Below are 72,089 nucleotides of genomic sequence, written 5' to 3'. Positions count from 1 at the left end.
TGGGACCCAGCTGAATCTGTCTGATTCAGAGCAGGGATTTGAGTGTTGGTCTCCCACAGCCTGTCTATTGCCTTTTCTAGAGTGGGTTTCTGTCTCATCTCATCTCTTCCCTTCCCAGCCCCTCAGATACCTCCCAGACCCAAGTTTAAATGAAGCCAAGGGATTTCTGTGAAAAGTTTTGGCTTCAAGAAATTGGCATTTTCGTACCAAAAAGACAGTTAATCAAATACCTGCCCAGCTCCAGTCCTCTGTGGTGTTTAAACCCACAATATGCCAAACCATAGCAAACATTTCTTCTACTGGAGCTATAGTTGAAACTGGATGGAGACTTACAATTATCTCCCATGTGAGCCAGCCTATGAGGAAGGACATGACAGAATCTGTCTGCAGATTAAATGTCTAACTCCAAGAATGGGGTGTTAGACAGCAATAGAATTGATGGCAATGGGACTAAGTTTATGCTCAGTGTTAAGCATCCCAAAACTGGGGAGAGAACCCAGGAGTCCTGGCTCTTAGCCCCCCTACTCTAATCTACCAGACCCCACTCCTCTCCCAGAGCCAGTGAGAGAATCCAGAAGTCCTGCTCTCCAGGATGCTGTCTGATGCTTTCTATAATTCTATGTGCTTAATTGGTTTGCTGGGTCAGGGCCTTATGTGAATTAGTCTATTTGTCTCAGTCAAGTCCCTAGAACTGTTATCATTCCATGCCACAAAACCACTGCACAGTTCAGCACCAGTAAGAATCCCTCTCAGAAGCTGGAATTGGAGGGTGTCACCTGAAAGGCTTAAAGTGCAAGGGCAGAACTAGGGTTAGGGCTGGGATAGCAGGGGAGCTGCAAGTCAGGATTGAGTAGTGTCAGCAGAGTGGGGGGGGAGGGGCTCCATAACTGGGTTTGCAGAGTACATCAGAGGTCAGGGAGGGGCTGACCGAGCTATACGCAGGAAGCATGCAAAGCATCTGCATCCACAGCTGGGCTTTCTGGAATTCACTCTCCTAAACAGTAAATTCACTCACATTTAAAACATATCTGTTTGGTTGCACAAGATTGATTGCACATTTAATCAGTCCCTGTTTGGGTATAAGGTATCACTGAAATGGAGAAATAATAAAGAAATCATTCTTTTAAGAGAGTAACTGCATTGCAGATCAATTTCTTCAAAACCTTCATGTGCACAGAAATCCTGTGGGATGAATATTTCATAAGGGGAATAACACTGTTTAAATTAATAAAACCCTGCATGCCTAGTTATGAACTACAATGATTGCTGAACTTGTTAAAATCCTGTTCATATTTTGTGCATCAATTTATGCCAGATCCAGAGCTGGACCCTGAAGGCAAGTAAGGAGAAAAAGGGAGTCTTTTGAAGTGAGACATTCTCAGAGAGTTTCACGGACACAATGGTCCAGTGAGAGGAGGCTGCAACACTGGGAAGCTGAAATTGGTTCTTGGATGGGGAAAATGAAATGGTTGAGATTAATTAGGCTGGGCAATTCCTTCCATCTGGCCCAGATCATTAGTGAGCCATGACGACTTGAGTGGATGGAGTTAGGGGAAACAACTAAATCTCTGAAAGCATGGTTTGTCAGCAGTGTACTAGTCTCCGTCAGAGCCCTCAGGTTCCATTAACTTCTAAGGCCAGGTCATCAAATCAGGCTCTCTGCCCAGCAGGAAAGCTGGAGCCCTCCCTCAAACCTTAGGAGACAGAAGAACAGATATGACATCCACCCTGCCAATCCCCAATTCTAAGCCATGCTCCAAAGCTAAATGGTGACCAGTGTTATGAGTTGGGCCTTCCCCCCTGGACAAGCCCATGGTCCTCATGGAGGCCATGAAATCCTTAGCTGACCTCTACATGGATGTTAAAATCCTCTACATGGATGTTAAAATCCCTGAGCACTCCGGCCAGGATTCTCAAAGTGACCTAAAGTGCCAGGTATCCACCTTTCAATGGCTTTCAGTGGGATTTAGGTGCCCAACTACCTGAGGCTCCTTTGAAAATCCCTCCCCAGGACCCTTGGTGACCCCACAGCCTCTGCATTGAGCAACCTGAGCCACTCCCACCAGCTCTGCAGTGCAGCAGGACAAGCTGTTCACTAGCACAGGATTCACACACCAAGTGAACACACTGTCAGGTCCAGCGGATAGGACATGCAGTGTATGTGAACACGGCCATGCTGCCTCCCCAGCTCTGACAGCATGAATATGCGGCTGCACCAAAGCCTATCCTGCCAAATCCTCCCACTAGGCCTCAGCCATGCCAGGCCAGTGCCCCCCCTTCCCAATTCATGACTAGCTGATGTTTTAATAACTCTTTGTGCATTGAACAGCCCGAATTGCAGCCTGGGATCTGTAACCAGACCCTTCCTCCTGAGAGCTAAACAGACATTACCGCAGGTGACCACCTCACATGAAATTTGTTTTCCCCTTCCCAGAAGCATAGGAAACAAAGGCCTGATCCTTCACAACCACCCCCACTCCTTCCTGCAAGCCTCCATCTCCCCAGCTCAGGACAGCATCATTCCACCCTCTCAGGCATCAGAAGGTGGCTATAGCAGGGCCATCATTTCTGTAGTCCAAGGCCGGTTGCAAAGCCCAGCCCGAGCAGTAACCAGCCCTCATGCCCTAAGAACTCACATAAAACTCCCTAATTCCCATGATCCAGCCAAAATACACCCCCTTCCTCCCATTCATCCATCAACCCCAACCATCCCCTGGGCCTCCCATGACTGCTGGGGTTCTACAGCAAGTATCTGCCCTCCCCACACGAAGTAAACTCCTCCCCATAGTTGCTCTACCCTCCAAGTGTGCCAGCCCTTGTCCCCCTTTCCTCTCAACCCCAGGCACCAAGGCTGGGATTCTGCAAAGCTATTCAACCACCTTTTCCCACCACTCTGTCACCTGCCCAAAGCAGGCACTCCCAGTGACCAGCCAACAGTGCACCCCTGTCCCCCACTGAATCCCCCACCCTCAGCCCATCCACCACAATTCAACATCCTGCTACCAGGGCCAAGAACTGGAACAAGCTCGCCCAAGCTGACCCAGGGAGAGAAAAGTGGCCTAACAAACCACTACAAAGGGGCATCATTTACTCAGCACCTTCACCCTTCCAGAGGAGTCACATCTCCCTTGGGGGGAGGGATAGCTCAGCGGTTTGAGCATTGGCCTGCTTAAAACCAGGGTTGTGAGTTCAATCCTTGAGGAGGCCACTTAGGGATCTGGGGCAAAAAAATTGGTCCTGCTAGTGAAGGCAGGGGGCTGGACTCAATGACCTTCCAGTTCTAGGAGATTGGTATATCTCCAATTATTACCTTTATTATATTACCCCACCTTTGCAACTTCAGAAGGACATACCCCACACCCATAAACGCAGTTTGATTTCTATATTTGAGGGGGTGGTTCCAATGGGGCCATGCATGGAGTGGGGGGGGGGGGCTGCTGAGGCTTACAGTTTGGAGGCAATGCCTCCCTTGCTCCTCCAAACTATGCCCATGCCTCTCATTTCCATAGCAACCACCCTCCCCAGGGATTCAGGTGTAACCCCTCCCAAATGCTACTACCCCAATGCAAGCCCATTGGCCTTGTGCATTGACTCATCACTTTATATGTGCACTTAGCACAATCAAACCAGTGGCAATCCCCCTCTGGTTTGGCCAGTTCTGCCCTCTGACAGATTACCTTCAAAGCACAGTTGCATAAATGAGTATGACAATGAAGAGAGACATAACACCTCCCTGACGCCCAATATTATCCATAGCAACACAAGCTTCCCATCTGAAAGGCAAACCATTCTTCTTACTGTCAGTTTTTCCTCTGGCCCTTTCCTTCCTGACTTGCTTGTTCAGCAACAACGTTTGCCAGTGCATTGCTCCTACCGGCGGCTAGGAAATATAAGCGGCACGGATCCGTTTTTACAAAAAAAGTCAGAGAAGGCTCAAAAACACTATATTGACCTTTTTCTTTGAAATCTTCTAAGCAGCACCAAATAAAAACATTGTAACACTGTCACAACATTTTCTACTGGTAGCCGACTTGTCTGGTTGGCATTATATTTTTTCTCCAGCAGGGTGGAGGGTGTGGAATGGAAAAGGGGACATGGGCATGGAATGAGTAGAGTAAGAATGTAAAATTGGGTGTTTTGATTTTTTTTTTTAATGTTAACTAGATAATGTATTCATAATCTTCTCTGCTTATGACAAAAAAATGAGGACTCGTCTTTTGAAGCCTTCATCTGGCAGACAGAGATAGCAGATTTCTAAGAGCATATTTTATGCTCCTTTGATGACTGGGAGAGAAAAAAAAATACAGAGAGCCGAAATGACATTTTTCTATAAATTTCACACTGCTCTGCAGGCATGTACGCATGGCGGCATTCATTAAGATTAGTTAGAATTACTTAAGCGCCGTGAATTTTCTCCATCAAGTTGGTAACTGGAACGCTACGGATTAGTTATTGATCAGCTGCCATTAATACTCGGGGCTCTTTCCATGGCTGTTGCGGGTTGGATCTGTGAAATTCACAAATTAAACAGACTTTCCTCAGTCTTGCCTTTGTTTTTGGAACAAAATATCAGAATAAAAAAAGCATTCCTTTGTTTTCTCAGATCTTTAGCTGCACAGCCCTTCACCCCACATCCAAAGCGATGGGCTGCCCAACGTCCCCCACTGCAGCCATTGCACACAAAGTTGTGAGGGGAGGATCCCTTTGGTGTCTTTGAAAATCTCCCCCTTTATCTTTTGTTTCATCATCTTTAGCAGCCAGGCCCTGTGGAGTTCATATTTTTAGACACCGACTGCCACTGATGAAAGCCAGCTACTCATCACCACTGCCTCTGATCCCAGGCCCAACCCAGCCTGTACATTTGGTCACCAATCCACCACGGAAGCACATGTGTAACTTTAAGCATGTGAGTTATCCCATCCCATCAAAGTCAATGTGGATTTACTCATGCTCTTAAATTTATGGGCGTGCCTAAGTGCTTTACTGGATTGGAGACCTAAAGTGAGATTCCCAGGCCTATGTTATGCAGGAGGTCAGATTAGATGATCACAATGGTCCTGTCTGGCCCAAATCCATCTATCATGCTACTTTAGGGTCACCTTTGTTAGTTGCTCTCCTCCTCATTGCTCTTGCCACCTGTAGTAGAAAGAGAATCTGAGGCATATGGCCTTGTCTCAGAAGCCCCGTGTGAGGCCTGAGGCCTGAACTAAAGTACCAGTACTACCCACATCAGAGGGGCCTGGAAAGGCCCACCCTTCACTGCACTGCATCCATTGTCACGGGCATTCATGTGCTAGTGTAACTATAGACATTCATCTAGGGAGCAAGGACCGTGCTTCATTGACAATAAACCTGGCCTGGCGCCTTCATATCTTAACAGATCTTGTGGTCATTGGGTGGTTGGCTCAAGGTCTTCTGTGCCAGCTGCCTGCGCAGAGCTAGAGTGGCACACAGAGAGAACACACACACGCAGTCAAATATCTGATCACGTTGGGGCCTAGCACTTCTTAGGAATGTGTCTGTTTTTGCAATACCAACCCTGTTCTTGCCAGATTCTGTGAGCTTGCAAGCAGGCAGAGCCTGACTTCTGCTAACTTTGCTTCTTGCTTTATATCAGCAAAGCTTGACCACTACTTTAGTTCAAGCCTCAGATCAAGCTTCTGAGACAAAGCCTTATGTCACAGGCTCTATTTCTACTGCACCACCTTCTCAACTCACAAATGACATCCTCATAGACACCTGCCACTGGAATCTGCATTCTCCACACTCCATTCCCACAGACATGGGGTTCTGTGGTGTTAGAACCATTCTACAGAGTACTGCCCTCTCTCGGAATTTCTGAATCTCTTCCTTTCTCAAGTTTCTTTCCTGTGGAGATAACTGCTCTCTCTGCCCTCCCCAACCCCCTGAAACAGCTGGGATCTAATTTCTAGACCCCAAATATGTTTTAAGAGATACCTTCCTTTTAGCCCTCATGCGGCCTCTTTTGCATAACCCTGAGATTCTATATGTAACAATTTCCTTGGATACATAAGGTCCGACCTCAGGACCTGTGGCTATATACTGCACAAGGATGTATTGCCTGAGCTAAAGAATCACATCTCTTCAGGGAAATAGCAGATTTATGAACCTCTACACATGCTCTAGCTACTAGCAAGTGACATGCTGTGTTAACCTGGTGCCCAGCCACACTCCATGATGTGCTGCCTACAAAAGCTACATCATGATGCCAGTAGCATCAACATGATGGGACCACGCACTGAGCAGGTTTACTCTCCATGCCAGGAATATGGGCTCCCAAATGTCTCCCCTTGCCTACAGCCTTTGCTCTGGATTGGGCCAGCTCTCTCTGATTGCGAAAGGCAGCCTGCACTGAGCTGAGAGAAGCTGCATGAGTATGTCTCCGCTCAATACATCTCTTCCTAAAGCATCTGCTCCTCAGTAAACGACGGGGGTTGGCCCTGCAAGTGAATAGTACAACAGAGCTCAGGGGAGCAGCTGCTTCAGGAGCAGGTTAAGATATTTTTTTCTCTTCCTACAGTTGTTTATGTTCCTGCTGTCACTCTCCTTGCATGAAGGTCAGTCAAGCCACTGAAAACAATGAATGCAGTCACTGCGGGCTCTCGTCAGCTAAACACGAACATGGTGCCTTGAGCTCTCCTAGAATTAGGGGTGCATCAAGGTGAAGGTTTTGATCCCCTCAAAGGCATGGAAGATAATGCTCTCCATTAACCAAATGGAGAGGCCAGAGGGACTCCAGTTAGACTCCAATTTTTAAGGGATAATTTAAAGGGGGAAAACAGAAAAACTTGGCATCTCACTGCATAGCACAGCTCAGTGACAACTGGTCCTTCCTCATTAGAATGATTTTATATTAGAGCTAATGAGAAGTCACTAGCATTCTGTGTCTTGAGCAGGAAAATCAAAGCTATTCACGTGTGGACAGATGAGCTGGTGGTTAAGGTGCTGGCTTTAGCTTCACAAGATCTGGGTTTAACCCCAGCTCTTCTCAAGGCTTCCTATGTGACCTGAGACAAGTCAGTTAACTTCTCTGTACATCAGCTCCCCATCTGTACAGTGGGGTGAGTAAGACTTACTTTGTCTGTTTATTCATCTTGTCAACTCTTTGGGGCAGGGACTGTTACCGTGCTCTTGGCCAGCATGTAGCACTACGGGATCTGTAGGTCCTTCTGTAATATAAAGAAAGACAAAGAAATACCCATTGTTTACCTTGAGAAAGTCATCTAAACATTCCATGCCTCAGTTTCCCCTCAGTAAAAATGGGAATGGGGCCATTATAAACAGACAGAGAGGCCTATGCCAGGATGCTCAGGCTGACAAATATCTCCAAGAACTTTACAACCGAGAACTTTGGAGAAATCTCTGATCTTTCAGGTGTTGCCAATCCTAACTGAACCCACCCTCCTCACTTTTTTTAAATTCATGCATCACCAGAATTGACCAAATGAAACTGTTACCTAGGGAAAGAATAAGGACTCTGAAATGGAAGCTGTTCTTTGGATTTAAAACAGGAGCCTATGGTTGGGTGACATCAGTTGACAGCAGTGGTAAGAAAGCAATTCTTAACTATCCCTCCTTAGGGATGACTGATGACTTGTAGTATGGGATGTCTGCCCCTTCCCTTCATGTTTTCTGCTTCATTCGATATTTCACCTTGGCGACGTCTAGATGAGGCTGGGCGGATTTTTTGTGCTGCTTAAATTCCAATTACAGAGGGATATTGAGGGCAATCCATGTTCTAACTTCCTCTCTTAGTGGTGCTCGCTCAGGATCGGGGGAGGGGGGGAACCCTTGTCTTTCCTGCCTGATTTTCAATTATCCATTTTGCATATGCTGTGTGTCTGATGGAGCCTTAACTTAACTGTTCCTTCCGCTTTCCTTTCCCTGGCTGTGCACAGGCAGCACTGGCAGTCAGCACAGCTCTGGGAATACCCTTTACTAATTAACTGCTGTTGCAGAATTAGCACCAAATGTTGGGCCTAATTCAGCCGTGGGCTCTGCCAGTGTAACACACAAAGCCCATAGCTATAGAGAGTGTGCCAGGCAGGACATTTCCCCAATTGCCCTTTTAAGCTGCCCTCCTCCTGGGTAGGAGTGTGCTGGAAACAGTTGTTGCTCACCCTGCTTCTGGGATGAATCTTCCCTTGAGCACAGAGGTTACTGCTTGCATGCAGGTCCAGCTTGGGAGGTTCCCATCAGTCTGAGAATGCTATTGACAAACAATTATAACTCATGCAGAGCTTTGCCACAAGCCCTGAGTAGCCAGGACCCAGATGTGACTCAGGGACTCAGGGTCATGGTTCCCCTCTTGTTCCTACCTGGTGCAGATTGCTCCACACTGGCTGAGCTGCACTGGCTGGTGCATTCAGGAGGTGGGGATATTCTCCACCCCTGCTTGTCCACTCCCCGCCCGCCTGCTCTTCCCCCATTCTGCTGCCTGAGAGATAGATAGCCAGGGCAAAGGAGCAAGGGGCTGCCTGGAATCCCCTTACCGACCTGAACGGGTGCACAGAGCATTAGAGTCCCTCCTATACCAATTAAATGTCAAATCCAAACTCCTGTGAAGTCAACAGAAACATTTCCATCAACCTCAGCAGGTTTTGGATCAAGCCCTAACAGGCTTGGAATTTCTTACACTATTCCCTCTGTTATAATTCAAAGAGTAAGTGCCCTAAGCACGCTGGGTTGGGCCACACTGTCTTGCCCCTAAGCATTCAGCCAGGAGGATCATGGGAAGGCCTCTGTGAAGGAGAAACACCTGACATGGCTAGTTCCCGTCAATGCAGCAAGGAGGGGCAAGAGGAATACTCCACTCGGAACACAGGGGATGGAAGAGGGCAGGACTCATGACCACACTGGTGGTGGGGTGCAGGAGAGGAGAGACAGTGCTGCCAGATTGGAGAGAAGGAAAGAGTAAAGGCCTGGAAGCTAAGAAACCACATCTAATCTGAACACCTCACCCATTCACTCCCATCAGGGATAGCGGCTCATGGGCCACCTTCTTAAAAATTGTTATGCTGTGACTTGATGGACTGTCAAGCTCATGTCAAACAGTGGAACAGGTGCCACAGTTCAGAAACCCCTGGTGTAAATAACTGACAGACATTTACTTGAGCTATAGGTTTCCTGGAATGGTGGGAAAAGACATACATAAGTGAGGGGATTAATTTACCCCATAGGCACCTCCTAAATTCAAAGAAAAGCTTAGTCTCTATTTCGAGAGAGATACTGGGAGTCCGGCACTGTCTCATGAAGGAAAGTGACTCCATGCTTCACCAGCCTTGTTAGGAGAGATGCTCAGGCCTAGTTAGGAGAAAGAGAGATTTTGTGACTTTTAATGAGGTAAGAAACCTTCTGACTTTCACTATTACTTTTAAACAGTTTTCTGTCTTACAAGGTTACGACCTAACACGAGAAAACGTGACCAAGTTGTGTAATCATGCTGATGCATAATTTCAGAGTTGTTTTTTTCTGTTGTATGACTTGACCTTGTCTTTGTGAATAGTTTAATAACAGAGTATGATTTGACTGCTCAGTGGGCGGGAGCATGGGCTAGTTAGAGCAGGGGATGAGGAATCAGGACTTCTGGGTTCTTCTCTTCCTGCCTCAGTCACTGACTAACCATGTCCCTTAGGGCAGGTCACGGCATGTAGGGCTAAGCTGTGGCTGTTTGCAGGCATTGCAGAGCCACTCTGCCTTGGGGCATCTCTAGGAGGGATTGTGCCCAGAGGGGGACCCACAGCAGGTTACTCCAGACCAAGCCTGCAGTAGCTTGTGTGGTTTCCTCCTTCCCTGCTGTGGCTCATACACACAGATGAGCTTATTCTGGGACCTGTCACAGTCAGGGGAGCTCCTGGCCACATGCCTCTTGCTTTCATGGGGACTGGGGTTAGGGGCAGGTGACAGTGTAGAGGCTCAATGCAGATGGCTTTTGCGTTCCTTACACCCTCTGAGTCACACACTCGTGGGAATTAACCCTTGGCCTCTCCGACGGGCCCAGCAGCCAACACAGCCTCTCTGATGGAAGACCGAGGAGAGACCTCCATGGGTTGTAACTCGCAGAGCTTCTACTTAAAGAAACAAGAATAATCCACATAGAAGGAGCAGGGCACTGGGTGTGTGTTATTTCTGTCACAGTGTGTGGCCATGATCACCATGTGATACAATACATTGTACCCTATGAATCCTTGAGTTCTTAATTTGCCCTTTCCCCACTCATCCAGGACTCCGTCCGCATTTCAGAACTGAGCCCTTTCAACAGCAGCCGTGTTTCCAAAAATAACCTGCCACTCATATCCCTTCTCCATTCCCCTCCACCCCCACACAGAGACTCTCTCACTCCCTGGCAAAGTTAACATTGGCCAAAGGTGCAGGATAAGCAAAGTTCAGTCCTGAACCAGTGGGCTTAAGACTCAGTAGGTCATGAATAAGCTTGGCAAGTAATCAGAGATTTATCCCTCCAATCCAATGGAGTACAACACTTTTTCTAGCAGGGGAAAGTCTTGAATACAGCTGGGTAAACAGTGGGGGAAATTATCTGTGAACATGCCACTGAATTAGAAATTGAATTTTCGCTTGCCATGTTCTCACCATCTCTGCATTTGTTTTTCAGGAACTTCCATCCAAGTGAAGTTTAGATTGTATAAACATTCCTCCAAAAACAAGAAATACCAAATTCTGGTCTGTAGCCAAAATTAGTTTTGTGATTAAATGAAATTTGTTTCAGATGCAAATGAAAGTGTCAGCGTAACAGCTGCCTAAACTAAGGCCCATACATTAAATTAGAGATCATATTCACTGACAAAAAACTTCATTAACACAGAGTTAAGGATGCCTGGTTGTATCTCGTGCCCTTCCAGAACGCTGAGTTCAGCAGAACTCCTACCTCTTAAAACCAGGAAATACAGAATTAAAGTATTACAAACTTAAATTTCTGAAAACCGAAGCACAGAATTAAGGTGCATGCTAGCACTCTGCTATTTTAGGATTAAATGAAGTTGGTTTCAGCGTCAGCATAACAGCCACCTAAACTGAGGCCCATAAATTAAAGTAAAGAACCATATACCAGCAATAGCAACAGAAGAGGTGGAATATCTTCTCATGCAATATACAGGGTGTCACAAATAATTTTTGCTGACAGATCTGCTATGCTCAACTAGGGAAATATGCTGCTTTTTCTTCAACAGAGTGCAGCCATTCCAAGGTATACATAGAGATCCCTCCTACAGATCCTGCATATTGTGTGATTATATATGAAGATAAAAATTAAGAAGTGGTTGAAATTGTTTGCCTAAAATTTTCTCAAAAAAAAAAAAAGACTTGTTGAATGATAATGAGCATTTTCACAAAAACTTTTGCATCTTTGGAAATGTTTTAATTTCTTAATCAAAATGAAAACATTGTCACGTGATGACATCAATGGAAAACAAAGAGCATACGCACACCCTGAACACAGATTGTGGGCAGGCATCTGTTGACTGCAATCACGTATCCATTGAATGATTATGAATAACAGATTTACAAAATCAAAGTCTGTTCCAAACAAGCAGTTTGCCAAAACAGGCCCAGATTCACCAAGAAATTGGTTACAATGTTCACTCAATTCTTATGAAACATCAAACTTTCAAATCACAATGTTCATATTTCTAGAAAAGGTACTTTAGATCATCTTTGTAGATTCCAAGACCAGAAGGGACCACTATGATCATCTAGCCTGACCTCCTGCATAGCACAGGCCAGAGAACTTTCCTGCTTTAACTCCTGCATGAACTTGAGCAAATCTATTAGAAAAAAAAAATCCAATCTTGATTTTAAAACTGCCAGTGGTGGAGAATCCACCCAAACCCTTGGTCAGTTGTTCCAGTGGTGAATTAGCCTCACTATTACAAATGTACTCCTGATTTCCTATCTGAATTTGTCAAACTTCACTCGTTTTCTCTTGTTATATCTTTGTCTATTAGACTGAAGAGCCCATGATCAAAGTTTTTGTTCCCCAGGAAGATCTTTATAAACTGCGAGAGGTAGAAAATATTTATGAATCTCAATTTTTGCTAAGACCTGTAGAATAAGAATCATGTCTGATTTTGCAGACAGGGGGATATGAAAAATAGCACCAATAAAATATTTAAGATGGTCTAAAACATTTCCAAATGGGACTTTTTGTAAAATATGAGGCTTACATAAAATAACGGCTGATGTGGTATGTGTGGTGCATCGGATCAAGGGAACTGCCATACTGGCTCAGTCAAATGATTAGTGTAGTCCAGTATCCTGTGTCTCCAGTAATGTGCTTGAGAGGAAAGTGCAAGAAGCCCGGCAGGAGGGAAAATGTCTTCCTAACTCCTATTCGTTACAGGCTGGTTCATGCCCTGAAACATGAGGATTTATAGCCTGTCCATTTTTTAAAAATCATTACCATTATAATATTAGGGGAAGGATCCTCAGCTGCTGTGAATTGTACTAGTTCCTGGGTGTTCTTGTTATTCACACAAATGTCCAATTCTTTTCTGAAGCCTGTAAAGTCTTCAGCCTTGATGACACCACTGGCAATGTATTCCACAGGCTACGTGAATGAGAAAAAAAATCTCCTTTCCTCGGCTTTAAATGTGCTGCCCTTGTTCTTAGATTATGAGAATAGAAGTTCCTGATCTACTTTCTCTGTTCCCTATGTTATTTTCCACCCCTCTGTCCTGTACAGTACTATGCTGTTATGCATTGTCAGTACAAAAGTCTGCAGCAGGTTGGAAACAGAAAACGATAGGACAGCATAAATTAAATTTGAATATCAAAGTAAATAACTGCACAGGCTGGGTTATTGCAGTGTAAATTGAATTCATTTAACGCTTCTAATTTCAATGTAAAAGAAGCTGCCACAGAATTTCCAGGCAGCCCCACCAGCCATGGAATCTAGGGACCTTACTGAACAATTGAAGTCCAGTTTGCTGTAGAATTCTCCTTCCCAGGAGGAGGGCCTTGTCTTTGACATAGAGATTTTCTATGACCATTGCAGTGGGAGCTCTCCTTTGGCTAGATCTATACTGTTCCCTCTGACCTCGCTGATATATTTGTCAAATATGTTTTACCCCAGAGCCAATATAATCTATTTCTCCATTGGTATTCCATCTGCCTTCCACAAATTCCGAAAATCTTGCCTTGGCCGCTTCATTTGTATGCACTTAATCTGGCTTTATCCTGTTTTATGGAGCGCCGTCTTTAAATTGATTCAGGCAAAAGCATAGCAGGGGCTTTGCATAGATTTTGCATGCATGACATTTCTGCACAGTTGGGGCCCATTATACACCTTACTGAGCACATTCGGCACATAAAAATTCCATATTAAAAAAAAAAGGAAAATAAATGTGTACAAATAAATACAATTGGAGGTGGGAAAGACAAACTGACCACTGCCTGCCTCATCAATATGTTTAGTGGTTTTTCCATCTTTAACCTTTGGGGATCTAGCTCTCCACACCACTCGACTATAGTTCCCCTCAATTTAGGGCCCAATCCAGCAGCATTGAATTCAAAGGGAGTTTTTGCCATTGATTTCAATAGGATCAGGGCCAGACCCTTTATTTCTCAGGTGTCCCCCTTTCCCAGTCTGGGAAAGGCAAGTAAGTATCCCAGTTGCCAGCTCTTCCTCTCTGCTGTGCAGGGAGGAAGGTGTATCCAGCAGGGGGATGGATGGCCTCTTTAGAGCAAACACACTCACATGGGTGGCGGGGGGAGGGAGGGGACACAACTTGGCTGCCAGTGCTAGGGGGTACAGCTAAAGCAGGGGAGAGAGTGATGAGATAGATACTGCTGTTGGCCATGTCAGATCTCATGCTTGGTAGGATGGAACTGGGGCTCTGTGCTGGCTGTGCGTTGGTTTCACCTGTTGAACAGTTTAGAAAATCTCATTGACTTCTATGCTCCCCCTGCATTGTGCCTTACAGAGTCATGAGGTCTCCAGCCACCACTGCTTTGACAAGCACCTTCTCCTCTTGTAGCACAGGCTCAGCCTCTGGAGAGGCATAACTGAACCCTTAGAGGCAGATACCCAGCAGGGGAAAATCTCTGTAGCTGCATTGACTTCAACCTGGCCCTTAATCCTCACATTCAAACCCATCCCAGGGACTTCTGCCAGCCTCCAGTTAATGTAGAGTTCCCTTAGCCTTGTCTCCAGGCCTACATATTCTTTCTTATGCAGACTTTTCAATGAGGGAAGAGAGAACACTCTTGTCTTGGGAACTCAGGCTTCCCTGGCTCTTCAGAGCCTATGATCATAGAATGTCAGGGTTGGAAGGGACCTCAGGAAGTCATCTTGTCCAACCCCTGCTCAAAGGAGGACCAATTTCCAGACAGATTTTTGCCCCAGCTCCCTAAATGGACTCCTCAAGGACTGAACTCACAACCCTGGGTTTAATCAGGCCAATGCTCAAACCACTGAGCTATCCCTCCCCCCTTTGCCTGCCCCTACAGAGTCCTATAATAATTTCTGGGGAACCTGTAGCTCTTACTACCTTGCTCAGAATATAATATTAAAAATATACATGCTAGGGCTTCCTTGATAGTTGCTCCTATAGATCCATGTCCTATCAAGATGTGCACGTAAGTGCTCAGTGACATACAGTGTGATGTCCAGTAAATGCCATGTTCACATATATGCAAGAGCCACATCAGCCTATGACCTCTGGTACCTTACCATTCCAAACTGGTTGCAGTCACTTTACAGAAGATACATTATAGCTTAACAGTGCAGTTTGCAGAACTGTTCTAATGAGCTGGGGGGAGGCAGAGGAGGATGAAAGGTCTCCTATGACTTGATTAAGAAAGTGATTGAGAAGTAGCATTGTGGCTATCTCTAGGCAAAAGGATTCCAGGGGGAAAATGCTAAATAGCTGAAGCAACATCTGTCCATTATGGCACATTTAAGCACTGGAGAGACCTGGGTCCTAGCACTAGATTAAATCATCTGAAAATTGTGGAATAAAGGATAGATCAGAGAGAGAGAAAGAAAACTCTGATCAAGATTTCAGCAGGGAGATTGGACTGGTGTAAACTGGGCCTGAACTGAAAACATATACTTATATGTTTTACGTTGCCATAGAACCATAGCAGCAACAGTTTTGATCAGCTGAAGACTGTTAATTTATGTGGCCAGATGCCAGCAAAAATGTGTTAATCAATATTTTATTACTGAGGATTAATATTTTTAAAGGAAGCTTAATGACTTAATAATATTTTTGTTATGTTAGAGATAGAAGAGAGTTAGCAGCAGAGCACTTACGTTAATATCTACGCACATTAAAAACCCAACTCCACTTAAAAGGACATTGTCAGGTTACAAATGTTATATTTTTAAAAGTCAGATTTCCATAGCTATGCTGCAAATAACACCTTAGATTACTGAAACTGAAAGAATAGCGACACTTGTAATTTACTTTTCACTATCATGTTATTTGGTTGATAATTGCATTTCTCAAAATGGGTGATGACTATAGATTAGTCAATTTCACCTTTGTTTGCAGTCAATTTCTTGACAAATTCACATGTAGTTTCCCATGTGCTAGAAGAAATACTATGAAATTAGGCCCAATGCTGAAAGCCCTTGGCTACTTGAGCAAATCAGGCACCTTATCTGGAGTGGCTTGCAACTGAGAGTGCCAACCTCAGTGCAGACTGCCAAAAGCAGGGTAGACACCCCAAACTGCTGGTATGTTCTATAATTGGATTTCACCAACCCAGTAACAAATGCGAACTCCTAGATCACTGTAACAGTCCTACCATGGAGTGATAGACAGTCCCCTTGACCTCTCCGTCTATCTTGCCACCCATGCAAGCTGGATTTAGTGATAAATGGTCACGTACACCAAAAATCTTCTATTGCACATCAGCACAAGTCTCCTGAGGTGAATGGAGGAGCTGTATTGACTTATAAACCCCACAGAGTCTGGCCCCAGGCATTTTGAAAACTTCTCAAAATGTTAAACAAAGTTTAAATTGTGGCTGAAGAGGGCACAAAGCGCTCCCATGCAAACAAACCCCACATCTACTCTGGGAACTCAGGGGGTGAGGACTCGGCTGACAAGAGGCTAGTCAACTACTCCTATTCACAGAATGGCCTAAATCCCCTTTACTGTTTGGAAATTTCCCTTTTTCCTTAAACAGACCAGTACTCACTAGACTCCACTGCCTCAGCAAGAACCCCAGTCTTCTCACTACTCTGTACAATACAAATGTTCTAAACGCTTTGAAACAGACCCGGCAGTACACTATGGTCCTTTTGAACCTCCACAGCGCCACCAAGAGGCCAAAATGCCTGAAGAGCTGGCTACTGGGAACTACCACAAGTTGGGATTTCCACCACAAGAGGTCCTGGGCCCTGAGTTAGGGCTGCAGCTGCCAGCATACCCTGCCCTCAAATCCAGCCCTTGGTTTAGTGAACAGTTCAAGTAGAAAGAGCCCATCACTCTTGAGTCAGGCGATTCAGGTTCTGTTCCCACTGCTGCCTGTGTGATCTGTCACTGACTCTGCACATCACCTCCTCATCTGTAAAATGGGGATAGTAGCACTTTGTCTTGTCTATTTACATTGTAGGATCCGCAAGGCAGAGATAGTCTCTTACTACCTGTTTTGTACAGTGCCCAGCACAATGGGGCTGAGGTCTCAGCTGGGACCTCTAAGGCATGACAGCAACATAAATAATAAAATAAATGTGCATTTCCCCCTTGATCTCCTCTCCACCACTGTTGCAGAAGCAAGCTTGTCTATGCCACAGAAAAGCCCATTCTGAGGAAGCATCCTCCACAATGGAGAAGGAACTGGGCCATTTTCAGAGCACCATTACCATCAGATCCAGAAAACCGAAGTCATCATGTCAATAGTAATAAAAGATAACCCCCACTCCAGAGGATGTGAGACCTGCGTACTCGGGAGTGCTGTCTCTGCCTCCTTGCCCTTGGGATTCCAGCACTCACAGTATAGTAGATGAAGCTTTCAGCACAGTTGTGCTTCCCAGCAAACTTTAATTTCTCCACAGAGAAGCCTCACAAATCATGAGCCTTTGCTTTGTGACGGAACTAGACTCAAGTCCTATCATTAGCAGCCTTAGAATTATAGAATCATAGAAGGGTGCCTCAGGAAGTCATCTAGTCCAACCCCCTGCTCAAAGCAGGACCAACACCAACTAAATCATCCCAGCCAGGGCTTTATCAAGCTGGGCCTTAAAAACCTCTAAGGATGGAGATTCCACCACCTCCCTAGGTCACCCATTCCAGTGTTTCACCACCCTCCTAGTGAAATAGTTTTTCCTAATATCCAACCTAGACCTCCCACACTGCAACTTGAAACTATTGCTCCTTGTTCTGTTATCTGCCACCACTGAGAACAGCCTAGCTCCATCCTCTTTGGAAAGCCCTTCAGGTAGTTGAAGGCTGCTATCAAATCCCCCCTCACTCTTCTGCAGATGAAATAAGCCCAGTTCCCTCAGCCTCTCCTCATAAGTCATGTGCTCCAGCCCCCTGATCACGCTTGTTGCTCTCCACTGGATTCTCTCCATTTTGTCCACATCCCTTCTGTAGTGGGGGGACTAAAACTGGATGCAATACTCCAGGTGTGGCCTCACCAGTGCCAAATAGAGGGGAATAATCACTTCCCTCGATCTGTTGGCAATGCTCCTACGAATGCAGCCCAATATGCCTTTATCCTTGTTGCCATTAGCAACAACGGCACACTATTGACTCATATCCAGCTTCTCGTCCACTGTAATCCCCAGGGCCTTTTCTGCATAACTGCTGCTTAGCCAGTCAGTTCCCAGCCTGTAGCAGTGCATGGGATTCTTCCATTCTAAATGCAGGACTCTGCACTTGCCCTTGTTGAACCTCATCAGATTTCTTTTGCCCAATCCTCCAATTTGTCTTGGTCACTCTGGACCCTATCCCTACCCTCCAGCATATCTACCTCTCCCCCCCATCTTAGTGTCATCCGAGAACTTGCTAAGGGTGCAATCCATCCCATCACCCAGATCATTAATGAAGATGTTGAACTAAACCGGCACCAGGACCAACCCCGGGGCACTCCACTGGCTGCCAACTAGACCTCAAGCCATGGATCACTATCCATTGAGCTTGACAATCTAGCCAGCTTTCTATCCACTGTGATAAAGTTCCTCTTCTACCTTGATGCGTCCTGCACTTATTGGCAGATTTTGCTAGTCTCGGAGATCTTCCTGTGTTGGATCAGGAGTTGGGAGGTTTTGGGGGGAACCCCGGCCTGCCCTCTACCCCGGGTTCCAGCCCAGGGCCCTGTAGACTGCAGCTGTCTTGAGTGCCTTCTGGAACAGCTACACGACAGCTACAATTCCCTGGGCTACTTCCCCATAGCCTCCTCCCAACACCTTCTTTGGCCTCACCACAGGACCTTCCTCCTGATGTCTGTTAACACTTGTACTCCTCAGTCCTCCAGCATTACGTCCTCTGGAGTGAGAGCCTTTTTATACCAGGTGTCCTGATTAGCCTTAATTAATTCTAGTAACTTCCCAATTGGCTACAGGTGTCCTAATTAGCCTGCCTGCCTTAATTAGTTCTAGAAAGTTCCTGAGTGTTCTGGAATAGTCCCTGTTATCTTACCCAAGGAAAAGGGACCTGATTAACCTGGAGCTTATGTCTCTACCTTCGACCACGCTCTTGTAGACATCTGGCCTGACCCTGTCACACCACCTTATAGTTCATTCATTCAATCCATACTTTTTTAACTTGCTGGCAAGAATACCGTGGGAGACCATATCAAAAGCTTTGCTAAAGTCAAGATATATCATGCCCACTGCTTTTCCCATATCCACAAAGCCAGTTATCTCATCATAGAAGGTAATCAGGTTGGCCAGGTATGACTTGCCCTTGGTGAATCCATGTTGACTGTTCCTGATCACCTTCCTCTCCTCCAAGTGCTTCAAAATGGACTCTTTGAAGACCTGCTCCATGATTTTTCCAGGGATTGAGGTCAGGCTGACCATTCTGTATTTCCCCGGATTCTTCTTGTTCCCTTTGGCCACAAGCTGAGGGTAAATCCAATAAGTTAATGAAATGCAAATTGGATTTGTTAGAATTAGACCATTGGGATGGGCGGGAAGTGGAGGGGACTCTTGGGAAATAAAGCACAGTAATGCCAAGCAGACACAAGCTCTTAGAAGGTAGAGGTAGATTTCAGTTCATACTGAGAAAAACACTACTGCTGTGAGAAATATATTGCACTGGAGGGCTGCAATGTCAGTGCATGCAGTTGGGAGATGCCTTTTCTGGTCATCCTGAAGATCTAAGTGTGAATGCAGATGGAGATAATGAAACTGGTGTCCTTAGTGACACAATCTAAAATTCAGTACAAATGAGGACTCAGGAGACTTCCAAGGACCAAACAGATTCACAGCTTTTATGACCAGCAGGAACTAGCAGGATCATACAATCTGTCCACCTTCATAACTCAGGCCACTGAATCTCAACCACTTGTCCTGGCAGGTCAGGGCTGAAGCACAATGACAGAGACATTGGTGGTTGTGTCCCATTTTTAGTTTACGTTTTGAGCTCCTTGGGGCAAGGACCAGGCCTTTTTTCCTATTGGGCTGGCATCTAGCCCATCACTGCCACTCCTGGCAATTTCCTCATGGTTAGATGTTCACCTCACCCATAACAGGGCCATCCTTGTACCAAACTGGCTAATTGCATCATGTTCCTAGTCGGTGGCCAGTCCATATAGAAAATAAGGGCCTTCTATTGCTCCTTTAGCTCAAGTGGAAGAGGTTTGTGGCTTTGGGGATGAAGGTCCCATATTCCAGCCTCACTCATCATCCATGATATGGAATTGTTACAGTAATGTCTGACAAGATGTGAAGAACTGGATGGGCACATAAAGTGAGCTTACCTTTCACCTGTAAAAGAGGCTCCTTCAAGTAAGAAATGAGCTACAATGCATGAGATTTGCAAGGATATGTGAAGGGGGCATTGTGGATCAGGACTGAGGTTCTCTGCCTGAGAAGTACTGGAACAGAAAGTAGCTCTGCAGATCAGGACTTATTGTGGACAAGAACAGTAATGCCAAGCAGATATTATTTATCATAGACGAAGATGGCAGTGCTGCCTATAATTAAGGTTGCCTGACACTTGCTATTATAAGATCCTCTTTCAATAGTTTATAACTTTGCCAAATTGTAACTATTAGAGCTGGTATTTTCCCTGCACAGTGTTTGCTTCAGGCAGAGTTTTATAGAAGTTTCAGCTACCACGTGGCAACTGTTTCCAAGAATAGGATTAGAGGAAAATATGTTGTTTTGCCCATGTTAAACAAAATCATACAACTATTTGGGTGAGAAGTGCTAGAGTATAACCCTGTTTGTTAGCCTGAGATAGAATTTTGGGTTTGACTTTTAATACTTACATCCTTACTAATATCTGTGAAGAACAAAGATGCTGTGTGTTGCATTTCCCACAACCAGATGGGGCTTTTAGTACAATGAGACAGATAAAGGATGGAGATAAAAGTGTTACAGGGTATGGTGGGAGTGTAATATATGAGTGCACACTTGATGACTGCCTCAACTCCTTATCTCAAAGCAAGGTCAGGCAATCAGTCAGGAGGGGCAAAGGTGAATTGTGGGGGATGAGGTAAAACATTAAAAGACCAGAGAAATGCCTGCCTCCGACCAGAGCAAAACCTCACTCCTCACCCCTCCCATGGGGTACAAAATGGGTGGGATGAAGACACCAACTCAGGACCCTCCAGAACAGAACATGACCATAAGTTATAAGTTATGCAGTACAGGTATATTTGGGCCTGCTAAGAAGAAGTGGGGGAGTGGGAATGGGAATGATAATGGTAAAGGGGAATGAGGAACAGGGACACAGGCAAGGCTCTGCAGCATCAGAGCTGGGAAGCCCCCTTCACAGGGTAAATGGTCCGCAGTATCAGAGCTGGAAACAGAACAATGGGAAGAGGGAGCTCCATCGGTGTGAAGAGCTTGGGTTAGAAGAAGGGGGTCTATTGGCATATAGAACTGTAGTTGGGGGAGGGGAAGGGGAAAAAACTCTATCGACATATAAAGATAAGCCTGACTGGTGTGAAGGGCTTTGGAACTTGGTTAAACTCTATCAGTGTATAGAGATATGCCAGACTGGTGTAAAGGGCTTCGGAATACGTTTGCTTGGAACTAAAACCTCAATAAACATTGCATTGTTTGCACTTTGGACTTCTGGTCTTCTTTCTGTCTGTGTGACAAGAGCCCGGGAGAGGGTGAAGGGAAAGCCCTCTAACAAGAAGGTCTAGGACTGCCAGGCTTTGATGCAAGGGACTTGAAATGTGGTGGAGGTGTTGTCTTGGTGTGAGGCCTTTTGCTGGCTCCATGAAAATTCATACAAATTTGTCCACATTATAAGTCTCCAAAAGAGTCACAGTTCACCCATACTCAGCCGCTTGCTAGAGTTTGCCAAATAAACTCTCCAAATTGCACATCAGCAGTACAGAGATTCCATGCTGCATGCGCCAGCCTAAGGCTGCAGGGCCTGAGCAGGACTTTTCCTGCAATTCCTCCTCTCAGCTTCCAGGGCCACTGTAGCACCAGACACTGGAATTGAGATCTGAGAGATTGTTTGTCTTGTGCTCTCAATGCTCCTGTGGCTGGGGGCTGGACAGCAATGGGGAGCAGCAGCCTGTCTGGAATGCAGTGGGATGGAGACCCTGCCTCATTCAATATAGTGGAGAGACCTGCTATGGGGGTGGAGCAGGGATGTGCAGTGAAGAAGGCTGTTGTCTGCAAATCCCTGCCTCATTTGTTGGAAGATGTGTAGTGAACAAGGGACAAGATCACAGGAAAAGAAAAGAGGGTCTCATGGTTAAGGCAACTGAATGCTGCCCTGGAGAACTGGATTCTACCCCTGCGTCTGCCACAGAGTTCCTATATGATGCTGGGCAAGTCTCTTAAACAAACATTTTCAGTTAGCCTCTAACTAACTGTGTTCTTCAGTTTCTGGATCCCCTGGAGACTTCAATAAAAGCTATTGATAATACATGGAAGGTACTCAGCTATTTCAGTAATGGGAGGTAGGCTAAAACCCTAAGATAGATAGATTTGCAGAAGTTCTGAGCACTCCCAATTGCAACTGAAGTCGATTGGAGCTGTTCTTGGAACATCTCAAAAAGTGTGATATAATGATAAATACCCTGAAAAATCAGATCCTAAGTGTCTCAAGTTAGGCACTCAAAATTAGTGGATACTTTTGACTTTTTTTCCTTAAGCGCTATGTGCCTCAGTTTCTCAGAGCCAAATGGGGTAATAGTACCACCTAATTTCACAGAGGTGTGGTGAAGAGAAATTCATTAATGTCTGTCTTATGCTTAGATACTAAGGTAACGCAGCCTAGAATGACCAGAAGGAAATTCATTATTTTGTATTCAATGTAGGGTTTGGATGGTATGCAGAAAATAAGGCCTGGGACCACACAGAATGAGGATAAAACATATATATTGCATAACTATGTGTTCACTAAATTAGATAGGAGTCCTGTGACCATGTGTGATGATGCGGTTCTGGCGGGACCCAACTGAGAGTGCCAATTCAGGACAAATCACTTAAAATAGGGCAGTTACAGCCCAAGGCTGGGGTTTTTCCACCTCTAAGGCAAACCAAACCAGCCAGACAAAGAGGACTTTCATCTCACCCTACTGGCTAACCACAAATCAAACAAGCAATTCCCTTAGACACTCCAGTTTCCCCAGTATCACCACCAGTGCCACTCGTCCTGGGGATGAATGGTTATGAAAACCAACACCCCAATAAAAGAAAAAAGGTTCTCTCGATGCCAAAGAATCAAGCCCCAGACCCAGGTCAATATACAAATCAGATCTTACCCACAAATCACGCTGTTGCCAATCCTTTAGAATCTAAAATCTAAAGGTTTATTCATAAAAGGAAAAAGATAGAGATGAGAGCTAGAATTGGTTAAATGGAATCAATTACATACAGTAATGGCAAAGTTCTTAGTTCAGATTTGTAGCAGTGATGGAATAAACCGCAGGTTCAAATCAAGTCTCTGGAGTACATCCCCCGCTGGGATGGGTCATCAGTCCTTTGTTCAGAGCTTCAGTTTGTAGCAAAGTCCCTCCAGAGGTAAGAAGCAAGATTGAAGACCAGATGGAGATGAGGCATCAGCCTTTTATAGGCTTTTTCCAGGTGTAAGAACACTTCTTTGTTCTTACTGTGAAAAATTACAGCAAAATGGAGTCTGGAGTCACATGGACAAGTCCCTGCATACTTTGCTGAGTTACAAGGCGTATCTGCCTTGTCTCAATGGGTCAATTGTGTAGCTGATGGTCCTTAATGGGCCATCAAGCAGGCTAGGCAGAGCTAACACCAACTTATCTGGGGTGTCACCCAGAAGCACAGCATAAGTTTGAAGTACAAATAGTATAGACCCAATATTAATAACTTCAACTAAAAAACGACACAGCATACAGACAGCATAATCATAACCAGCAACCCATAACCTGGTCTTAGACACCTCATATGACCCCCTTTACATAAGATTTGGTGTCACTACAGGACCTTGGTTGCAACCATGTTCTATGCGGTCCCAGATTATATCAATAACGTCACACCATGTAAATAAAGACTGCATCACAATATGAATGTACAAGGGAAGAGGGGTGAATTAAGACTGCACAGGCAACCTGGAACCAGGCACAGGCATTTCCTAATTCCCAAGTGCTTGACTTCGCAACCTTTACGTTCTTTTTGTGTAATGGTGTATAAATACATCCAAATGCATTGAGTGAGGATGATGCTTTACAAAGAAATACAAAAGATTCAAGCACATTCTGAAAAGTGGTCACTAATTTTCTGTTCCTTCGTTTGAGTGGCTAACATAAGATACTCGGGGGCCTAATTTTCCAAGGTGCTGAGCACCTGCACCTCCTTTAAAATAAAGTACTTTAAAGTGTTGTGATTCTAAATAAATTGGAGAGGAGGCAAACCATGGTGATGTGGTTCAGCTGCCGCTTATAGATGCATAGATTTTTAAAATCAGAAAGGACGATTGTGAATATCTACTCTGACCTCCTGCATAACACAAACTAGTGATTCTCTCCCTGCCATTCCTTTATCAAAGCCAGTAAGGATCATTGGCTCTCTAGCAAAGGGGAACAGGTCTGAAGAATGCAAGAACAAGTATAAAATTCTGTTTGTTTTGAAAGTTTGCTAATGAGAAGAAAAAAGATATTTATCTGTAAACAATTATATAACTGAACTCCAGTTCAAAGACCTGAAAACTACATACACGGTGAGATGAATTCAGAATAAGGTTCTGAATTAATTTCTTTTAATGTGCGGATCATCAATAAATCCTCAAAGACGCTTGTATCAGAACAAAAGCCAGCTATGAAAATCATTAAATCTACGGTCAATAATTAATAACTTGCATTTCAAACACTGAAATAAATTAGTTTTTAGCTTTTTTTGGATTTCAGGCTGTATCCAATTTCATTAGCCAGGACATTTAAATGATCAAGGAACAGCCTTACATTGTCCTCTTCTTAAAAATGTATATTTGTTATCCCATTATCTCCTCTGAAGAGTTTGATTTGTTATATTCAAAGTAGAAGAAATCACAACAGAGTATTCATTATCCAAGAGAGTTCTGACTTCAGAAGCTTCACACACACATCCTCCTTTCAACAGTCCACAGGTTCTCCATGAACGAAAATACTCTTAAATTGCTATTAGGACTAGACAGGGCCTGTTGCACCTGTTCTTTCCTACTCTGGCTGCTTCTGCTGCTGCCACCACCACCACATTTTCAAAAGCTTTCAGTCCGGGAACTGAAAAGAACTTCAGAGGTGAGATTTCAAATATAAACTGTTCTAGAAAGCTCCCTCCGCCTAAATGCCACCGACGACCAGGGCGGCCAAAGATCCGGCCGCCGCAGTCACCACCGAAGGACCCGAAATGCCGCCTCCCCAAATGCTAGTGCCCTAGACAACCACCTAGGTCGCCTAATGGGTTGCACTGGCCCTGGGTGCAAGAACTTCTCAATGAGACTGTTTTAAGAAATTTTTTAACATTGGCAAAACTTTATATTTTCTCCTAAATGTGTTCTGAGGAATGGCTGTAGCATTTATGCTGAAATTTTCCAGAAAGATTCAGCCTAAGGCAGACATCCTGCATGGTAAATTTTAACACAGGTAAAGGTTAGCAAAATTATGAGCAATTGAAAACAGAGTCTTGTAATGGAAAGCATTGGGGAACCTTAACTAGCAGCCTTGCTACCAGCAGTGCCCATAGAAACATGATTGTAATTATTCATTTGTTCTAAATTGATTTTTGTGTTCGTTTGCCTCCCGGCTCCTGTCACAAGGAAGTGTGTCTCAGGTTCTTCCCTGAATGATATGTGGAAAGGCATACATTTCTGCAGCGATTATGGAGCAGTTTTTGCATAGGCAGGGAAAGGAACGAATGACTCCAGAGTCAGGAACAACATGCTGCTTATGGAGAGTGCTGACTGATCTCTTTCCTGCTCGCATGGGTGCTCTGTGCTAGGACACCCTGATGAACTGCAGATGATGCACTATTCACACCATTAGTGGGAGGGAAAATAATTGAGGGGTTGTAAATTTATGGGAACGGGAGCTCATTAATGATTCTATGTGAGGGGGACCCAGCAACATCAGATGTTATCGTCTGCTGCTGTGGACCCAAGCATTCAACCCCTTATGTAAAATCAATAGTACCCATGCTAAATGGATTTTGAATTTGAGAGCAAAGTCCATAATTTTCCAGGAGCTTCTGCAATCTGCAGAACCAAAGTAGGAATAAAGAGCTCTCCCCTCAGAAAAAAAAGCATATTGAATTACATTCCTGTGTACAAAATAATCAGCTTTAACTCAGACATTTAAGTTTTAACATATTTAGCCCAACCAGGTCTGGTTCATTAACATCCAGCCTGCAATTTCAGAAGGTGGAATTAACAATATCTTAAACAGATGTTACCAATAAACTCCCAAAATATGTGTTTCTTCCCCCCAAGTAGGGATTAGGAGGATATTCAGTAATTAGTTCTGAAATATTTTGGCTGGATTACTGTGTATGGCTATATGAAAAGAATGTAACTATTTCTCATTTGCCTGGATAATACATTCCATTTTGTGTTTCAAATACATTTACATTGTCTATGGATTTGCAAAAATATAAATGGAACAAAATCCCCATCTATGTAACTGCAAGCAAAAGAATATTTTAAAGATTGGAATAGTCATTAGACCAAAAGTTATGGGCCACATTTTCAAAAAATGGCTGCTAATTTGGGGCACTTCAGTATTTGGGTGCTCAGCTTTGGACAAAGGGATTGTCCAAGGTTCTCCTCTGGGTACTCCACAGTGAATTTGGCTAGGTGGTTTTGAGCATTCAGAGCCTGATCTAAAGCCTCTGGTGTCAATGGACAGATTCCCACTGATGGCAACAGGCTTTGGGTCAGGCCCTCAGAAAGGAAGGAGAATTTACTAAACACATTATCAGCTGTTTTGCGCCTACTCAACCTGTAGCACATTTTACTCTAGGGTCTGAGTTTCAGAAATGTTGAACACCCAGGTTTCTAATGGGGATAGGGGGACAGATAAACCAGGGGGCAGGCTCCACACTACATCCCCTGTCTCCCCACAGCAACAGTCAATACCCCCACCACAAAAGCAAAGTTGGAAAGCTACTCAGTTCTTCAGGAGGCCCCTCCACTGTGTTTGTAGGGTTCCTGTGCACTTCCCCAGAAACAGAGGTCTCCTTCTTCCTCCTCGAGGCACCAGCAAGCTTCCAAGAAGCAGGCAGCACCAGGCAGTCTGGCAACTAGGCAGGAGGGACCTCCTCAAGTGGTGGCAGCAGAAGCAGGGGCAGAGTCTCACTCCTCCTGTGGGAAGCAGGTCAGCAGCCTCCCCCAGGAGCAGCAGCCCAGATAGGAAGCTGAGGCAGTAACAGTCATGGATCCAGCAGAAGCAGCAGCAGCAGCTCCACACCCCCAAGAGAGTGGTCTGGAAGGCCAATGTACTAGCCCTAGAATATTAAAGACCCTTTTTCTTACAGCTGCTAAGTGGTTACCTCAGGTCAATTAGGGACACCTGAAACCAATTAAGGGCTGCCTGAGGCCTTTAAAAACCCCTCCTCTGGTGGAGAGCAAAGGGAGAGAGAAAGAGAGACAAGCTGCAGCTAGGCTGTTTGTAGTAGGGAAATAGGCTGTGCTCCTTCCCATAGGGGAAACAGCCAAACCTGAGTGACAACTAGGGGAAGGACTGACACCCCAGGGCAACCAACAGGATGACACCCTGCCCCAGCAAAGGGGGCAGCAAAAGATACACCCCTGGGTTTTTGTTTATGAGACTGTTTCCTTTTTGTTTGGTGGAGGATCACCCCTTAGGCTAACCCTCAGGTCTACCCTGAAAATATGACCAAGGGAGCACCAAAGGGGAAAGGCAAACCCTACCTGAGTGGGGCTGATTACCCCTGGCCTGCCATCACCAGAAGGGAAAGTGCTAAGTCTGGTGAGAGAGAAAAAAAATATATATATATATATATATGTGTGTGTGTGTGAGTGTGTACAAGATGGAAATAGCATATAAATAACATTCAATTTTTCATTAGTTGCAAAAAATACTGGAATGCTTAGAGGCCACCAGGACATCAATTATTAAAATAACTAAATAACAAATAAGTGAGAATGTAACCTATGAGTATCAGGGACTAATGTATACTAAACTGCAAAAGAGTACAATAGCTCCATGTATGACCAGACAGACATCCTCCTATTTTCTCTGTGTTTCATTTGATAGTCATTTTTTCCATCAGTGCAGTAACAGAGAGCTCTCTGAATCAGTCTGTGTATGAGGGAGGAATTGCAGGTTTCCATTTTCTCAAAATAACTCTTCTGGCCAGTTCATTCTTACTGGTAACACCAACTCCTCCAGCACCCATAAAATACACAAGATTGGGGAAGGAAATATGATGACATTGACAATTTTTGAGAGAGCATGGAATATGGTGTTCCAGAACATGTGCATTTTTTGACATGGAGAGAGGATGTGTGAAAGGTTGACATGTGGCTGTTTGCATCTCCAGTATTCACTGTGCATTGCTAACCGAGTCTTAAACAAACCTTCTGGAGTCCAGTCATACCTGTTTAATATCTTATTCTGGAAGAATCACAAGGATAAAGAACTTGAAATATGTTTCACATGAAGCCAGACTTCCTCCCAGGTGTCTGAAGTGATAGTAAAGCTAAGCTCTTTTTCCAATCTTTCTTTGAGACTGGGAAGGTACCACAAAGCATTAAGTCACCTGTAAGTAATTTCTACAAAGTGACTTTTGTTTTCTTAACATGTTCTTCTAGAGGTGAGAGAGTTGAAGCAGGCCAGTTGTCTCTATCCTTGCATGAATCCTTGAGCATAGCCACTGAAGAAGGAACTGTGAGACAGCGGTAGCTTGTATGTATTACACATGTAATCGAAGGAAGGCTGGTGCACTGCTCAGCACTTCTAAAGATCAGGTGCTAGGGTGAAGTCAATAAGAGTTTTGTTATTGACTTCAAAGGGGGCCGGATTTCACCCTGTATATCTAAACGCTGGGCACCAAGAAAACAAGGTACTGAAATCTGGAGGACACTTTTGCGAATTCTTGTATCCATGGCTTTAGAATGCTAGGTATGAGAGGACCTTTCTGACTGGCTGCCAGTGATCTTGCACTTTTCTTAGGAATAGGCAGTAAAATACCCGAGGCTGTGACAGCTTTCCTTATTTGTATATGTACATTCCATTTGGTAATAACCATGACAGAGGCCATGACAGTGATCTGTACAGGGGCCAGTCATGGTACTAATGTAAAAGACAAAACCAAAGTAAGGGAAGGGTGACTTATCATAAGATGGGATTAAAGGGTTTTGGCAGCAGCAGAACAATGTTGGAGAATGAGCAATATTTGCATTTTGAAATTTCAATAAATGTTTGGCCACAAAATTTTGAAATTCAGTAAAAAAAAAAAAAATCAGGGGAAAAAAAGACCAGATTGGAGGTAGGAGAAAATTACCATTTTTGACCAATTATAGAGGTGGTCTTAATATTCAGATTATGAAACGTTGATGGAATTTCAGTCAGGAAATAGAAAAAAATACCATGTGACCTATATATCCAACCAAAACCAAATAATGGAGCTTGAATTGGAAATAGAAAATACTCACCACCAACTGTTTATGAATAAAGTCTATACACCAAGATATATTCCCAGAAATTTGTTTGCAATTATGAATAATGAATAAATGTGAGACAACTGTTCACTGTCCACAGGCAATTCAAATAGAAAAAAGTGGCAAAATACATGAAGTAAATTATTCACTATTAATTATTTGCTCATCTCTGTCTGCTACTGTGCTACATGAGAAGCCAGAAACAGACAAGCTTTCAGGTAGAGCGTAAATATTTTAAACAATAGTCAGACATACCTTCTCAAGAGAGGGAAGATATAATATTCTATCCTTTCTTCTAGCATCACTTCCGCCTTGTCTGGGTTGAGACAGCTGACTCCTGTTTGTCTTGATTAAAACATATTGGAACAGTTTAGTTTATGTCTATGGAATCTGTTTTTTCCCCACACATCAAAGGGCCAGATTTTCAACTGGTTCATAGCTCCATTGTATTCAATTGACAGCAGCTGAAGTAGTGGCCCTGAATGTCTTGCCCTTCCATTGATATGCCAGAGAACAGAGGTCTTCATATATACCCTCAAGGTGAAGTACAGGAAGACCCATGCTGTGCTTTTCAATTTTCCATCTGCTCTATGATTCTCCTAAAAAATTACTTCATTTTGTTCTTAAAGAACATGTTTCCAGGGACAAAATGTTCAAATACTAAGACGCCAATAAAATGAACTCTTTTTACACAAGGATTCTCTCTTTGATACTTCTATTTCTCGCATTTCACTTAGGTGCTAGCAATTTTGGTCTTGGCTCCAGGAGCAGAAGATGTGAAATATTTATAACATTACTCCTTTTATTTTCCAGGCCTACATATCACTTAAGTTTGGAAAGCTTGTAAGAAAAAGAAAGCAAAGGATCTTTATTATGCAGTCTTTTATATATAGATATAAAGAATTTACAGTCCAAATGAACCAATTTCGAAGAGTAAGAGGAGAGGTTTTTAGAGGTCTTATCAGTTACTTTTCCTTGTTCCATTCTCTTGGAAGAATATGTAATATTTATAAAGGGAAGAGCTGGGTACATTTATGCAGCAGTTCAGAGCCAACCTTTTTGTTTCTAAATATTCATGAAGGAAACTGCAAGAATATCAATAGCAAGAGACATACTTTTTAATATATTTTCCACATAATTCTCTTTTTACATTTATTACCTGTGCTGTATTTTTTATCTTTAAACCTTTTCTCTTCATTACATGGTTTTGAGATATGGAGATCTGTAAAATTGGCAATCTGCTATAGTGGCAAGCAACATACACTCATCGTGTCTCCAATTTCCCGCAACATATTGCTCTGGCTAGCAGCAATCTGAAACCACTCTTTCTACAGAGGTATATTACAGTAACCTGTGTGTTACATCATTCACATCTGTTGCAAAATATCAACATACATGTAGACCATGTCATGCCCGTGAACCAAACCTGGTTTTATATATTGTCTATAGACAGAGATAATATCTGTGACAGATATTGCAACCCTATGCAGGACCATTGTATTAAATTTATGAATGATTTATGTATATTTGTGTTCTTCTCCATTGGTGGGGAGTGACCACAGCTTCTCCAGGAACTAAAACAGTAGTGGGCGATTACCCTGCAAATTGTAAATAACTCCAGAAAAGTTCCCCTGGGGTGGTTTGCATGGACTGGTACTGGCTGGGTTTTCCAGAGATGAGAAAACAAAGAAAGGGCTTTTGGTATAAAAGGATGAGCTTCCATGGACACATGGCCTTAAATGTACATGACTCTTTGTCTAAGGGGAAGCCCCAAGCCTTGCCAAAGGGTTGGCAGGGACATTGGTCTATCGGCCTCCCCATGTGGAAGACTGGTGATTTCTGGTAAGTTTAGTATGTGTTTAAATTTGTTTTCCCTGTAATGCTTTTACCCTAAGAATAAATGTGCTTGCTTAGATAGAGCTGTGTGGTCACTTGTAGCTGCTGGCCACACACTGTTCATAGCCCTCAGAGAGAAAGCAGTGCACAGGAGCTAGCCACTAGGTTGACTGGCTTGCTGGGGATATCACAGCTTAAGGCAGGGAGATGGGAAGCCTTAAAACTCCCAGTCAGAAGGGAGTGGGACAAGGCTCCCTACCAGAGACAGGTGAGTTGGAGACATGACTAAGCACTCATGCAGAGGTGAGGGTGGATACAGGTACAGTTACCCTAAAACTGTGACATCAACTTGAAACCACCAAAGAATCCTACCCTACAACAAGGTAAAGAGTTCATTGCTTTCTTAGAGCTCCAATAAAAGGGATCTGCTTCTTCGATGTTTGGTTGGCAGGTAACATTTAAAGGCAGAGGAAATGGCAGTGATAGAACTACAAAGTCAAGCAAAGGTATTTTTCAAGTGGGATACTGAGAAGGCAGCTCCATGGAGCACCTCAGAAAATCTTGCAGTAGAAAAAAGGGACATGGAAAACAATGAGAAGAATCTCCCTCTGCTTAGTGGCTTCTAGGCCACAGAACGCTCAGTCCAACTCCCAATATAGTAAGTGGAAGACTTCTGTTGGTATGGTATATTGATCAGGCCACAACTTTAATATTTGGGGCCAGATCCTCAGCTATTTTAAATGGGTGTAGCTCTATTGAAGGCAATGTAAACCAGATTTCATTCTTTGATGAGATTATAGGGTTGGCTGCATGGCTGTAATATACTTAGAATTCTGTAAGGCATTTGACTTAGTACCACATGAGATTTTTGATTAAAAAATTATCACTCTACAATATCAATATAAGAACATAAGAATGGCCATACTGTGTCAGACCAATGGTCCATCTAGCTCAGTATCCTGTTTTCCGACAGTGGCCAGTGTCAGATGATCCAACCTTTGTCTTCCAGTCCCAGCTCTTGCAGTCAGAGGTTGAGGGATATCCTGAGAATAGGGTTGTGTCCCTGATCATCTTGGCAATAGCCATTCATGGACCTACCCTCCATGAACTTAGCTAACTCTTTTTGGAGTCCATCAATACTTTTGGCCTTCACAACATCTCTTGGCAATGAGTTCCAGAGAGTGACTGTGTGAAGAAGTACTTCCTTTTGTTTGTTTTAAACCTGCTGCATATTAATTTCATTGGTGATCCCTGATTCTTGTGTTACATGAAGGGGTACATTACACTTCTTTATTCACTTGCTCCACACCATTCATGATAGCACACATGGATGAAGAACTGGCTAGGTGACATCTCAAAAACTAATTGTCAACAGGGAATCATTCTCAAATAAGAGTGTTTCTAAGGAGGGTTCCATAAAAATTGGTACTAAGCCTGATGCTAATCAATATTTTTATAAATGATCTGGAAGTCAATATAAAATCACTGCTAATAAAACTTGCAGCTGACACAGAGATGGATGGAATAATAAGTAATGATGGGGACGGTGCTGTCACATAGATCAATCTGGAACACTTAGTAACCTGGGCCCATTCAAACATAATGCAGAGTAACACAGTCAAATGCAAAGGGATAGATCTTGGAACATGGGGGAAAAAAATAAATAAAAATAAAAAATAATTGGAGCTATACCAATCTCCTAGAACTGGAAGGGACCTTGAAAGGTCATTCAGTCCAGCCCCCTGCCTTCACTAGCAGGACCAATTTTTGCCCCAGATCCCTAAGTGGCCTTCTCAAGAATTGAACTCATAACCCTGGGTTTAGCAGGCCAATGCTCAAACCACTGAGCTATCCCTCCCCCTGTGGAAAGATGGCCACACCTCCAAAATGTGGGACTGTATCCTGGAAAGCAGTGTCCGCTAAAAGGATTTAAGAGTCATAGCGGACAAACAACTCAACATGAGCTATTAGTGTGATGTTGTGGCCAAAAGGGCAAACTGATCCTTCAATGTTTAAATGGGGGAGGAGGGAATAGGGGCAGGGAGGTGATTTTTACCTTTGCATATAGCATTGGTGAGACCCATCCGGGAATACTGTGTCCAGTTGTGTACATGTTTCAAAAGGATGTTGAAAGTGGAGAGGGTGCAGTGAAGAGCCACACGTAGGATTCGAGGGCTGGAGAAAATACCTGATTGAAAGACTTACAGAGCTCAATCTGTTTAGCTTCTCGAAAAGAAGATTGAGAGGTCCCTTGATTACAGCATATAAGTATGTTCCTGGGAGATAATACCCAGTACTAAAAGGCTCTTTAGTTTAGTGGAGAAAGGCATGACAAGAACCGATGGCTGGAAGCTGAAGCCAGACAAATTTGAATTAGAAATCAGGCACAAATTTTAAACAGTAGGGTGATTAACCACTGGATCAAGCTACCAAGGGAAGCACTGGATTCTCTGTCTCATGATATCGTCAGATCAAGACTGGAGACCTTTCCGGAAGATGCTTAGTCAAACACATTTATTGAGGTCAATGCAGGGGTAAGAGTGAAATTTAATGTCCTTGATACATGTGTCCTGTAATAATGTTCTGTGTGGCCGACCTGTTCCTGTCTTTAAACTCTATGAATCTATTAAACCGTAGCCAAGTCCTTGCTAGTATTCATGTTGCCTCATAAGTAGAGGTGGTCAGTGTCAATAACTGGGGTGTGGGCAGTCAGGCCCACTGGTCAGAGCCAGAATCGGGAACCACACAAGGAACAGAGCTGAAACAGACCAGGACAGGAACAGGGTTGGAGCAAGACTGGGAGAAAAGGCAGGCATAGGAATGGTCGCAGCTCTGGGTGTAACCATTGAGCAGCTGGTGAGCTTAAAAGCAAGGCTGCTGGCTCCCTCAGCTAATCAGTCAGTTCTATTGTAGCTCAGATGTGTTCATTAGTCTGCCTGGAGACTAGTTCCAAGCTCAGCTGCAGACCCTCATTCCTGACAGTCAGAACAAACTTTGACAGAGAATGCAACTCTGTTAAAAGCAAAACATTTTGCAAAATCTTGTGGATTATTGCCAACATTTCGTTTAGAAGACAAAATAGGGAAAAGTTCCCACAATATTTCAGAACAAAATGTTCCTTTTTTTTTTTTTTTGGTTTGGAAACATTTAAATGTTGCATTATATTATATATGACAATATAATATACAATTTTTAAAAAGTCACAATCAAAATTAAACATTTGGATCCATCTGAAACAAAGAAACAAAATATTTGGAGTTGTCCTTTCTGGAGAATTGCAACATTTGGGGGTTTTGTTCCAATTCAGAATGAAGCCAAATTTCAAAACCTTGACCTTCTTTACGAAACGGAATTTCCATTCTCCAAAAAATTCTACTTATAAGTATTGTCCTAGTATTGAGGCTCGATTGTGTGACTGTGTTCTAGGATGGATTGTGGTGGCAAAGGGGATAAGTCATTAAATGCAACTAATCATGAATTACTGAAATGAACATACAAGGTGAAACTTTTCAAAACAGATTTGAACTTGAGTCACTGTACTCTAATATGAATAGCTGTGATTTATGGCCCAATAAGGATATAGATATAAAGTACACAGCACAAATGAACATAGAGGGTGCTGAATAATATGTGGTATAATGAACCCTTTTTGATATGGGGTTGTTTATATGGGGTTGATATGGGGTTTTTTGTTTGTTTGTTTTTTTGTATTGGAAACCTATATAAACTGGCTATTTATTAAAGTTGGTAAGAAAACCAAAATATTTGCTGTGACAAATTTCAGCTAAAAAAAACACTCATTCAAAATATTTCTGTCGAAAATGTTGGTTTTCCTACAGGAAGTTTCTGGCCACTTCAAAAGGAAAATTTTATTTTTGAATCAACATTTCTATTTATTCTTTCTTTGCTATTTACCTTAATTGGAAATAAAAAGTGAATTATGTGTGGAAATATATAACAATATGTTCTGAGAAAGGACAGCCCGATACTTGGGGTCTAATTAAGACTCAGGCCTAGTCATGAAAAACTGAGACCGACTACAGTAAGATAATCACAAAACAGTTGCAATTAACATTGTTGCTCATGGAGACTCTACCCTAATTTGCAGAGAGGTCTCCCCCATTCAGTTTCAAGAAGGTGAACAAGCTAGATTGACATAGTTGCTAAATCTGCCTGAGAAGCAGATTTAAAACAATAGTAATAATTAATATAATCTACTTTGTTCTGTGCAGAACAGGAACTCAAACTGAACTATCAAATTAAAACAACATTTAGCATGCTGTACAATATTGTTTATGAAAACATCTATTGATACCTGCAATCTGTTATGCAAATATGAAGTAAGCAATGAAGTTATACAGTGACCTTGCGGTGCATCATACAAAGGAGATGTAAATGGTTAAAGACCAACTAGAATTTTCTAGCGTAAAAATACCCCAGCCAGGACATATCAAAATAACAGAATTATTTACCTGTATGTTCAAATCATGGCCTACCCCTACACTGCCGAGTAGTTCAGGTTCACTCTCCAGCATAGTAAGCATTATTGTTGAGCCATACAGTGAGTCAAAGTATTTTTCATCTAAACTTCATTTTTACTTTTTCTTTTAAACAAAAAATAGCTTTTCAACAAAATAAATGTTTCATAGTCAGTTTTCATTTTCCTTGTAATTTTCCAGTTTTTCACTGAAGAAACATAATCTGGAATTTTTTGGTAAAAATAGTTTTCAGGAGAAATGTTTTTTGAAAATCAAAACGTTTTTGGGTTGTGGGTTTTCAATGAAAACCCTGAAATTTGGGAAGGAAGTCAGTTTTTCTTCAGCATTTCCTGTGGGGAAAAAAAGTTGGCATTTTTCAAATTGATGTATATGAATGACTTTGCTGTGTTAATTCAGAGATCAAATTATGTTACTGTAGAGATTAAATGTTGCTCCTTGGAAATGATGGGTCAGATTCAAACCTGGAGTAAGCAGGAATAACTCTACTGAAGGTTGGATCAGGGCTGAGTCTGGCCTCTACCATACCTTCTGCCACAGCCTCTATTAGCATAATGGAATCAGCGAAACCCCACTCCTAACTTGAACCTGGAGGGTGCTCTGGGAAACATGCCCTGGCTTGGTAAGTATAAACATAACAACATGAAAAGAGAAGGTTAAGAAGTGACTTGATCACAGTCTACAATTACTCACATGGGGAGGAGACTGCTGATGTTAAATGGCTCTTTAATCTAGCATATTAAGTCATAGATTCATAGATTCTAGGACTGGAAGGGACCTCAAGAGGTCATCAAGTCCAGTCCCCTGCCCTCATGGCAGGACCAAATACTGTCTAGACCATCCCTGATAGACATTTATCTAACCTACTCTTAAATATCTCCAGAGATGGAGATTCCACAACCTCCCTAGGCAATTTATTCCAGTGTTTAACCACCCTGACAGTTAGGGCTGGTCCACACTAGCTCTTTAAATCGAATTTAGCAGCGTTAAATCGAATTAAGCGTGCACCCGTCCACACCAGGAAGCCATTTAATTCGACATAGAGGGCTCCTTAGTTCGACTTCGGTACTCCACCTCGACAAGGGGAGTAGCGCTAAATTCGACATGGCTATGTCGAATTAGGCTAGATGTGGATGCTAATGGATCTTAGTAGCTCCGGGAGCTATCCCACAGTGCAACACACTGTTGACGCTCTGGACGCCAGTCGGAGCTTGGATGCTCTGACCAGCCACACAGGAAATGCCCCGGGAAATTTTTAATTCCTTTTCCTGTCTGGACAGTTTGAATCCCATTTCCTGGTTGCTCATCGGGGCGAGCTCAGCAGCACCGGCAACGATGCAGAGCTCTCCAGCAGAGGAGTCCAGGCAATCTCTGAATAGAAAGAGGGCCCCAGCATGGACTGACCGGGAAGTCTCAGATCTGATTGCTGTGTGGGGCGATGTGTCTGTCCTTTCGGAGCTGCGCTCCAGCAAACGGAATGCAAAGACCTTCGAGAAGGTCTCCAAAGCCATGAGAGACAGAGGATACAGCCGGGATGCAATGCAGTGCCGCGTGAAAGTCAAGGAGCTGAGACAAGGCTACCAGAAACTCAGAGCGGCAAACGGACGCTCCGGAGCCCAGCCCCAGACATGCCGCTTCTACGAGGCACTGCATGCCATTCTCGGTGGGTCTGCCACCACTGCCCCACCAGTGTGCGTGGACTCTGAGGATGGGATAGTGTCGACGGACTGTTCCTCGGAGATGTTCGCGGACGGGGAAGATGAGGAGGACGAGGCAGTCGACGGCGCTTTCCCCGACAGCCAGGATCTCTTCCTCACCCTCTCTGAGATCCCCTACCAACCCTCCCCAGACGTTACCACGGACCCTGAATCGGGAGAAGGATCAGTCCGTAAGTGCTTTAAACAAGTTAACATTTATTTATTAAAAGCAGCTAAGACCAACGAGTTAACATTTTTTTAGTAACTAAACAGGGAGAGACATTAGGAGAACAGAAGGTCTACATACAGGGGGATGGAACTTTTATCTTCATAAGAGATCTCCAGGAAACTCTCCTGGAGGTAATCTGAAAGTCTATGCAGGAGGTTCCTTGGCAGAGCTAGCTTATCGTGTGCCCCGAGGTAGCACACTTTGCCGTGCCATGCTATAAGCTGGAACTCCGGGACCATTGCCTTCACAAGCATGGCAGAGTAGGCCCCTGGGTTGTGGTGGCTTTCTTCCAGCATGCGCGCTCTCTCTGCCCGTGAGACTCTCCTCAGGGTGATCTCTCTCGCACACTCCTGCATGAAATTAGAGTAATTGGGGTACTATTAGTAATGGGAGCGCTTAACTGTTCCTTTGCATAACAAGAAGCCTCACTTAACAGCCACGTGCTGCAGTCTACAGAGTGGCAGCATACAGGGATCTTTCCCAGTGAACAGCCGCGAGGGGGTGCAACAGGGTCCGAGTTTATGCTTTCAGGATTGCCTGCATCAAGAGGACAGAGCTGTACATTCACTTCTATGAATCCAAAAGTGTTTGGCTTACCATGCCTTGCTGCTACATGAATTCTTCTTTCCTGCAAAGGTTCTCTGATCTGCAGCCCAATAGACCAGGCAATGAAAGCGCATTCAGAGAAATCGAACTTTCCATTAGTGAGTGCGCATGAGACAGGTGCTGTGCATACTCTTGTTCACAGACACCGAGTAGACTGTTTCTTTGTTTAAAAAATGTATCATTGTAAGAAATTCACTACCTTTTTGACATCACACAGGTGCAACTGTATCACGACCTGATCCACCATGCCCCTCACAGATGATGGCGCAAACTAGAAGGCGTAAGAAAAAGACAAGGGATGAGATGTTTGCTGAATTTATGGGCTGCTCCAGAGCTGAGGCGGACCAGCAGAGCCAGTGGAGGGAGAACCTCACTCAGCAGCACCGCTCACTCTGCGAACGGGAGGACAGGTGGCGTCAGGAGGACCAGCAGGCGACTCAAACGCTGCTTGGACTAATGAGGGAGCAAACGGACACGCTCAGGCGCCTTGTCGATGTTCTGCAGGACTGCAGGCAGGAAGACAGAGCCCCCCTGCACTGTATCTGCAACCGCCCACCCCCGCCTCAAACTCCAATCCCCCCCTCATCAAAAATAACAAGAAGGAGGGTCACCAGGGGCCGTGAAAAGTGTCACTGCACCACAGGACAGTGTTAAATTACCCAAAAGCTATCAGTCACTACATTTTGAAAAGTCCTTCCCTTACTGTGTTGTTGATTATTAAAAGTAGTTTTCTGTTACTTACTTTTTCCATCATGTTTTTTTACACAACGCTGTGTTAGATGTCTTGGGTGGGTCGTTGGGTGGTTGAGGGGGTAGTGTAATGCATAGGACAGTCACCTTTAGCAGGGTACAGAGACGGGGGCTGGATCAGCAGCATGTCACACACACAGTGCAGTCAGTAGGCGGTTAGCTGGTATGGGAGGTGGTTTGCAGGTTTTCTGTCGTTGGGGGTGGTACGTGCATTTGTAGCGGGGGAGGGGGGTTACAGATGTCATGCAACGGTCCCTGTAATGGACCGCAGAGCCACGCAGCAGAGGAATCTGTATCCATCCTCCCCCGCAACAAGGCCACATAGCCCCCGCACACAGAGTCCAAAAAAGGAGGGATGGCAGGATCCGTTGAAACAACCAGTCCGGCACTGCTGACCGGTCTGGGAGCGGGAGCATGTCAAACCTCGACTTTAGAGGCGGTCTTTACATGACCACACACCCTACCCAGCACAGTGTGCTTCCCAGTTTCAACCCTTTAATGCAAAGTCATCAATAAAGACACCGTTGTAAAGCTACAGTGGAGCACGTACTTTAATTTTTAAACGTGTGTTGGAAGTGGGGGAAGCTGGGTGGACGGGGTATGTAACTACAGAGGCTAGTCAACAGTAACTTGGTAAAGAAACAGGGGCAGGTTCAGCTTCTCTGTGAAGAAACTGAACAGTCACAGTTCACGCTGCTCGCTGATCGCTGGTACTTGAAGAATTCCTTGTCGCTGTGCAAGGTGCCTGCATAGGGCGTGACGAGCCAGGGCATTAGCGGGTAGGCTGGGTCCCCTAAGATCAGTATGGGCATCTGCACATCCCAAGCGTTATTTTGTGGTCCGGGAAGAAACTACCTTCCTGCAGGCGTCTAAGCAGACCAGAGTTCCAGAAAACACGCGCGTCATGAACTTTGCCAGGCCACCCGACGTTGATGTTGGTAAAACGTCCCCCGTGGTCCACCACTGCTCGCAGCACCATTGAAAATTAGCCAAATTTCTCAGCAGCTGACTGCGGAAGAGGTGGACGATAAGTTGCGAGGAGCTGACAGCGGCCACAACTGCAGCGGGATCCGTGCTCGCCGTGCTGTGGCGCCCGCGCTGTCACTGAGAAGAAAAGTGCACGAACAGATTGCCAGCTGGCGCTTTCAGGGAGGGATGCTGGGCGTGATTGACGGTTCAATGATGACAGTTACCCAAAACCACCCTCCACACAATTTCCCCCCCCCAGCATGCATTGGTGGGAAATCCCAGCATTCCAATGGGCGGTGGGGAGTGCGGGAACTGTGGGATAGCTTCCCACAGTGCACCGCTTCAAAAGTCGACGCTTCGCCCGTTACTGTGGACTCACACAGTCGAATTAGTGTATTTATTGTGGATACACAACTTCGACTTCATTAGTTCAATTCCAGAAATTCGAATTAAGATGAATCGAAATAGTCTTGTAGTGTAGACGTACCCTTAGGAACTTTTCCCTAATGTCCAACCTAAACCTCCCTTGCTGCAGTGTAAGCCCACTGCTTCTTGTTCTATCCTTAGAGGCTAAGGTGAACAAATTTTCTCCCTCCTCCTGATGACACCCTTTTAGATACCTGAAAACTGCTATCATGTCCCCTCTCAGTCTTCTCTTTTCCAAACTAAACAAACCCAATTCTTTCAGCCTTCCTTCATAGGTCATGTTCTCAAGACCTTTAATCATTCTTGTTGCTCTTCTCTGGACCCTCTCCAATTTCTCCACATCTTTCTTGAAATGCGGTGCCCAGAACTGGACACAATACTCCAGTTGAGGCCTAACCAGCGCAGAGTAGAGCGGAAGAATGACTTCTTGTGTCTTGCTCACAACACACCTGTTAATGCATCCCAGAATCATGTTTGCTTTTTTTGCAACAGCATCACACTGTTGACTAATATTTAGCTTGTGGTCCACTATAACCCCTAGATCCCTTTCTGCCGTACTCCTTCCTAGACAGTCTCTTCCCATTTTGTATGTGTGAAACTGATTTTTCCTTCCTAAGTGGAGCACTTTGCATTTGTCTTTGTTAAACTTCATCCTGTTTACCTCAGACCATTTCTCCAATTTGTCCAGATCATTTTGAATTATAACCCTGTCCTCCAAAGCAGTTGCAATCCCTCCCAGTTTGGTGTCATCTGCAAACTTAATAAGCATACTTTCTATGCCAATATCTAAGTCGTTGATGAAGATATTGAACAGAGCCGGTCCCAAAACAGACCCAATGGTTGGAAGACAAATGCACACTAGAAATAAGACGTAAAATGTTAACAGTGAGGGTAATTAGCCAATGGAATAGTGTACCTAGAGATGTGGTGGATTCTCAAAAACTCTGTATTTAAACCAAGACCAATTTTTTTTTAAATATGTTCTAGGTCAACCAGAAGTTATGGGCTTGATGCAGAAATTACTGGGTGAGATTCTCTGGCCTATGTAATGCTGGAGGTCAGACTAGGTTAAAGCATAAAATCGGGTCTTAAAATCTATTATTTTAAATCCCCAGTATTGTAGCAATCCTACAATACCAGAATACCCATGACACCATTCCACTGTGTACCCCACACCTTTTTCTAAGGTGATGCTTATAGGAATTACATAATAGGTCCAGTCAGTCCACATCATCTGAGATTGTTATATCACTGCTAGCAGTCACGCTCACAGGACAGCCTCATTAAAAGTGTATGAATCATTTCTTCTATATCATGATTAATTTAGTGAACAGCGTATACTTATATTTTGCAATGCATGAATTTTAGCTTAGGGAGGAAAGCAAGAGCAGGTCACATACACAGCAGCGATGGGCCCTATCTGATTAGACCCTTTCTCAAGATTTACAGGATGGATTCCTGTCTTCTGCCTCATAAATGATGCCATCATAGAGATGCTGGCTGAAGCATTGACTTCACCCTCCACTGAGTACACCTGTTAAAGTACTCTGCTCTCTTGGGACTGCTCATAGAGACATACATTGGTACAATGCTAAGAAATACCTTCTTCAGCCAGCCCGGAGGCTTTGCCCATATCTTTTAGATGAAGACATACCCAGAGTATCCATGTGTTTATCATCACCAGGTTACATCACCGCATCTCTAGATGGGAAAGCTACCCAGATACTCCAGCTGGTGCAATATGGAACAGACAGCCTCTTACAGAAGAAAGACTGAACGGGGTACCAAACACCAGTCTCCTATGTAGCAAAGCACCTCACTTTTGGATTCAGATCCAATTCAAGGCCCAAAGCCTCATTTTAAAAGCCTTTAAAATGCAGCTGTGCTCTGAGAAGGGACTGTGAAATTATAGCACTTTCCCCCTGTCACTTCTGCCAGCTTTACTTACTAAAACAAACAGGTGCTGCATTTTACTCTTGGTTGTCCTGCAGCCAGCTCAGCGAGGTGACCCGGAGCCTGCTGTGCTCCGAGCAGCAGCTGAATTGGTAATTAAGTTCCACCTGCAGAATCATCACTGCTGGGGGTGACTCTCTGGCTTGAGGCTGAGTTTGCAGGGATACACCAGCTAGGAAAGAAACATTTTTTATTTATCAACTAAGCAAGTTTTGTCTGGACTCCCAGTGAGATAATAAACATGAAAACCTCACCAGTCCAGTGACTTTGCAGAGTAGAACCATATTCTAACAAGCTCAGACCTAGCTGCCTTTCAGGCTGCATCCCAGCGTTCCATATCACCCGGGAGCATGCACAATGGATGGAGGTACCCTCACATGCTGGCAAGGCAAGGATACAGGGGGCTTACCAGACTGTAAATCAGCCAGCAGGTTATAGGATCATAAACTAGGACAGCTAATGCTGAGCACAGGGTTACAACTTCAGAGCACTGAGACCGAGCACTCATTCACCTCTGCAGACCTAGGGTCAGAACCTCTTTGAGTCACAGATGAAACAAATTTACTAGCCTCAGCCTCATTTAGGGCCTGACCAAAGCCCACAGCTAAACTCAATGGACATCTTTCCACTGACTTCAATGCATTTTGGATCAGGATTCTCATTTCCCACAGCACTGTATATAATAGAGAAATACTGTCCTGTTCTATTTGGAGAGGCACTTGATCTTCACAGAAATACCTTGCGTAGCACCTACCACTAAGCTCTGTTTGAGAAAATGCCATTGCTGTATCAGTTTCACGGGCACTAAAATTCACTGTCTGTCTCCTCTGATTTTTGTTTTCAAACACGTCACAAAGAGCTGACTTTGCCATGAAGAAACAAAAATGTGTTTTTCTCCTATGTCGTCGCATGAGAGAGTCTGGATTTTGCCACCCTGGAGCAGCCTGAAGAGAGGAGAAATGTACCTTACAGTGATGCATGTCGATGAGCTAGGATGAATGGAGTTCACATCAGGGTTAATTGAACTACTTTATACAGATCAATAAATCACTGATAAACATAATGCAGAAAAGTTGCCACTCCTGTGTACAATAACAGTCACACATGCAAAGATAGAGACACAGCCATCACCCGGCCTGCTCAGAAATGGAGTAAAAAGCATCGAAGACTTTTGCTCTTGTCCTCAGATTATCAGGTATAATAGCTGGGGCTGACTGGATGATAATGTTCTAAACTTAAGGCATCTTTGTATTCTGAGGCCATGGCAGGGCACACGCTGTGCGCTCCCTGTGGTTTATGACCCTATCAGAAGCTTTTTGATTGATTTACAGCCCACTTACCTCTTTGACCCTGTTCATTATCCCAGGCTGAAAGCATGGCATTATGCTCAGTACAGGACACAGTGGGAAACTCCCAGAGAAACAGGATGAATTCTGTTGTCTTTGTCACTAACCTGAAACACCTGCAAATAACCAGGAGAAACAAAAGGTATTGTTCTCATCTAGGCTAGTCCCTAATTACGCGCTGCAGTCTTCAGCGACTTCTTCTGAAATATTTGATACTGGCAACTGTCAGAGACAGGTGACTGGACTAGGTTGGGCCCATGTCTGATCTGTTATGGGCACTTGTAATTGCCTGATCACTGGAGAAAGTGAACAGTACAGCTAGTTGAAAATGAAAGGGACATTTCAGTTTCATTCGAAACCTCTCAACATGAATCAAAATGTTGATTAGTTTTGAGAGGAAGACTGGTCCAGGGGGAATGGTTCTAGGCTAGTTCTCAGGAGAACCTAATTCAGTTCCCTACTCCCTGACAGGCTTCGTGTGTAATACTGGGCAAGACACTTAGCCTCTGTTTTCCATGGGGATAACAGCACTGCCTTGCCTTGCAAGGCATTGTCAGGATAAATATGCTAAAGAGTGTGAGCTGCTCAGATGCTATGTTAGTAGGGCAAGATAAATACCTTAGGGTCCATTTCAAATACAACATTTTCATTTTGTTTTCTCCTTTGCCCCACCCACCCCAAATGCCTAGAATCATTGCACTGTTACATTCTCCTCTTTTCTCTCATCTTCATCTCTTTCTAGAGTCATAGATTTTAAGGCCAGAGGGATCATTCAATCATCTAGTCTGATCTTCTGTGTAACAGACCAGAGGATTTCACCGAGTTACCCATGTAATGAGCCTAATACCCCTGCACTGATACTAATGCATCTTCCAAAAAGGCCTCCAATCTTGATCTGAAGACATCAAGAAATGGAGTATCCACCACTTCCTATATCATTTTATTCCTCTGGTTAATCCCACTGTTGTCTCATTTTACATCTTTGGGGCAGGGATTGTACTTTTTCTTAGATGTGTATTCAGTGCCTAGAATGATAGAGGCCTGATTGAGATTGCTGGGTGCTACTATACTATTATTAAAATTTATTTAAACACTAGAGCTGGTTGAAATGTTTTTGCCAGAACTGCTTTCTAGAGGAAAATGCAGCTCCATCAGAATCAAAACCTTTCGGGGAAGTGTTGATTTTGATGGAATTGTACACGTGCAAATGGCGAGATGAATCATTCTGATGTTCTCGTTTCATTTTGATAATGTCAGTATGTTTTGTTGTGATAAAGGAAAGTGGTTCATTTGGACTCTCTTGTTTCATTTCATTTTGACTTGGATATTAGAATAAAATTATACATGTAATATTATGTGGCATTTAATATCTCATGTTATATTATAGTATTTCTACACTATCAAAATAATTTTTTTGCTGTTTCCAAATCAAAGTTATTCAAAATTTCTATTCTGCAAAGATTTATCCAAATTTCACCCTTTGGTTTCAATTCAGAACAAAAACAAATTTTGGGATATCAGAATTTCCCATGGAATGGAAATTCTGTTGTTTTGTTTTTGTTTTGTTTTGTTTGTTTTTTGACCGGCTCTAATTAACACCTGCTTGGGTCAAGAAGAAAGCTCCACCATCCACTTCATCCTCCCTCTCCAGACCCCATACTCATCTTATGGGAGAGTATTGAATTCAAGCAATTACATTCTCTTGTGTTTTGTTTGATTCTGTTCTCAGAAGTATCCAGTTTGGGCAGCTGTCAGAGACAGGGCAATAGATTAGATGGGTCCTTTCTCTGCTCTAACACTGCAGATCCTATGTTCTTCTTTGGTGACCCGGGGAGAATGAGACAATGCTCACCAGAGTGCCTTTTGGGGCAATATTTTAAACTTCACTGTCAGATAATAATTATGATAACAGCACAGTAAGGGTGTGAGTGCAGGGCAGCAGAAACAAAGTTTAATCTCCAGTTTTATTTAGTCCTTTTCAGATGACCATACCATTAACTGCCTTTTCACAAGCCATTTGCTACTGCTGTAATTATAGCACGGTAATGGCCATCATTGCTTTATAACTCACAGCTCTGAAACTGACATGGGCTCGCAAAACAGAAGACCAGACACTGAGCCAAGCTTGGCTCTGCGTATCTGGCATCTACAGCTGAGCAAATGTACACAAAAAGCTTCTGATTTCCTTTACAGACCATTGCAAACCCACTCATTAGCGAGCATGCCAGTGAAGGAGACTGTTTGGTCACAAGCAGCTTCGTGGAAAGCAAAAAGTTTGTGAGCATGAGTGTCAATAAATATTACCCACAGCAGACACACTGAAAACACTCCCCCAGCCGTTTTATTATTATGTATATTCCTGGAGCACCTAGAGGCCCAAATGAGACCATGGCACCATTTTGCTCTTCAGTCCCTGCCCTGAAGAATTTGCAGTGTAAATAAACACTGTAAGAAAGGGTGGGAGGAGAAACTGAGGCACAGAGACTGGCCTACTGCCTCACAGGCAGGGAGAAACAGAGGAAGAGATAGAACTCAGGATTTTTGAGTCCCAAGTCCGGTGGGACATGCTGAACTTTATATTTCTCCCCAGGAGTAGATTTGTCCTAGCCTGTCTGACCTCCTTCCAACTGCAGCCCAGTGGGAAGCTGCTCAAGGGACACCGGCAGCCTGGCCATCCCGTGCTCCACACAGGGCACTGCCACTGGCAACTCTATGCCAGGGTGGGCTTTCCAAATCCCTGGCACACCTGGGTAAGCCCTGCAGCACCAGCTGCCAGTGGGGGAGCAGAGAGGAGGCTCCTCACAGCCTCTCCCCTTTGCTTCTCGTCTGCCACCGTCCTTAGTGTCCCACCAGCCGTGGCATCATCTCAGGACCAGGGCTCCACTGAGCCAGAGTTAGAACCACTGGAAGGAGCTTTTTGGCTCAGAGCAGCACCTCAGCCCTGCCAGGGTCCCAGGGAAGGAGTCTGCAGGGGCTTATGGGCCAGTACATCCATTACCTCCATACAAGAGCCTCCAGGTGCTACAAAAGCTGCCAGCATTGTGCCTTTCCACCAGCCTCCAGCTGCTTCAGGCTTTTGAGTTTTCCCAACATCAACTGACTCTCTACTGCCACCTGCTTCAATCCACAGGCCTTTATTGGACCCAGCTCACCATCCTGCATGATGGCTACCTGCCTTTGCCTTCCCAGGGCGTGATTCTACATCACCTTGGATCTTCTGCCGTTATTCCCACCAGTGCAGAGTTAGTTCAGTTCAGCATGGCTGCATTTTACATGCAGCTTGCATAGGTGTAAGTGATGAGATAAGATGCAAGGCAGGGGTGAACCAGACTACAAATACTTCTGTCTTCCTGCCCCTTTCCCTCCTCCACACCAGTCCTCAGCCCACCCTTCCTTCCTTCCTCTCCCTCACTTCCCTCTCCTGCCCTCGCCCCACTCTCCCCTTCCCTGATGTCTCCGCTCCCAGTTGTATGGTTTCACCCCACTCCATCTCCGCTCCCAAACCCCAGCCCCCAACTTCACTTATATGCAGTTGTAATGTGTGAAATAAACAGAGGCAATTAAACTACCTGTATAAACTCTATGGAATCACTGGGCACACAGCTTACTTGAGTATCCACACCACCATATTACTAATACCTTGTCCTAGCATCCCCATTTCGTAAGCTCAGTCCTTGCCTCTTGTCTGAAATTAGGGCCAGAACTTGATACTTTTACTCAAATTGAGGAGCAGCCTACTCTCCAGTACACTTGAGGCAGGCTACTCAGAGAGTAAGGGACAACGTGAGCAGAAACTGGTCCATACATTGCAAACTCTTTGTAGAGAGGGAACATGAGCCTGATCCAAAACTCTCTGAAACCAATGCAAAGACATTCCATTGGCTACCATGGGCTCTACACTGTCTTTCGTATGTAGCTCACTTTGGGGTTCTGCAATAATAATTAATAATAAATAACGTAGAACTCCAACCACGGCGAGGATTTTACAGAACATCTGAAAGACATAAGACCTGATTCAAAATTTAGGTCTACTTTTAATGTCAGATGTTTTCCCCTCCCTACTAACAGGCATTTGTTACTCAAAGGAAGAAGAAGAATCTGCTGGAATGCTGGGAGAAAAGACAAACCAATCATCTAAGGAAGGTGATTAAAACAAGATTTATAGCCATAACACTGAAATTAATCCTAAGAGAATATATAAATGAATAAAATAAAATGACTCCTCTTCCTCAGCTTATCTGTAATACAGTCTAGTTATTAGTTTCACCACAGTGCACATTATCACATTGTCAGGAAAATCAGTTCAATAGTTTCAAAGTTATGAGCATTAGAAACAGCCAATTTCATATGCACGCAGTAGAAATGTTCTGCTGTATCATTTGTTTGTTTGTTCTTTTTCTGTGTAACTCTTAGAAATTTGGGATTTATTTGCTAACTTGTACAGTCGTCACTTTAAAAGTAGCAAACAGCTTCACTTCAAATGTGGCTTGCTTTTAAGTCTCAGACATGCCTAAGTAACCTACTTATTCATTATTATTATTTATTTGTATTACCGTAGCACCTAAGAGCCCTAGTCATGGACCCATCATGCTAGGTGTTGTACAAACACAGAACAAAAAGATGGTCCTCTGCCCCACCGGGCTTACAGTGGAAATTAACCTCTCTGCTTCAGTTCTGGGTGGAATCGGCACTCATAAACCATTTACATGGACCAGCCACTAGAGGGAAACAAAGACCCACAACTTCCTAGGGTAGCTGACATCTAGACAAAAAGTGAAAGGATGGTAGAGATGGAGGAAATTGGCTGCCTTCCAGAGGATTCTGGAGAGAGAGGAAGTAGGTTGAGTGGAGCAGTAGAGCCAATCAGAGAGTGGGAGAATAGAATCCAACATTTTAAGGGGAGATGGAGGAGTCCTGGGTGCCTACAGGAGATTCACACACAAGGGAGGACAGGGCCTCGTTCATTATGGACAAGATTCTTTTATCACATGCATGAACATTTGGCTGCTTCGCAGATACAAAATGAGCCTCAACCTCCTGAGGTTTGCCCATCGTTAATTTAATGGGTCCAATTCAGTGCCCCGTACTAGCGCAGTGGAAATCAATAGGGTCATATGGAGTGTGTTTTATGAATTCATTAAGAGCATGACATCATACGGAGTCTATTAAACAAGTAAGGGAACTCTTATTAATCCCAGTGTAACAGCAGCTTTCCATAGGCTGCTTTTCAAGGGCAAACTACGGTATGGTTGTGTTCATGCATCTGCGTCTGATCTCTTAGCTGTCCCTCTAGCACGCACCACAGTACATGGCTTCTGTAAAAGCAAAGTACCTTGTAGGGATCAATGAGTGAAATCACACACCACAGGGTAAAAGAAAAAAGAAACAGTAAAAAAAAAATCAATAGCGCATCGTGTTTTTATTTCAGTTCTAGTAAAAGCCCAAGATTATTCCCGGGGCCCTCGCAAGTTCATAAACACCTTTATTTGTGGCTTCCAATCTGACTGTGTTCAAAACTGGAGGGTCAGAATGTGCTCCTGTCGCCAACTGCTAAGGTTGCTGAATCTCCAAAAAGAATGGTCTGCCTTTTTTTGTGTGTCTCATAAAAGAGGGTAGGGCTGTCGATTAATCACAGTTAAGTCATGTGATTAACTCAAAAAAATTAATTGCAATTAAAAAAAATTATCACAATTAAGCACACTTATAATAATAGAATACCAATTTAAATGTGTTAAATATTTTGGATTTTTTCTACATTTTCAAGTATATTGATTTCTATTACAGCACAGAATACAAAGTATACAGTGCTCACTTTATATTATTATTTTTATTACAAATATATGCACTATAAAAATGATAAACAAAAGAAATAATATTTTTCAATTCACCTCAGACAAATACTGAAGTGCAATCTCTTTATTGTGAAAGTGCAACTTACAAATGCAGATTTTTTTTGGTTACATAAGTGCATTCTAAAAAGAAACAGTGTAAAACTTTAGCGCCTACAAGTCCACTCAGTCCTATTTCTTATTCTGCCAATCGCTAAGACAAACAAGTTTGTTTACATTTACGGGAGATACCGCTGCCTGCTTCTTATTTACAATGTTACCTAAAAGTGAGAACAGGCATTCACATGGCACTTTTGTAGATGGTGTTGCATGATATTTATGTCCCAGATATGCTAAACATTCATATGCCCCTTCATGCTTTGGCCACCATTCCAGAGCACATACTCCCATGCTGATGATGCTCATTTGAAAAAAATGCATTAATTAAATTTGGGACTGTACTCCTTGCGGGAGAATTGCATGTCTCCTGTTCTGTTTTACCTGCATTCTGCCATATATTTGTTGTTATAACAGTCTTGGCTGATGACCCAGCACATGTTTGTTTTAAGAACACTTTCACAGCAGATTTGACAAAATGCAAAAAATAGCTACAGCACTTGAGCCAAGGTTTAAGAATCTGAAGTGCCGTCCAAAATCTGAGAGGGACGAGGTGTGGAAAATGCTTTCAGAAGTCTTAAAAGAGAGACACTCAGATGTGGAAACTACAGAACCTGAACCATCAAAAAAGAAAATCCATCTTCTGCTGATGGCATCTGACTCAAATGATGAAAATGAACATGCATTGATCTGTTCTGCTTTGGATTGTTATCAAGCAGAACCCGTCATCTGCATAGACGCATGTCCTCTGGAATGGTGGTTGAAGCATGAAGGGACATATGAATCTTTAGCACATCTGGCACGTAATTGTCTTCTGACGCCAGCTACAATAGTGCCATGCGTATTCCTGTTCTCACTTTCAGGTGACACTGTAAACAAGAAGTAAGCAGTATTATCTGCTGCAAATGTAAACAAACTGGTTTGTCAGAGCGATTGGCTGAAGTAGGACTGAGTGGACTTGCAGGCTCTAAGTTATCCATTGTTTTATTTTTTAATGCAGTTTTTGGTACATAATTCTACATTTATAAGTTCAACTTTCATGATAAAGAGATTGCACTACAGTACTTGTATTAGGTGAATTGAAAAATATTATTTCTTTTGTTTTTACTGTGCAAATATTTGTAATAAAAACAAATATAAAGTGAGCACTGCACACTTTGTATTCTGTGTTGTAATTGAAATCAATATATTTGAAAATGTAGAAAACATCCAAATGTTATTCTGTTATTGACAGAACAAGAAGCAATGGTCTTACGTTGCAGTGGGGGAGGTCTAGGCTGGATATTAGGAAACACTATTTCACTAGCAGGGTGGTGAAGCACTGGAATCGGTTACCTAGGGAGGTGGTGGAATCTCCATCCTTAGAAGTTTTTAAGGCCCAGCGTGACAAAGCCTTGGCTTGGATGATTTAGTTGGTGTTGGTCCTGCTTTTAGCAGGGGATTGGACTAGATTGGACTCTTCCAACCCTAATATTCTATGATTCTATGATTGTTTAATGGCGCAATTAATCACATGAGTAATTGCGATTAATTTTTTAAATCGCTTAACAGCCCTAAAAGCGGGATTAAGAGCAGTTGTTTTAATTTAGTTTTGTAATAGTGCGGCCCCACACCCCTTCAATCAGCAAACTTTAGCATGACTTGACAGACTAAATTGCCATTCCTTAACCCGCAGGACAAGAAGCATCATTTGCACATGGTCAAGCGGCGAGTGAGAAAGATTCATGCTGCTTGCTAATTGCCTCTGGCACCGAGATCTCTTCAGCGCTAACTGCTTTTCTTTTCACAATTCCATCTATTCAAACATCTGTTTCTGTATTTTAATGACTTTGAAAAGCATGCATCAAGAAACCATTTAATGTGGTGGATCTCTGATAGCATGTACCTAGGAAGGACACAAGTGGGAAATGTTCTGAAGCAAAAGTATCAGAGGGGTAGCCGTGTTAGTCTGGATCTGTAAAAGCAACAAAGAGTCCTACAGCACCTTATAGACTAACAGACGTATTGGAGCATGAGCTTTCGTGGGTGACGAAGTGGGTATTCACCTATGAAAGCTTACGCTCCAATATTTCTGTTAGTCTATAAGATGCCACAGGACTCTTTGTCACTTTTTACTGAAGCAAAAGCAAGTCTCAAGCAGACAGAAGAGACTTTCTGGGGCATGACATGTAACATTCCACCATACACATTGCACCATTTACACCTGTGGGAAATAGGTGCAAAGGGGTGTGACGTAGTGCTAAAGGTTCAAGTCCTGATGATAAACAATGTAGGTACTGATATGAAAGTTCCTATGGTGGTTAGAGGAAACGCTACAAAGACACACTGACAGCGTATCTCAAGAAAACTGATGTGGACGTCATAAGCTGGGAGGAGCAAGCCACCAACTGACCCCAATGTCACCACATCCTCCATCAGGCAGTGGCCCGCCTCAAGGAGAAGCGCCTTGCCCTCAAAGCTGAAAAGAGAGAGAGAAGGGAGGAAAAGGAAAGAACTTTCTTCCAGAAGGCAGCTGGCCACCAGGAAATGTCTATACCTACTGCGGGCAGATCTGTGGTTCCAGGATCAGACTCCTGAGTCATCTCAGGATCCATATGTAAATCCGTGGTAGAGATCATTTTCGAATCGAGGAATCATTGCTGCTGGTGCTGATATCAACGTAGTGTTTAATGATGTTCTTGATTTCTGGTGGACTTCAGATGGTTTGAATAACTCACCCTAAAAAAGGGAAGTTGCTATTTCAGTGGACTGTGAGTCAATTTCAAGTAATTGCTGCATGTAGGATAACAGCTTGCTACAGCTGCCAGCTGACAGTTATTCCTTTAGCTCAGGTGGTAGATGTCTATGCCATGGAATTTGAAGGTGCAGGGTCAAAGCCTACTAATGACCCATGCAGAGATCTGTCACAGCTGCATGTAGTAGATTTTTTTTTTCATTTCTTTAAATCCTAGAAAACTCCATACCAGACCTTTTCTTATTTGTAGATATACTAAGCATACACAACTGCACTGATATCAGTGGGAGCTGCAAATGCCTGGTCCATCAGGAAAATCAGGTCTCAAGTACGCACCCAAAATTAGCTGAATTTTTTGCAAGTTTTGGCCTGAAACTCTTTGCGTCTCAGCCCTCTACTTTAGTATGGGGATAATATTTCCCTACCACCTAGGGGTGTTGTGAAGGCAAATCCATTAGTATTTGCCCACAATGAGGAGTGACACACAAAACCCATGAGGAAATGAAAAATTCTGTATTCAGTACAAGGCTTGGATGGTGTCTCTTAAATAAAATGGGGGATGCATGTTGGATGATGAGGTTAACGAGATACATTCCCTGAGCACTCCCAGCCCTCTACCTTGAGGGTCCAATGATGCTGACCCAATGCCATTCAGTCCAGAGGAGTATGAAGCAGGGGCCTATGGAGAAATTGGCATGGTCATGTCATTAGAGATTGTCTCATAATATACACAAAAGAGGGCCGAATAAAGGTTACATGGGCAATGTTAATTCAGGCATTTCCTACATTTTGTGTGCCTGACTTTTCAACCTTAATAACTTTCTTTTAAGGAAGTTTTGTGCATGTTTGCCATAATATAATGCAATGCTGTGTATACCTATTAAAGAAGAATTAAAGTAGCTGGAATTATTCTTTCTGAGAAAAAACATCACATATGGAATTGTTATTAAAAGCATCCTTAAAGGAAGGTAACAGAGGCTGGAACCAGCATGACTTGTTAAGAAATATAATCTGTTTGTTTCTCAAGAGCAAAGACCTGACAATGAAATATATCCCTCTTCTCTTGTTTAAGGAGAAGAGAGGAGCATGGACCTTGAGTTACTGTATTTATCCTTTTTTTACAGATGGTATTTACAAAGAAGTGCTTTTACGGACTCTGTTAATTCATATCTGAAAGATTTTTGTGAGTATCATAACCTGAAGTATCATAATGGAAAAAGGAATGTGTTTATAAATATAGATGTTCATATAAAATATGAAATTTACTATTGTATAAAATGAACTATAAGGATACAGGGAAACAGATTTAAGTTTGATTTTAAATTGTGAGTTACATTTTATTTTGCGATAGGAATCCAACAATTAAAGAAAGGCATACAGGTCTCGAACCAGAAATGAATAAAAATTTGGAAAATGACATTAAATGTACAAAGTCACGTGGCGTGAACTTTGTGAAGATAATTATGGACTGTACAAAGTCCTGGAAGAAAAGATTTCTGAATCTGTGCCAGCATAATTTATGATCCAGATGCCACATGCTGACAAAAGATTATTCTTGCTGCCAAAGCAACATCAACCAAATGTGCATATGAGGTATTCCAATAAACTAATGCATTCCTCAGGTAACCCAAACCAGAGATGTTCTGTTACAGCCTTCATGCAAATAAGTGAAAGATAGATGCAATAAAATAAGACCTTCTAACATCCGCTGATCTCCACTGAACATCTGTCTGGACTTTGCAGCTACCAGAGAACTTGAAAGAGAAGAATTTTTAATTCAGCAGGTAGTCAAGACAAAACAGTTGAGGAAAAATCTCTAGCTATGCATGCATGAAGACGGCTTCTGCAAGTAAGTAGGAAAAGATTTGTATGGAGATACACCACATTCGTGCTCAGTATTGTGAATGCAGGAACCATGTTCACAGGCTTTCACAAGTTTATGGAGTTTGAGCAAAGTACCACAAAGGAATTAGTGAACTTCAACAGTTTTCTGTGACTTGTTCAGTGGGAGTCAGGTATCCATAGCTGAAGAGATCTGAGTAATGGGACACTTTCTGAAAGAAGACACAAATACTATTGATTATAGTTGCTTGCTTTAGCTAGAGAAGGATGGTCAAGTGGCCAGGGCATTAGGGTAGGACTCTGGAGACCTTGATTCCATTCCTAGCTCTCCTCCCCCCAACTTTCTGAGGGAACTTAGGCAAGGCACGTAGAGTACGCGAACATGGCAGCTGAGAGTTGTAATTCCCAGCTCATGTAGACTACATGCATTAGCTCTGCTTGAACCAGCTCACTGAAACAGCAGTGTGGTCACAGCAGCTCACACTAGCCACCCAAGTACATACCTAGGATTTCTGAGGGGGTTGTACTCAGGCAGTTTACCACAGCCACATTATTTTAGCATGCAATCTCAACAGAGCTAGTGTGAGTATGTCTACCCAAGCTGGGAATTACACCTTTCAGCTGCAGGGTAGAAATAACCTTAGTCTTTCTGTGCCTCATTTTCCTACCTGTAAAATGGGGATAATAGCACTGAGGTACCTCTCAGAGCTGGTGTTAGGAGAAATACATTTAGGCTGTGAGGTGCTCACATACTGTGGTGATGGGGGCCTGACAAAGCAGCTAGTGTTTTGAAGGATAGCTAGCAGTTTCAGAACACAGTCTCGGGGGCCATTAAGAACAACAATCGATCTAAAGTCATTAAGTCATTTCTCTCATTAGCCATTTATAATTCTAGTTTGATATTTTCAAAGCAGGCCAGGGATTTAGGCACACATCTCCCATTAAAATACTCTCAATGCTTCTGCTTTGTTAGGACCCAGGAGAGGACAAGCATAAGCGACTCATGTAATAGAACAGAGGTTTGGTCTGCTGAAGTATACAGCTGGAATGCAGCGTTACAAGGTATGCACAGCTTATTGAAGCACATATTGAAATACAAAGCTGAATATATTAAACTGAGATGGGCTGGACCACCAGTGATCACCTACTGATAGTTAATAAAATAATTATTTAGTATTGACATGTCACTTGTTCTCTATTAATTAAACACTGGTAGCTGAAAGTCTGTGCTGGTCAAGTAATCCACCATCTATGAGATTCCCCCTCATATAACGAATGGAATTGTTGCATGCAAATTAGTCATAGAGTAAGGGTGGTGACTGGTTGAGTGACCTCTGCTATCACAGTGGTCTAGGACTCCTCGCATGGCATAGGTGCATGTTTTACTGTAACTGTACACTGCATGGGTGTAATTCATAAATGAAAAATGGCTGAGAACTTAACTGGACAGTAACAGACCACGAATTCCAGTGATTACTGAATCTGGTGACATTCAAAACAAAAGGCGCTCTCAGCCATGTTTGGAGCTGTTTCCATCGCTTCACACTGACTCAGACACTGTGGGTTTCAGGGTGATTATGGAATCTTACTGAACAGAAATACTCATAAGATCCAAGAGTTCACATAACTCAGTAAATGATTTTGGGAAGTGACGGTGAGAAATGAATTGAGACATTAGCAGATTGGTTCTTATTGGTGATTATTAATGATTGTTTATTTACTAAGTACTTATATTCTTGAAAGGACAAGCCATGAAAGCTAGTATGTTATTATTTACTGCTAAGGTGCTTTTTATATAACTTGCATCCAAGATCCCTCAACTCTTCTTTCATAACATTGGTTCAGTAATTTTCTCTCTCCCATGTTTCAATATTAACCCCTATGTATCCAATTTAAGCACTTTGCAGGGACACAACTGTTGTTAGAACTTTCTCATTCCCTTCTGCTCATTCTAACTCCAAACCAGAACTGGAGGAATAATGGATTTTTTGCTTCACTGGTAATTCCCAAAAATCAGAAAAAAAAATTGTTTTGGGTTGAACATTTAAAACAACACATTTTGTTTAGTTTTTGAGCATATAAACTTTTTTTTTTAAGTTTTGAAAATCTTTCATTTTTAAAAAAAGGGAAAACAAAAAAAAATTAAGTTTTTTTCCCTGATGAAACAATTGTACAAAACCAACATCAATTCAAGGAATGTTTTGGTGTTACTGAATCTGCATTTTCTGCTGATCTTATCAAGCCCTGGTGTGACATTCAGCTCTGCACTGCAGCTGCCACTGCCAGTCCAGTCCCGCAGAATCAGTCCAGGGAATGCAGAGCAAAAGAGGGACCATTCCACAGAGATCGTGGTCTCTAGGACAGAGCCCTGTACTCTTTCTTGTTGTATTGGAATAAGATTCCCAAACCAGAGTACACTGTCAGCTCCAGGGCATATCCTGCACAGTTCCTATGCCCTTTCATAAGTGCAGACTCCATAACTATCTCTTATAGGATAGTCAATTTAGGATAGTCCTATAGGATGGCCAATTTTGGTTGGACGTATTCCTGGAGGTTTCATCACATGACATAATCTTTCATTAAAGATTCATCTTTAATTCCTGGAGACTCTAGATCAATTCTGGAAGGTTGGCAACTCTAATCTCTTATCAATTTATCATTTGTACAAACAGAGCAACAGAGCACAGTATGTGGAACTGTGGGTAACAACATTTAATTCAGGTAAATGTGGCTGGCCAGAGCTGACTTTTCCTCTCTAGAGGGATCAGAGAGTTCCAACCCTCTAAGCTTTATAATTAATTTACTATTATTATTGCAGTAGTTTTTAGAGACCTCCTATCAGTTGAGGCCCCATAGTGACAGATACTGTACAAACATGTAGTGATAGTCCTTGTACCAAAGAATTTACATGTCTTAGTACCTAGATTCCTTATATAAAAATGAGAATCACCCTGATTCTGCCCCTGAAGTCTCCACCCCTCCATAGAGTCGATGGTCTTTTCAAGAAGATTCAGTACTTGGAGGCTGTCATCGGAGAGGTATTGAGAGCAGAACTTGGCAAACATTGCTAGACATTTTCCTTGAGTGCTTGCTTATATTGGTAGATGAATCTGGTCAATTCTACTGAGAACCCGTTTGTTCTGGGTTTTCTTTTTTTTTTGTACCCAAGAATAAAAGATATCAAGACTATTTAGGATAAAGGGGTGAAATATAAGTATTAATTAATTAATATTGCAACACAGGTCCTACAGGCCTGTAAAATATTCAGCTTAGCCACATAAGGCCTTAGGCCTGAAATCGTTTGGCATGACTAGTTTACCGAGCTATGGCTCTGTACCTGTAAAATTGCAAAATTACAGTAAAAAATGTGTTAAATGCTGATGTTCCAGAAAATATTCTGCAATGTATCAGTTAATTCCACTAGGTGACCAGTCGGTAAAATCTTGGGGACTTCTAAATTGACTACAAGTTGCTACGGTAACTATTTGATGGAAAATAGTACAAAAGGAACTAATGAGATAGCCTATGAAAAATGGGGCTTCCCTAAATTAGTGGGCTGTGGCAGTATGGGTAAGGAAAAAGGGGTTGGAACCCTGATGCCTATGTATGAGCCTTGGTGGCTGTAAGCGTCATTCAGGATAAGAAGTGTCGTTCGGCCTGTGTGCTGTGAAGAGATGGGGAATACACAGGGAAAGGCCTGGATGACAACCACAGGTGATGATGATGACAATGAAGATGATGAGGAAGATAATGACTGACACTCCGGGGTCCCCATAGTCATAGGGCTAAACACTTTGCACTCTGACTGCTGTTGTATTTCACTGTTTGTGGGATTGTTCATCTGTTTAGAGGATTTGTTAATAAAGGGGCCTGTGATAAAATTGCAGTCGTTATTTGTGTGCTCATATGGTCTTATTCTAACAATACTGATAATAATCTTCCTGATGCTGCAGTCCTCAGGAGGCTGATGACCACTGCAGTCTAAGAGATTAATCTATAATCAATGCACCATCAATAAGGCTACACTTTCCATCAAGATTCCAGGGATTGATGAGTGGCTAGCATGAGTGTGGTTCACACGAGTGCTTGGAGAAAGTGTAGTTTAAGATTGCACGTACAGGAGATCAGAGACAGTGAACTTTCCATCTGAGATTGAACTGTTTGTGTAACACACTTATAAAATGCCTTTTGTGTCTCCCAAATGTAGTGAATCCACAGAGGAGAACAACCTACTAGAGCTGCCTGCTAAAGGAGTTATTCTTTCAGTTGAAAAAGGTAGACATATGTCTATACAGCCATCAGACTGTTAGCTTGGGAGATCTGAAAGTATAATTCATTTGTGTGTGTGCACAGAAGCAATGCTGATTAACCCAGAACAGGACACGACTCCTCACATCATTACCTACCATAAGCAGAAGAGACAACTCCTGAGAGAAATCCTCACACACTCATTCCCCAGCCTAGAGGTCACCAACCAAATGGATTCAAACATCCCCAGTATCTGCAGGTTCTGGACAAATTGGCAGCCATGCCCATATGTGCTAAGCCTGTCCTCAGACCCAACCATTCTGGTGATGTGTACTCAAAGCTGACAGAAAATCTTTCACTTACCAAACCTTCACAACCGCTGAGAGTGTTCCTTGCACAAAGCATTAAGAAGAACTGCAAGGAAATGCATTGTAACTCTGGGGCTTACCAAAAGAAGCAATTGAGGCAGCATTGCATTAAACTCAAGATCTTAAAGAGATGTATAGCAGGCTGAAGTCTTGAAGCAGGAGTTTCCTGGTTGCCTCTTTAAATTGCCCTCCTCCAGTGCCATCCAGACTTGCAGCAAAGCCTTTCAAACAAAACTCAGAACTGAAACTTCATACCCAAAGTCCTTTCCTCCCAGGTGTCTCTGCAGGGATGCCATCTTCTGTCCTTCCACCACCACTTGGAGGCCAGTGCAAACCATCTTAGTCCTTTCTCCCCTTGGCTGAAAGGTAAGCAGTCCTCCTGCTGCTAATGCTCCCCCACCCCCATTACAATGGACAAGGCAGATTACATTCTGCCCTCTTTCCCAGAACTTGTCCTAGTTGGCTGAGACAGAGTGGAGCTTTGTCCTCCCGTACACTATACGACTCCTAATCCCAGATCCTTAAAGAAACACAGCCTTGGATTGTAACTTGGACACTGTCACCCCAGGACCACGTCCTCTCTTCCAGCATCTGTTTCTATCATTCCTTAGGTCCCCGTATGATCCAGAATTCCTAGAATTGGGTAGCCTGGCCTCCAGAACATCTCCCTCTGGCAATAAAGGGACAGTATACCCAGTTACAAGATGCAGTGACTCACAGCTCAGATTGGACAGTCCCCAAATCTGCTGAAAAATCACTGGTCTGTAGACAATATTGTGCTTACAATATGGCAGAGACAAAGTTAAACATCAACAGCATAAAGCTGAAATAAAGGATGTTGCATTGGACCCAGACAAGATGTGACCTTGTCATATGCTGATACCAACACACACACCCGCTGACAATACAAACCATACTCCATCACGGGCTACACTATTAGCACCAGAGTTTCTGCTCTCACAAGAAGAAAAGCATCCTCATCACCATCTAATGGTTTGAAGAGATTATTTAAAAGGACCAGTGAAGACAGCTCTGCTATAAAATGTTGTTGAGTCCATGTTTATTTGGTGTACTAGTAGAATAAATAATATTAATAATAACTAATACTGTACTAAGGACAAGTTTGACACCAAGGGCAGTGTAAAAGAGGAATGCTCACCACCAGTGCCATCTACAGGTCAGGCAGGGTGCCGCATGCGGTCACCCCTTTTCAGTTGTAGTCCTGTCCATCAGCTTCCCCTAAGGACTTCAGGGCTTTCACCTTAGTATGGGGATTTTGGGGTCTGGGACCTTGAACAGAAAGGGTCTTCCCCAGCTGGCCTCTCTACCCAGTTAACAGCTTCAGTTGATGTCCCATATTTTGGAAGCAAGTAAGGAAGCCCAGGCCCACCATCTCCACTGGGCTCCAAACTAGGGCCCGATGGTGGCCAGCTATGTTCTGCATCTTGGGGTGCTATGCAGCTAACCCCCAGACCACTTCCTACTCAAGTTTCCCTTCTCCCCACAGAGTAGATTACAGAATCACAAATAATGTCTCTGATCTTCCCAACCAGTCCCCAGTCCCTCCTTTGCAGATCCTATCAGGGCTGTTTTTCTAGCTCTGAGGCCATGAGAGCTCAGGGGCTTTGCAAGTGCAGCTGGACAGGGCCACCTGGGCCCAGAGCTGCTCCTTAACCCCCTGTTCTCCAGTGTGAGGTTTGTACACCCCATCACAGACAGTAATACTGGCCCTTTCTGGGACCTGAGAGAAGTCAGAGATCTAATAAGTAAATTGCAGGTCACAGTAGTTTTATCAAGCCCCAAATAAGTCACCAGAGGAGCCCTAAGACTAATGTGGATGAATAGTGTAGTACAGTCCAGTGACAGCCTATGCTAGGTTAGTTAATCAGAGTGAGTTCTCTCAACTAATTTAGGAAACATTTTGGCTTAGGTGCCTGGTTTAGTTTTTCCTCTGCTTTCTTGTTTATTTAGTGACCTCACAATCCCCATGGTACCACAGAGCTCTAGGGGGTGGTTGTAGTATACATGATTAAAAAGTGGAATAAAATAGTACATGATCATGTTATTAAAAAATGCATATGCCCCCTCCCCGACTCTCCTCCTCCCCTGCCTCTATGCCCTACCTCCTGGGGTTCTCCATGCCAGTGTATCAGGAGGAGGCAAGTAGTGCTGATGGGTCCAGGGCCTCCCTGACTCTCCTCCTCCACCACCAGCAGGCTGGGGGAGCTGCCATCTGACCCCCTCCATCTCTCACCCCATAACTGTCCTCTGCACCCCCTCAGCTTCCTTCCTGCCCCCCATTCCCTTGCAACTCCCAAATCTGCTTCCTACTCCTCTTCACTCTTGCCATCCCCCTTTCACTGTGTCTTGGCAGCCATTTTGCCTGTGTTTTTTTCAAGCAAACTGTCATTTGGCGAGTCTGCATGTGATCGGCAAAAACTCGAGCTTTGAGATTGGCCGTAGTGTGGCAGCTTTTCATCATGTTTTCACAAGACAAGGAAAAACACAACCCCCAAATCACTACAGTCATGATAAAATTGCAAGAGCTAGCAATACTGGAGCATGCTCAGTCGCTGACTGAGTTTTGCACTTGCACCTAGTTGACAGGTAGGATCTGTGGGGGTCTAGAGCATGCTCAGTGCAGACAGAATCTTTGGGGAATTTAGCTGCAAAATTCTATCGCGCCTGTACAGAACATGTGTGAACAGAGGTCTTCAGAAAGTCATAACTCAACCACATTTGAGCAGAATTTTACAGGGAAGCAACAGACACATCCCTGAGACCAGGACAACTCCCCTGCCAAATATCAAGACCCTGCTCCAAACCATGCTTCTCAATGAAACAGTTGTAATAATTTATTTAACATAAGCAAAACAACATATTTCCCCTAATCTTATTCTTGTAAATGGCTGGACCATTTTAGCTGAAATTTTCCCCAAAATTTCAGCCTGAGGCAGACATCTGGCATGGAAAATTTCAGCCCCAATGGTAAACTTTGGTAAAGTTAAAAGCAACTGAAAACAGGGTCTTAGAATGGAAAGATGGCAGCACTCTTGTCTTCACATGTAATAGTGGGCCACCTACTACTGAAAAGTATAATTATTTTTTTACTGCATGTAGTAGAGCTTCTTCCCAGAAGCCTCAACTGAGATCAGGTCCCATTGTGGAAAGCGCTATAGAAACACATAGCAAGATACACTCCCCGACCCAAAAAACTTACAGTCTAAAGAGACAAAACAGACACAGGGTGGTAGAAAGAAAGGATTCTCTTCATTTTTCAGAGTGGAAAACTGAGACTGAGACTGAGAGAAACTAACTGACTCATCCGAGGTCACACACCAAGTCTGTGCAGAGCTGGGAATATAGCCCTGATCTGATAGGCCAGTCAAGTGTCTTCAGTACAAGAGCTCCTATCTCATTGATGGGTAGTATGTTGGAAGCACACACTTCACCTCCCCCGCCAAGCAAAACAGGATATGGCCAGAGGGCAGATACAATTTAATTCTGAGTGTCTCTGTTGCTCACTTACAAAATTACAATGTGCTAGTTTTGGCAACCAGACTGCATGCAGACTTTTCCTTTTCAGCTGTGCTATGTACCTCTTTTCTTTGATGCTGTAAGGTAATTGATTCATACACGCTCTCACACACACATCCCTACCTCCACCTTCCTAGGACACTTACATTGATTACCTGACAAATAGGAATAAAGAAAAGCTGTATGGAAAGGATTAATGGATGATGAGATTTATTTTCCAAACACTTGTTTGCTTTGATTGTAATTTGACTATATAAACTCCAAAGGCAGCATAACTGGTTATTTGCACAAGAATGTCATTCCTTTAGGAAAGAACAAATTACAAAGCAAAATATGGCAAGGATCCAGAGGAGGGAGGGCAGGGGTGGACATGAGGAAAGCTAAAACAAATGACTAAACAGCCAATCATTAAATACAGATCTAGATGCAGGTAGAGGCAGAGCGTAGGAATAAAAGCTGATGTATGCAGACACAAGCATGGACTCTACTGATCTATCAAGGAAAGAATATGTACACTGTATAATAAAGTGAAGCATTTACATTTGTATGTTTTCCAGGATTTTTGGAAGGATGGTTTTGATTTTAAAGGGAAGCCTGGAGGCATAAATATAATTAGGAGCTGGGAGCTTTTTGTTTGTTTGTTTAATTACTATCTGTGGTTTTATCCATGCATGATCAATGTATCCCAGACCCTTCCAAACCAAACAATCATAGCTGCAAGAGGGGTGTGTATGAGGGGACTCCTATCTCCTGTGTTTAGCAACAGAACATCTGGTCCCAAGCAGGAGATGGGAAAGACTCCCAGAGTCCTTCAGTGTCAGCTCTCTGCTATGGGAAGACCTAATAAATCCACCAGAGGGTCCTGGAACAGTTTGGAACCAGTCATAGGTCTAAGGGTATGTCTACACTACAAGAGTAGTTCGATTCAACTTAAGTCGAATTTGTGGAATCGACCTTACGAAGTCGAATTTGTGTATCCACACTAAGGACACTAATTCGACTTTGTGAGTCCACACTAATGGCACAAGCGTCGACTTTGGAAGCGGTGCACTGTGGGCAGCTATCCCACAGTTCCCGCAGTCCCCACTGCCCATTGGAATGCTGGGTAGAGCCCCCAATGCCTGCTGGGGGAAAAAATGTGTCGAGGGTGGTTTTGGGTAACTGTCATCATTGAACCGTCACTCCCGCCCTCCCTCCCTGAAAGTGCCTGTGGGCAATCTGTTCACGCACTTTTCTGGTCAGTGACAGCGCGGACGCCACAGCATTGCGAGCATGGAGCCCGCAGCAGTTATGGCCGTTGTCAACTCCTCACACCTTATCGTCCACCTCTTCCACAGTCAGCTGCTGAGAAATAGGGCTACTTTTCAATGGTGCTGCAAGCACTGGTGGACCATAGGGGACGTTTTACCAACATCAACGTCGGGTGGCCGGGCAAGGTTCATGACGCGCATGTTTTCAGGAACTCTGGTCTGTTTAGACGCCTGCAGGAAGGTAGTTTCTTCCCGGACCACAAAATAACTGTTGGGGATGTGCAGATGCCTATAGTGATCCTCGGGGACCCAGCCTACCTGCTAATGCCCTGCCTCATGAAGCCCTATGCAGGCGCCTTGGACACTGACAAGGAACTCTTCAACTACCGGCTGAGCAAGTGCAGAATGGTGGTGGAGTGTGCTTTCGGACGTCTCAAGGGGAAATGGCGAAGCTTACTGACTGGCTCGGATCTCAGTGAAACCAATATCCCCATTGTTATTGCAGCTTGCTGTGTGCTCCACAATCTCTGTGAGAGCAAGGGGGAGACCTTTATGGCGGGATGGGAGGTTGAGGCAAATCGCCTGGCTGCTGATTACGCTCAGCATGACACCCGTGCGATTAGAAGAGCCCAGCGGGAAGCGCTGTGCATCCAGGAGGCTTTGAAACCTAGGTTCCTCAGCGAGCAGCGTGACCTGTGACTGTTCAGTTTCTTTACAGAGAAGCTGAATCTGCCCCTATTTCTTTACCCAGTTACTGTTGACTATCCTCTGCAGTTACATACCCCGTTCACCCCGTTTCCCCCACTTCCAACACACGTGTAAAAATAAAATACATGTTCCATTGTTACTTAACAAAGGTTTCTTTATTAATGACTTTGCGTTAAAGGGTTGAAACTGGGATGCAGACTGTGCTGGGTAGGGTGTGTGGTGATGTAAAGACTGCCTCTAAACTCGAGGAATGACAGGCTCCTGCTCCTAGAGCGGTCCGCAGTGCCAGACTGGTTGTTTCAACGGAGCCTGCCATCCCTCCTTTTTGGGACTCTGTGGGGGGGGGGGGGCTATGTGACCTTGTGGCGGAGGAGGACGAATACAGATTCCTCTGCTGCGTGGCTCTGTGGTCCAGGACAAGGACCGCTGCATAAGATCTGTAACCGCCCTCCCCCGCTACAAAGTCACGTACCAACCCACCCACACAGAACCTGGAAACCACCTCCCATACCGACCAGGGTGCCTACTGACTGCACTGTGTGTGTGACCTGCTGCTGATCCTGCCCCCGTCTCTGTACCCTGGTAAAGGTGACTGTCCTATGCAATTACCAACCCCCTTCCCCACCCCCCTTCAAACACAGTCTTCTGTAAAAAACATGAGGGAAACAGTAATTAACAGCAAAGTATTTTTAATAATTAACTAGACAGTTAGGGGATGAAACTGGGCTTGGGGCTTGGGTGAGTCAGGAAGGGAAGGACTTCTCAAAATTTAGGGTATGAGAGCTTTTGGGTACTTGAGCATTCTGCTGGGGTGCAGTGACAGTTTTCACGGCCCCTGGTGCCCCTCCTTCTGGTTATTTTGGGTGAGGGGGGTATGGGAGTTTGTGGCAGGGGAGGGCGGTTGCAGATACACTGCAGGGAGGCTCTGTCCTCCTGCCTGCGGTCCTGCAGAACATCCACAAGGCGCCGGAGCGTGCCCATTTGCTCCCTCATTAGTCCAAGCAGCGTTTGAGTCGCCTGCTTGTCTTCCTCACGCCACCTCTCCTCCCGTTCGCTGTGTGAGCGCTGGTACAGAGAGAGGGTCTCCCTCCACTGGCTCTGCTTGTCCGCCTCGGCTCGGGAGCAGCCCATAAGTTCAGCGAACATCTCGTCCCGTGTCTTTTTCTTTCGCCACCTCATCTTTGCCAGACTCTGTGAGGAGGATGCTGTGGCAGGTCTGGAGACAGTCGAAGCTGTGTGATGGGAAAAAGGGAGTGAATTCCTTGCAAAGATACATTTCTGCGAACAATGAACACAGTCTAGTCTGTCTCTGTGAACAAGACCATGCACAGCACCTATCTCGTGCGCACTCCTGCTGCAGGCAATCCAGAAAGCATAAACTCTGCCCCTGTTCCACCCCATCGCAGTCTCCCCCGACCCTTGGAATTCTGGGTTGAGATCCCAGTGCCCGATGGGTCAAAAATCATTGTCGCAGCTGGTTCTGGGTAAATGTCGTCAGTCATTCCTTCATCTGGGAAAGCAACGGCAGACAATCATTTCGAGCCCGTTTTCCCTGGATTACCCTGGCAGACGCCATAGCGTGGCAACCATGGAGCCTGTTTTGCCTTTTGTCAATGTCACCATATGTGTACTAGATGCCGCGGACAGAGGCGATTCAGCAGCGCTACACAGCAGCATTCATTTGCTTTTGCATGACAGCAGAGATGGTTATTAGCCATATTGCACCATCTACCATGCCATTGTAAATTGGCAAGGTGAGGACGGTTAACAGTCCTACTGCACTATACCTTCTGCTGCTGTCATAGGTGCCCCTGGCTGAGATCAGCCGGGGGTGCAAAAGACAAAACTGGGAATGACTCCCCGAGTCAATCCCTCCTTTATGGTATCTAAAAATAGAATCAGTCCTGTCTAGAATATGGGGCAAGTGTACTAGGGTTGCAGTGTATCAGAGAACTAGAGAGCACAGCTGCTCCGTGTAAGATCATGCAGGAATGATGAGCCGCATGCCATTCACAGGGGGTGCCCCTGCAACAACCCCACCTGTTGCTTCCCTCCTCCCCCAGCCTTCCTGGGCTACCGTTGTAGTGTCCCCCCATTTGTGTGCTGAAGTAATAAAGAATGCAGGAATAAGAAACAGTGACTTGTTAGTGAAATGAAATGAGGGGAAGGCAGCCTCCAGCTGCTAGAATAGTCCAGACAGGACATTAAGCAGTGTGGGGGAGAGGAGACCAGCATCCTGCTGCTATGATAGTCCAGGCAGAACAGAATATTTTCTTTACACATGAAGGGCGGGGGCTGATGGAGCTCAGCCCCCTGTTGCTATGATGAAGACGGTTAGCAGGCCCTCTACTTATGGGCTGATGACGAGGACGGATAGCAGTCCCACTGCACTACACCATCTGCCACAGGGCTGAGGATGAGGACGGATACCAGTCGTATTGTACCATCAGCCACCCATGAGGCGGGGGGGGGCGGGAAGGATGCTACAGTACAGTGCCGCAGCATCGCGTCTACCAGCAGCATTCAGTACACATAGGGTGACATTTAAAACAGTCAAGAGACGATTTTTTTTCCTTTTCCTTCTGGGGGTGGGGGGTGGGGGTACATTGACGAGCTATGCCCTGAACCACCGCGGACAATGTGTTTGACCGTACAGGTATTGGGAGCTCAGCCAAGAATGCAAATGCTTTTCAGAGACTGCTGGAACTGTGGCATAGCTTGCGTCCTCAGTCCCCCCTCCCTCCCTCCATGAGCGTCCATTTGATTCTTTGGCTTTCCGTTACGCTTGTCACGCAGCAGCGTGCTGAGTCTCTGCTACGCCGTCTGTCTAGAGATTTTTTAAAAATACTTTGGACCACGCATAACATTACAGTAATTCCCCTAATTAGATGCAGGAGTCGCCGAGCAAGATCACCCTGAGGAGGGTCACTGAAGGAGATAGAGAACACATGCTGCGTGAAAGCCAGCACAAACCAGGGGCCTATGCTGCCATGCTCGTGGAGGCAATGCTCCCAGAGTACCTCATGAAAGCCTGGTGCGGAAAAGTGTGCTACCACGGAGCACCCAATAAGGCAGCTCTCCCCAGGAACCTCCTGCGGAAGCTTTTCAATTACCTCCAGGAGAGCTTCGTGGAGATCTCCCAGGAGGATTTCTGTTCTATCCCCATATATATAGACCTCCTTTTCACATAGTTCAGATTCCTGTTACATTAATAATAAAAGTTTACATGTTTAAAGCACTTACCGACTGATCCTTCCCCTGATTCAGGGTCCGGGGTAACTGCTGGGGAGGGTTGGTAGGGGATCTCCGTGAGGGTGATGAAGAGATCCTGGCTGTCGGGGAAACCAGCGTTGTAAGCGCTGTCGCCTGCCTCGTCCTCCACAAACCCTTCCTCATCTTCCCCGTCCGCACACATCGCCAAGGAATTGGCCGTCGACACTATCCCATCGTCGGAGTCCATGGTCACTGGTGGGGCAGTTGTGGCAGACCCACTGAGAATGGCATGCAGTGCCTCGTAGAAGCGGCATGTCTGGGGCTGGGCTCCGGAGCGTCCGTTTGCCGCTTTGATCTTCTGGTAGCCTTGTCTCAGGTCCTTGATTTTCACGCGACACTGCGTTGCATCCCGGCTGTATCCTCTGTCTCTCATGGCTTTGGAGACCTTCTCGTAGGTCTTTGCATTCCATTTTTTGGAGCGCAGCTCCGAAAGCACAGACTCCTCGCCCCACACACCGATCAGATCCAAGACTTCCCGGTCAGTCCATGCTGGGGCCCTCTTTCTATTCAGAGATTGCATGGACTCCTCTGCTGGAGAGCTCTGCATCGTTGCCGGTGCTGCTGAGCTCAGCCCAATGTCCAACCAGGAAATGAGATTCAAACTGGCCAGACAGGAAAAGGAATTCAAATTTTCCCGGGGCTTTTCCTGTGTGGCTGGTCAGAACATCCAAGCTCGGACTGCTGTCCAGAGCGTCAACAGAGTGATGCACTGTGGGATAGCTCCCGGAGCTACTAAGGTCGATTTCCGTCCACACCTAGCCTAATTCAACATAGCCATGTCGAATTTGGCGCTACTCCCATTGTCGGGGAGGAGTACAGAATTCGAACTAAAGAGCCCTCTAGGTCGAACTAATTAGCTTCCTGGTGTGGACGGGTGCACGGTTAAGTCGAATTAACGCTGCTAAATTCGACATAAACTCCTAGTGTAGACCAGGCCTAAGATACACACCCACAACTAGGCCACCTTTGGGATCACTCACACCTGAGGTAAAGAAAGGCTCCTCTGCCCTCACATTCTGGAGAAACAAGGAGTGTACTGAAGGCTATACAGAAATCTCCCCTCGGGCCTGATCCAAAACCCATGGAAGTCAATGGAAAAATCTCCCACTGATTTCAGGGAGCTTTGTATCAACCCTGGCAGGAATTCTGCAATCTCCATTTCCACTTAGTTTCTGATGGTGGTTTATTAAAACAGGTCTTTTGCCCCAATAGAAAAGATGCCCCTGGACCACAAACTGCAGAACTTTCAATTTGCCAAGAGCCATGGACAAGCTTCTGTCTGGTGCGGCAGACCTCTTTCTCTTTCTAGTTGCGTCTGGCCTATATGCAATATGATACAACTGCCGAGAAGGAAGGTTGGATCTTTGTTGGCCAACAACACTCTTTGGACTGCATCCAACTTCCCAAGGTGAAAGAAAGGGGAGGTAGATTTAAATTTTCAGTACATGGAAAAAGAATGTTTTTTCTAAGTCACATTTTTACAGCTCATTTTGCCATAGCACATTGGTGAGTTTGCAAGCTGTGACAAGGAAGGGGAAAGGTCTTGGCTTTGCATACATAACTCTTTAGCCACGAGGTTGTTCTGATGCAAAAACTCAAGACATTAAAATAAATCTTGCCTGATTAGACTAACGTAGAGCTAAACCATCCGGAGCTTGGGCAAACATTGAGGAGAAATTCTGAATGACACAAAGCAGTCTTTCCTCCCCCAGCCCCACATTTGCTGCCAGCACAGCACCACCAGCCTGGTGCCAGCTGGACTGGTGTGATGGGCAGGAGTTTTTCAATCAGAAGAGTTCCCTGGCCCTGCACAAAAAATGAGCCAATGTTGTTAGTTTCACAAGGCTGAAAAGGATCATTGGAAGAGAAATAAGCACTTGAGAATGTTTGCTGCATGCCTCCATTAACAAGGGAGAGGAACTGCCGTACAGCTTGTTTGGAGCTCAGCATGGATAGGAGGGAACCTCCTAAGGTATGCATGAATATTTACACCTCTGGGGAAAAGGCAAAGTCTACCATTTACTGCATCTCTCTGTCTGCTGACAGTATATTAACCTCTGGGTGAAATGATAGGCCTCAACAACTTCGCAGTGGCCTTTATTCTGTCGGCAGTGACTGCTAAATACTGCAGTGGGTAATGTTATTTATTCAGCACATTGCTAATGTCAGATTACAAAGGGACCCCTATCTGGAAACAGAGGGGACCCTCTGCAAGAGGCTGGCATGAGTTCATTATAAATCTGTGCTGCTAGAATAAAGCGTCTATTGAGACTATCTAAGCAGTGACCTTCATACAAAATGTATCACATAAAGCTTTCTATTAATATACTAATATACACAGTAAGCAGTAAACAAAACAATCAAAATGTGTCTTGAAAATGAATGAGGAGAGTGGAGGATAGATGGAGAGGTTTTCCATTTCCATTAAGGTACCATATGCAATGAAGGAAACTTTTTTCAGATGATGTTTCTAAAATCAATAACAGAGGGAAAGCTATTGTTACCACGGCGGGTGAGTGCCCTGACTTATCACCCCCAGGATTCAAAGTTAGGGCACATGTGCCCTGAATTTATTTGTCTCATCCCATCCCCAGTGGGTAGTTTTCCATAGTACATCAACCATCCCACAATCTGGCTGAATTCTACAAAGTATTTTGGATCAGTGTCTGCGCCAGCATCTGTCCCTCTTATTATTAATATTATGCTCAGACCGAGGGGCCTCAGCCAAGGTCAAGGCCCCTGTGGCGGGGCAGCGACTCCTGGCTGCTGTGCCCCCGCTGGTTGTCCAGGGAATTAGCTCTCCAGCCTCTGGAGCATCCTCTGCAGGCTGGTGTCTTGCCTGCCACTGGCCCCATGTCCTTCCCAGACCCTGGTGCCCTTTGCCCAGGGGTTCTGCCTACCGCAGTACCCCCTCGCTCTGGGTGTCCCCTCCCAGGGGAACCCCCAACCCCCTATCCCCACCTTGCCTCAGTGGCTACTGCCAGTCATCATCTAGCCCCTGCTCCCTGGGGCGACTGCAGTTGAGAAACCACTCATCATTGGCAAGGGGGGTTGGACCAGCTGCCTATATCTGGGCTGCCCCTCTGCAGCCCTGGTACCCTTTTGTGGACCCTTAGCTTGGCCAGCAACCTGGGGCTTTGCTCGGCTGGAGCTCCCCAGCTCCCTCTGCCCTTCCCCAGCACTGCTCCACCCTAGGTACCCTCCTCAGCTTCCCAGGCAGCCAGGTTCTTCTCTTTCTAGGGAGCTAGAGAGAGTGTGTGTTTTTCTTCTGGCCCACAGCCCTCTTATTAGGGCCAGCTGGGCCCTGATTAAGCTGACCACAGCTGTGGCTGCAGCCGCTGCAGCCCTCTCCAGGGCTGCTTTATCCCCTTCAGGCAGGAGCGGGATGACCACCCTGCTACAGCCCTATTGTACTAAGTGTTATAGACACATAGTAAGAGACAGCCTTTGCCCAAATTGTTTAGAGTCTAAGCAGATAAGGGAAGTGGTCGTATCCCTATTTCACTGAGAAATGAAGTCATTTACCAAGCCCATGCAGGACCTGGTGATAACAGGTAAGATCAAACGCTACTTTGCGGAGTACTGGTCCAGCACCACTCTTCACTGCAAGACACACATCAGTAGGAGCCAAAGCTACCGCTGCTTGCCCTCTGTCTTACATGATATGCAAGCAGTGCTGATTTACCCTCCTGCTGCAAATCTTTCTGCTCCCAGACTTATGCAAATCTGATGGGAGGTGCCATGGAGCATACGCACGTGAGCTGTAATGCAGCAGAGCATGTAATTCAGCTCTGATTGTGATCACAGCAAACACTGCGTGAAGTCCCTGGGCCCCAACTCAAGAGCAGAAGCAATTGGCTGCTGGCCACCTGCTTTCATGTAAGACACAGAGGGCTGTCATCAAAATGGTGTGATTGGACTGGAGAGTAGGGCCAAGCCTGGTATTTCCAGGGGGCAGAAACACTGCAGGTCATCACCTTGGTTTCTACAAAATGACAACTGTCAGGACTGGTGGCTGACGCAAAAGAATTCCCACCTGGCTAGTGCAAATTGAGGCTGGTTGGTGGGGTGCATGTAGCTAAGCCTAGCACTGCTGGCACTCGGCTGTCTGCCTGCCTACACTAACCCATTACAGTCCCTTTTCCGGCGCTGCTTGTGCGTGGCATCCAACTCCCTTGTTTTGATCCAATTCCCAGACCCTGTCACTGCTGTTTCCACCTCCCTGGAGGTTCATGCTCACTCTTGTTCTCTCCATGGTCCTTAAATAGTGAGTATCCCACCTTATCACCCTTCATCTCCAATTTCCTCATTTGTACGTAAGAGCAAAGTTTATTTGGCCCAGTGTAGGAAATAAAGGGAAATTCACAAACAAAACAAACGCAGCCAAGCTAATCACTGTGAAAATACCTTAAAATACATTATCAGCCACTCAAAAGTTAGGAAATGCCAGATTTAAGGTTGCCGTGCAACCTTAATTCACCCCTTGCATGTATGTATTATGATTTAGAGTAAAAAAAAAATTGACCAACCTTTTTTTTTTCTTGGCTGAAAAATTCAGATTTGGGTTGACCAACACATTATACAAATTCATGTTGTAGTCACCGAATTGTTTAGCCAA

The sequence above is a fragment of the Mauremys reevesii genome, linkage group 9, assembly GCF_016161935.1.
Source record: "Mauremys reevesii isolate NIE-2019 linkage group 9, ASM1616193v1, whole genome shotgun sequence".
Taxonomy (NCBI): Eukaryota; Metazoa; Chordata; order Testudines; family Geoemydidae; genus Mauremys; species Mauremys reevesii.
Note: the sequence above shows the minus strand (reverse complement) of the source record.